The sequence below is a fragment of the Anastrepha obliqua genome, chromosome 4 (assembly GCF_027943255.1).
Source record: "Anastrepha obliqua isolate idAnaObli1 chromosome 4, idAnaObli1_1.0, whole genome shotgun sequence".
Classification (NCBI taxonomy): domain Eukaryota; kingdom Metazoa; phylum Arthropoda; class Insecta; order Diptera; family Tephritidae; genus Anastrepha; species Anastrepha obliqua.
The window spans coordinates 116,321,638-116,393,726 of NC_072895.1; the positions used below are offsets into that span (position 1 = coordinate 116,321,638).

At 36.0% G+C, this 72,089-nt stretch overlaps 2 protein-coding genes and 1 non-coding gene across 3 annotated transcripts; 2 read left to right on the plus strand and 1 right to left on the minus strand.

The window, feature by feature from the left end:
• Positions 1 to 36,256: 36,256 nt before the first annotated feature.
• On the plus strand, positions 36,257 to 41,658 carry LOC129244381 (jerky protein homolog-like). The gene is made up of 3 exons (XM_054882002.1): positions 36,257 to 36,673; positions 36,717 to 37,763; positions 41,575 to 41,658. Exons 1-3 carry the CDS (start codon positions 36,257 to 36,259, stop codon positions 41,656 to 41,658), a joined length of 1,548 nt encoding a protein of 515 aa, XP_054737977.1.
• Positions 41,659 to 67,159: 25,501 nt separating this feature from the next.
• Positions 67,160 to 67,233, minus strand: Trnan-guu (transfer RNA asparagine (anticodon GUU)). Its single transcript has one exon. It is a non-coding gene; the product is annotated as a tRNA-Asn (tRNA).
• Positions 67,234 to 69,564: 2,331 nt separating this feature from the next.
• LOC129245124 (general odorant-binding protein 56a-like) lies at positions 69,565 to 70,320 on the plus strand. Its single transcript, XM_054883125.1, has one exon. The coding sequence runs from the start codon at positions 69,650 to 69,652 to the stop codon at positions 70,145 to 70,147; it is 498 nt and encodes a 165-aa protein (XP_054739100.1). The 5' UTR covers positions 69,565 to 69,649; the 3' UTR covers positions 70,148 to 70,320.
• The last annotated feature ends 1,769 nt before the right edge of the window (positions 70,321 to 72,089 follow it).

Below are 72,089 nucleotides of genomic sequence, written 5' to 3' on the forward strand. Positions count from 1 at the left end.
AATCGAAAAAACGATAAGCAAAACTTTTACATTTGACCAAACTTGGGGCGCTTTTTTCGGTCTTGGTTCGTGCGGCAGCTTCCATTGAGATGATTGAGCTTTGATTTCCACGTCATAACCATAAACCCACGATTCGTCACCAGTTATGACCCTCTGGAGCAAATTTGGATCGTCGGTCGTCGCGGACAGAGTCCAACATCTCATTAGCAATGTTCATGCGATGCTGCTTTTGGTCGAAATTGAGCTGTTTTGGTACGAAATTTGCGGCGACCCGTGTCATGCCCAAATCATTAGAAAGAATTGAATGGCACGAGTCAATCGATATGTCTAGGTCCTTAGCAACTTCTCTAATAGTGATTCGACGATTGGCCAATACCATTTTCTACACTTCATCAATTGTTTCGTCTGCTGTTAAAGTGCTCGGGCGTCCGGCACGCTTTCCGTCGTTCACATCTTCTCGACCTCCTGAGAACATTTTGTAATACCGATAAACGTTGCTTTGGTCGAAAGTAGCTTTCTGTATGACACAGTCAATATTCGGAATGCATCCGCGCACTTAATTTCGTTTTTCACACAAAATTTGATACAGGTCTTTTGATCCCTCTTTTTGAATAGGTAAAAATCGAAGACGAGCCGAAACACGTGGAAGCAAAGCAGCTGTCAACAATTAACTGAACATTCAAAATGGCCGAACTCGTCGGCATGAGTAAGAGAAGTGAGTACCAACATATCGCCACAAAAAAATCGAAATTCGAATATACCGAACCTGCAAAAATTCAAAATTCGCGATACTTTTCGAACACACCTCGTATGTGTGGAAATATATTATACATGCAAACGTATAAGTTATCCATGATAGAAGTGGTTTTTACCTTCCTGGGGCTTTGATATGCTTTGTTGATGAGATCAAAAGGAATGACATGAGATCAGATCACATCACATCCCATCACATCACATCACGTCACATCACATCAAATCGACAACTTCAGATTAGAAGAGTCCAGACGTGACAGGTTAAGACGCATCGTTGGATCGGATTAGTTCACATCAGATTAGGTGGACTACAGCACATCAGTTTACATCAGATGAAATCTCTTAAGTGAAACTCCCTTATATACTTACATAGCGATCGAAATAAGTGTGAGTCTAGTACTATGCAATGTTTTCACTTAGTTCTTGCCTTAAGGGCAAGAATATACCGTGAAATTCTTCGAAAGATATTTCCAGTATTATCGATTCTACAGCAGGTAGAGTCAGATTCATCACGCGGCAGTATCAATAGCGCATTTAAATGGTCAAAACATTAAACTCAATTATCTCAAAACTACTTTTTTCGGTCTATATTGTAAAAAAAAAAAAAATATTTAATCGAATGCTCTGAAATTTTAATGTGTTGTTCACAACATAAATGGCTCTCGCCTGTATTAGAGTCATATTATTATTTCCTTTATTTCGTATTTTTTTTATTAAAAAACTGCAAAACCCGATCTTTAAAGTGTCAAATTCAAAACCGCGCCATTTTGTAATTGTTTTTGTTTTTGTTCTAGTACGGGACAAAGCTAAAGTCATACTGATTAATATTTTTTTGGTTTTTGTGTTTCAGATAAATAGAAGAGCCAAAATGGACAACACCGTCCAGGTCCAATTTTTCGGGCCATTTTTAAAATTATTAAAAAAATTTTTTTTCATTTATGTATGTAAAAAAAGTTAAATAAAAAGCCTAAAAAATTTAAATATTGTTTCAAATTGTTTATTGTAAAATAAACTTTCTGAAAATACCCCAAATTTTCGAGCTCTGGACCATCGGGACCCCTTAAGTTAGAAACTCTCTTATTACACTGTGCAACAGCATTTTTGCGGGCGCAGATTTTTTGTACAAAGATTTTATCTGCAGAGAGCCCAATTAAATCTTATCGAGAAAAAAATAAGGTAATAATTTTGAACTGAAACATTTTTTTTTTAGTTAGCTAAAGTTTTACTTTGATATAAACATCTCCTTCTTCTGGAATCTACAAAACGAATCTAACGCAAACATCAAAACAAATTTCTGATCTTGATACTTCAAGCCAAATAATTAAGGCGAGACGTCCTTTTTCTTCTTATGAGCAGCTGCTCGCACACGAGCTGCCCAATGCACATAACTTAACAGCCTCATTATTCTCGAAATCAATTTGATGGTTGAGCGCTTATTTATTAACTATTTAATATTTTCCTGTTGTTATGTTTTCTATAATACTATGTTTCTCCTTGGTACATAAAATAAGTCTAACTCCGCCAATGAGTTGCCATTGGCCCACCTTAAAATTGTAGCATTTTAATCCTGCCTGTCTGTAAATGCATAACAAAATAATTAGGAACAAAACCCAATCAGTCTATGTTTCTAACCAAGTCTAATTAGTACAAAAAGTCGATTTAATGCGCTTAGACAAGAATGAAGTTAACCCGAAAATGACAAAATTACGTACATTCTTACATTATGACAGTTCAGATGATTTTTGCAGCCGCCCTTTGTCAAATGGCGCATTCAACCACAATAATTCAACTTTTTTACTGCAATGAATGCGCGCTCATAAGAGCGAGGTCGTCTTGGCATGTTTGACTAAAATTTGCTTCTTCATTATCTAAATATATAATGAAGAATAAAATTTTAGTCTTTGTCTATAATTTTGGCTCTCGAATGTGCTCCATCCAATTTCCTTTGGCTTACTTGTATACGTGTTAGTTCGCGCAGTGGATTTGCTTATTCTGAAATAGTGCCTGCCTCTATAGGATTTCGTTAATTTCTGAATCAAGGTTAGTTGAAAATACGCATTTGCGAGTGCACTGGTAGACATACACACAATATCCGTTTAGTTCGCCACGCTTCATCAAATTATTTTTTTCTGCACAACTAACACCACACACCAAATGACATTGCCATGTTCACCCATTTGCTTGATGACCAATCTTTCTCTAAGCTCGTTGGTTTGGTGAAAGTCTGACTAGCGATTTGCAAAGCAAAAATTTTATCTACACATTTACACCATTAATGTATGCATGTGTGTGTGTTTGTTTGACTACCTGGAAGCCCTGTTGATGCACTTGGCTTCAGATCAAGGTATATTCACCCTCTCAACTAACTAAAGCAGCCTTATGACCCTCTAGCTAAGGCACGTTTTGTGCGTCTGATAAGTTTTAATCCCTTTTGCCAGCAGCATTATCACCATCTCGCCTCTCCCCCAAACAACAGTTATTCACATACAAATCTCGAAAATTTGTAGTTGATAAATTTATTGCATAAGCTTCATGTGCCCGCTCAATGTTAATCAAAAATTCGAATGTTCGTTAGTGTGCGTTAGTATTTTTACCTATCCATGCAAGGAGTTTGCTCTCATGAGAGGCGTCGATTAGTGCGTGTGCGTGAGTGTGTTTGGCTGTATACTTTATATGAATGTGTTTGCCTGTTTTCCCCAATTGCATTTCAGTTCACTTTTAATATTTGTTGATGGCCATCAAATGAGTTGGGGTGACGAGTCAAATTGCGCTGATGTACATGCATACATACATACAAACTATACAACACATATATACGAATATGTGTACACATATATATGTATATGTGCCTTACAGAGAAAAGCCGTACTACTCAATAAGTATTCTAGTTAGTGAACTGGAATTTAAAGGCAGTAGTCGTACTAGTTCGTAGGGGACTAGTTGTGTACCAGTTGCAAACTCACCAATTAGAGGTGCATGCAAAAAAAAAATTCTTCTATTACTACAAATAGGTAGGTAGGTGAAATTACCAGAGCTGTTGATATAATGGAAAAGATTAATTGGATTTAGGTTGGCGCACTGCCCCAGGCTGTCGAAGAAAGGAGCTCCCAGTGACCTTAGTCTTCTAGCTGCTAAACCCGGACATTTACAGAGAAAATGCTCAACGGTCTCCTTCTCTGAAGAGTCCGCACAGCTCCTGCAATAGGGGTTAAATGGTAACACTAACCTTTCCGCGTGTGTGTCGATCGTCCAGTGAACGGTAAACACAGCTACGAGTTTGGAAATTGAATGGCGAGGAGTCCAAAGAACTTTCTGAGTTCTTCGTATATCGTATTGGGGCCAATGGGTTTTCGAAATAGCACATGAAGAAATGGAGCTCCATCTTTTCTGCGCTTTCCTGAGAAATAAATTTTGCAGTTCCCCTTTAATAACTGTCAAGGAGATGCCGATGACCTGGTATGTTCCTATGTCCTGGAACCCAGATCAGAGAAATGTTTACTATAAATAATAATGCTTTGAATGTTAAGAATGCATAAAATTAGGTCTAGAAGAATATAAATGTTGTTGGTGCCAGTCATGACGCTTTTCTTGCCCCTTAGGAAGTAGTTCATTAACTGGTATTTGGTAGAAAAAGTTTTACTAGTTTGGGGGTAACTAGATTTGTACCAGTGGAAGTGCTTGCAAAATAAAAATTAATATTATGTAATATTAGTATCAATACAAATATTTAGCGTTAATGATTAACGAAATAATGATTAGATGATTGAAAATAATGATGAAATCAACCATCTATGTCTTACTTGCCTATTCTATTCTATAGTACATATTTCATTCAGTAGAGGCTGACTCATTCGCTAAATAGTGTGGTGCTGATGCCAAGGCTGAAAATTGCTATTTCATAAGGCATCATCGCATTAAAAAAAAAGTCCAACAGTTGCCAACAGTGAAAAGAAATGTAAAACTAACTACTAATTTGCAAAGCAAACTCTTAGCAGGATTGCCCAGAACTGGTACTAGTACGCTTGACTGCTGGGTATGCGCGCTTTGTACTTGTATGAGTTGCGCCTGGATGGAGAAAAGTTTAAATTGAAGTTAAATCATTGCAATTAAAAGAGAATTTTCAGCCATTGCAAACGTGATTTCTACAAGTGCTAGCAGGCATTTTACAAATTTGCAAAATTCGTAGCACAGGTCATTTGCATTTAGCTAAATATATGCATTTATAGACTCGTACAAGTTGCGAAAATGTTTAGCGCACAAACAAGGCTTTACTCAATAAACGGCAAATTGTGATAAATGCGTCTGTAACTTGTGTGAAACTCTATTTTTGTTTTTTAATTAATCGGGATTTTCGGCGTACGAATGGGTTGCAGTTATGCTGGTTGGGATCAAACGCACATCGTCGTCAATTTTTCTAAAAATTGGTTTATTTGTAGGCTTGAGTATAATAGGAAGCAGATAGAAAAAATTTGGAAAAAAAATTTAAGAGTTGGAGATATATTCAATGTTGAAAATTTTGGTACAGAGTTTTTAAAGTGAAATATTTTTCAAAGAAAATGTATTTACTTTAAAAAAAATGTTTTGGAAAAAAATTTAGATTTTTTGTTAAAAATTTTTGGGGGAATTTTTTTTTGACATTCAAAAAAAAAAACCCTCTCAGATTAATGTGACACTTCGATCGATTTTTTCATTGAAAATTTTTAATTAGTAATTTTATTATTTTATTAATAATTGTTTGGTTTATTCAATGCTGAACATTTGAGTATAGAGATTTTAATAAAATATTAAATATAATAAATTTATAAATATTTTCATTATTTCACATTTCAAAAAATTTTCTTTTAGTAAATTTTAATTTATATGCTAAAAGTTTTGGTGAATATTCTTTTTTTCCATTTTTACCCAGATTTTTTCATTAATGCGACACTTTGATCGATTTGTTTTTTATTAATGTGTTTTTATTGATACATTTTTTTTATTAAATAATTAAAAAATTTATTATTTTATTTGGTACAGAGTTTCTTAAAATGAAATATTTTTGCTTTTTTAACACTTCATCGTTTTAGTTTTAAAGAGAAAATATACTTTTAAGAAAATTTGTTTTTGAAAAAATTTGATTTGTTTGTAAAAAATTTTTGGGGATATACCTGCTCGATAGGTTCTTCTTTTATTGTAAATGTGTTTTTGACGAAAAAGTGTTTTAGTAAATAATTCATAATTTTATTATTTTAGTAATAATTTTAAGGTCTATTTAATGCTGAAAATTTTGGAATGCTTTTGTATAGTTTTTTAACATTTCAAAAAAATATTTTTTGCTTTTTAAGAAAAAATTTGCTTGCGGGAATTTGTTTTTGGAAAAAAATTTGATTGGCATTTTAAAAATATACCTACTCGATCGTTTTTTATTGAAAATGTGTTTTTGTTGAAAAAGTGTTTCAGTAAATAATTAATAATTTTATTTTTTTTCTTTGGGAAGTTTTTTAAGCAAAATTTAATTTGTTAAACATTTTGGGGAAGAATTTTTCTTTTTAATTTTTTATTGAAAATGTGTTTTCATTGAATATATTTTTTTTATTAAAAATGTTGTTTTTGTTTTTTTGTGAATTTCTCAGATATTTTTCTCATTCAAAAATGAAATCAAACTTCATGAAGGCTATTAATGACCCTGTACCTCTTTGCTTTCGCCTTTTCCCCTATTTTTATGGGTTTGTAGACTAATCTTAGGGAACATATGACCAAGCATTGGGTATCGACGAAAAGAAATAACAATTCTTCAAAAGAATATTAATACTGCACTGGATATTAGCCGCAAGATTCCAAGCCACGCACTAAGTTTGCTGTATGGAAGTTGCGCTATGGTGCGAGTGTCAAGCAGTCGAGGAGGCGTTAAATAATTCTAGGCACCATGCCGTCAAGCACCTGAGCGGAATCGGAAGAAATGATTTGATTCAGCAAAAGTTAGCAATGTGAAATTTTAGGTTAATAAATTTGGTTAATTAATAAGAAATAAATTGAATTATCTACAACTTGAACATCAGTTAATTCAAAAATTACAACTGGGGTGGAGGTGAGGTAAGGAATATCGCCTTTCCAGTGTGCATTCAAAACTAATCACCATAGAAAATGCCACCAAAAAATTACGAAATATTTTCAAATAATTTCAAATATTTCACTGAGCTGCAATGAATTTTGTAAAACAATATAAATTTGTATGTAATATTTTTTGTCATTGTAACCGCATCGTACCGCCAAGTGTGCCGGGTTATTATAAAGCGAAACATAAAGTGCGCCGTCGAAAAATACTCTTACGCTTAAAATGCTAAAATTTATGCACAAGCACATTAGGGTGACTGACAAAAAAGATGTCCACCGGACTTGGAAAATTCATTATTTTTAAGGTTTCCGCCAAAATATTCCGGTAAAATAAAAGTTAAAGGAAATTCCTTGCATTTTAAGACTTTTGTCAAAGTATTCCAGTAAAATGTTAAGATGATGCATAGTTAGATCAGATAAGAGAATAGTTTAAGGGGGTATTCTAGTGTAGAAGCATGAAAAATTTATTTGCATACTTTTTCAACAGTACCGATTTTTTTTAAACACTAAATGAAAAGTTATAGTTTCACACTGGGATCATCCGAGGAAGGAATGTATAAAGAAATCATCCCTAAATTTGAAGTAAATCGGTGCATTAGAATTCGAGATATCTTTACCGCCAGCTCGATGACATGTCACCAAATAGGCTATAACTCACGAAATAATAGTAGTTTTAAAAACTCCTCTTGATGACATATTCTTAAATGTCTACACTTTGAAAATGTGCAACAAAAAAATAATTTTTTTTCACAATTCTACACTAGAGTACCCCCTTAAGCTTAAAAGGTCTGCATAAAAATGCTTAAAAATGGAATCTAAATGGCATGAGTTTTAATACCAGTTATGACATTTTTTTGGCCGGCATATATCTATGAAATGAGACTTTCAGCTATTAGTCCATAGATGTCGCTAGGTGTATTTTTAAACCTTCCCAAATGTCTTGTTTTTTTCGTCTGTCATCTGTCAACAATATTCAGTTCATTGTTTGTTACGTTTCATACAACAATGCATTTTTATCAATCTTAAAAATGTCGAATTCCGTGCCTTCAAACTACGATTTGCGGACATCGTTGATTTTCTGTTATCAATTGAAGAAAAACGCTTCTCAAGCTCATCAAATGCTTATAGAAGCTTATGGTGGACATGCTCTAAGTAGAGTACAGTGCTTCAGGTGGTTTGAAAAATTGCGAAGTGGTGATTTTAGCCTGGAGAACGAAGACCGTGGCCGGCCACCGAAAAAGTTTGAGGACGCCGAATTGCAAGCATTGTTGGATAAAGATGATGGTCAAACGCAAGAAATGATGGCAGAGCAGTTGGGAGCGACCCAAAAAACCATTTCCAAACGTATTTAAAAGGTCCCAAGATGGGTGCCGCATGAACTGACAATGTGACAATGCACCGCCTCATCGAACAAGAGCGACCCGGGAATTGGTGGAGACTAACGATTGGGAACCGCTGGTACATGCGGCTTACTCACCAGACTTGACGCCCTCCGATTATCATTTGTTTGCATCGATGGGCCACGCACTTTCCGAGCAGCGCTTCAATTCTCACGAAGAAGCCAAAAAATGGCTCGATGATTAGTTTGGGGAGAAAGACGGACAATTTTTTTGGCGTGGCATCCACAAATTGTCTGAGAGATGGGAAAAGTGTCGCTAGCGATGACTATTATTTTGAAGATAAACTTGGAACCATTTTTTGTTAATAAACATTTGAAATTGAAAAAAAAGTCTCATTTCATGGGAATATACCTAGACCTATAGACTGGCTTTGATTTTTATATGCATTCTAAACACGTACACCCGCAAAGTAATGCTACTGTTTGCTAACTTTTCCAAAATTTTTGTACAGATCTTTTAAATTTAAACACTTCCAACAACTGAGGTGTTTTTTCTTTGAAAAAATACTTTTAAAACAAATTTTATATACACAAAAAAAAAATCGATTTTTTGAGGTACATTCAAATTGGTTCAACTCACATAAATCTTCAAATTTCTACGAAATATTTTGGCCGAAGTCTTAAAATATAATAAACTTTATATATATAATAACTCCAATGGAAAAACAGTACCAATTTTTTTTTTCGGATGAGATTTATTCACCCTAATGTATATGTGTAGGTACATGCCCTATGCGTGCGTGAGCAATTTTTAAGTTATGCGCGCTAAAACCGAAAAACCGCAATAAAATATCCTATCAAATGCAGCCCAAGCAACAGCAACAGCAGCAGCAGCGACAAATCCAGCCTGCCAACCATTTATTCGAATTTGGTTATGCCACAAATATGTTGCACATGACCATACCCTTGAACACATACATTTTTCCGCTTGTCTCTGCGTGCATGTGAATATGCCTGCGGCGTTTATTTGGCGGTTTTACCAATTTCGTATGAAAATCTGCGGCTTTATTTATTGTGAATTATTCGCGCGGATTTTTTTTCCAACCTTTTTTCGATATTTCCCGAAACGACGCTAGAAGAGCGCACATTTGTGTGCACAATACGCTGCAATTTTAGCTTTGTTGTTGCCTTTTTTCCAAATATTTCTTTTATACATCTACATATATGTGCGTATGGAGTGAGTGTGGTGAGTTGAAAAATTATAATAATTTTATCCCCAGCCAGTTGAAAGCAATGACTCCGCAGGTCGCTTCTCGGAAGCTATGCTAAATCTCGCCGAACAGCTTTTACTAAAAAGCTCATTTGTTACATATATGTGAGCGAAATTCCTGCGCATCAACACTTTCCAGTTGTCCAGTGACCGCAACTCACATTCCTCTATTGACTCGATGCATTGTGCTCAGCATTCTATTCATTTCAATCAAGTTTGCCACACGAGATTTCGAGCGTTTTCAATTTTCCTACTACGTTTCAATGGCGCTTTTATACAAAATTTTCAAATAAAAAAGAAACAACAAAATTCCGCGCAATGTATGACAATTTCACAGCAGCAGTAGCGGCAGCAGGCCGCTCAACTTTGGCTACTCCCCAGGTATTTGCGCCTGGGGATGTATGAAAAATTTGTTAAAAAACAATGCGTTGCTCAGATGTTCAGTGTAGAGCACACGCACATACATACATACGTGTGTGTATAGATTTTTATTAACAAAAAAAAATGTAATTTGTTTCGCCTGATTTTGCGCCATGCAGAGGTTTCATTTAATTTTTTATTTTTATTTTTTCTTTGTTAGCCATTGTTGCGCTCCCCTTCGCATGCTGAAAATTTTTAATGTTTTTTATTTATTTTTCATTTTTCACTTTTATTATTATTTTTATTTTCATTTTTGGTGTTGCTTATATGTGGCCTATCCGTTGGGAATTTTCGCAATTTTTCTTTTATTGTTGTTGTGCTTACCATTAAGTTGTAACGCCTGTGAATGAGCCAGCATTTTTGCCGTTCAGCCGCTTTCAATGAAATTTAGTTTTAATATTCGACTGACTTTTAATATTTTCGGTTTCGGCCTTTCGCCATTTGCCAGTTACCTTTTCAAGTGGAATTTACGTTTTGTTTATTCATTTTTTTTTTGCATTGCCTTCACTTCTGCATTGCCTTCAAATTACATTTATTGTGTGGGTGTCAGTTAGTCTTCTCTTCCAAGATATTTGGTATGCCATTCTACTTACTTTTTCACACGCATGTACTTTTCGCGAATTCTGAAGTAAATAAAGTCATTCTAATGTAACAAAAATGTTTTCACATCGCAACAGATTTTGTACTTTTTGTATTTATCAAATATTCTTACATCAATGACTTTGACCTTCTCGAATTTCCATTTGTTTATAACTGCAGATGCTGATACTTACGAATTTTTTTATAATAAACAGAAAGAAAATTCGTTAACATATCCTGTTTTATAGATTTATGTTAAGTAAAAATCTTTGTGCGTTGCCGCTAGATGTTTTAGGTGAGTCATGGCGTATGTTGCCCAAATATATACAAAATTAATCACCCTACTGATAGATTTATAATTTTTGCGTACGTCAATAAAATTTGACATTTGTGAAGTAGACATCTAGACATAGCAAACTATGGATGCTAAAAACTACTGGCAATTAATCAGGTAATGATCTTCAAAAGAAAAAATTTGCGAAAAATTTATGGACCAATAAGACTGCAAGACGGTACCTATCGAATTAGATATAATCATGAGTTGGAACTTTTGGCAATAAATTAAACTGTGATAAGATTTATAAAATCTCAGAGGATAAGATGGCTTGGGCACGTGTTTAGAATGCCCAAGGAGAGAACAACTCGAAAGGCAGTTGAATTGCGCCCTGTTGGAGGAAGAAAAAGAGGATGCCCCAGAAAGACGTTGAAGACGATCTTGCAAAGCTGAACATGCGGCGGTGGAAGGAAGTAGCCTTAGATAGAGATGGGTGGCGAAAGGTTCTGAATGAAGCAATGGTTCTCCAAGGACTGTGATGCAAAGAAGAAGTAGAAGAAGTACTAGACATCTACAGTATACAAACAGATCAAAATAAAATTCATTGTTTTATTTAATATTTATTTCAATTATTTATTTTAAACTATTCAAAAACCAAATTGGATGATTAATTTTGCTCCACCTTGTATAACATCGAGTTGTTCCATACGGTGAATGTCATTATTAGCATTATTATTTGCCAGCGCGCCGGCAGGGGGCGCAAAGTGCCGAAACAAAACAAGATTCCATTGCGATTGTTTCCTAGATTGTTCCCAGCCGCTTGACTTGTGGCTATGTCCGCGAGTCTTCAGCTGCCATAGATTCATCGTAAAGGCTTCGCCTCCAAGATTCTTTGGCTCGAACTCTACAGCGTGAGGCTTATGGATTCCAGTCTAAGGACATTCTGTTGATGATATCTTTAATGCGTCTAGAGCCATTAATGGTGATTGACTTTGCCTTTCCGACGCTTATGCGCAACCCAAGGCACTCCAAAATACTTGGAATTGCTCTAATGAATGTTTTTTTATTTGAATACCTCCTGTGTGTAAAGTGAGAATAGCAAAACTTTTCTTCATCTGGGTCTACTGGTTTCCAAGCACATTAAGTACTTTATTACTTAAAAACTGTTGCTATCAAAGGAAAGCGGGAACCGAGATGTTAGAGTGCCGACTGTTTGTTTGATGACAGCAGACGCTTCGTCTTGATGTTGCTGTAACAGTAGAAACATTCTGCCGGAGTGAAGGCCCTTGGCCGAGTATAAATCTGATAAAATAGAACCGACTAGAACCGAAGCGCTAGTTGGATTCTGGATGAATCACCACTTTAACCAACAAAGAACCGACTACCTTGTTAAATTCACCATGCGTCTGCTTCTATTTTAGAAAAGATGAAACTCACAGTGCGGTTGTGGAGGCTGATTGTGTCAAAGTCGTTTCTTGGATTCATTGATGAATTTTAAGAAATCCGGATGAGGAAGAGTATGAACTTTGTCCATACTCAGTATATCGTAACCCAATATCCTAAGTCTGGTTCTGGAAAATGCAGGACAGCTACAGAGAAAATGCTCTGCAGTGTCGTCATTCTCAAGACAGGATAGGCATATCGGGCTATCTACGACTCCTATGGCAGCCAAATGCTGGCCACAGACGTTGTGCAATGTGGTTACACCCCCAGTATTCTCAGGTCCTTTTTGCTGAGTTTTAAGAGAAAGGTCGCTGTTTTCCTGTTTGGTGCTTTCACAAGGCACTTGGCTACTCTGCACGAGTTCAGCTCAGATCAACGACCTCTGTGGGTAGACGTCATGAAGTTGTTAATCCATAGTTGAATCGTTACGGAATTGACACCTAGAAAGGGTTCAGGGCCTAGTGGCATACTTGCAGAGCCTTCATTTGCCAATTGAGAGAGGACTTTACTACTTTACAATTGCTTACTTAGTCCAAAGTAGCACTTGTTGGCAAGTGAGATTCTCCGTTGCTGATGGAGCTGTTCAACGACATTTTGCACAACCGCATTGGTATTGCGGCCTATAGACAACTTCATCGCGAGATTTTATGAGTCTTTTTTTTTCTTTCATTCTCGGTTTTTTTCTAAGATTAGTTTAAGTTAACAACCCCCACTTCTGCAACTACAACAAAAACCGTTTTTGAGAAAGCCCACTCTCTGCGTGTGTGACCTCAAAAGGTAAAGCTCAGTGATGGTACGCACTGCAGCACGAATGCAGAAGACTCGCGAGAGATTCGTGAATTAAATACCCTTTCATCCAACTCAGGCCAGAGCTGTCTTTCCACATGTGGTTTCCTGAATCCACTTATTCAATGTAGTCTTGTCAAGTTTTGAAGTCTTTTGAGTGCCCAGAATGTCCAGGCAGCGCAGTCGTTATAGAGTCGTTGATATAGTGTTTACTTTCTGAGGACGGCAAAGATGAAGACGAAGGCCAGCAATCACGCGAGTACTTATTTTTCAGTTCACCAAGCATCCGTGTCAGCTGAATTGGTACTTCTGTAAATCAGTTGGTAGGAGGAATAAAAAAAAATATACTGTAAAATATACTCCATTTGTTTCCCACTATTTTAGGAGTTTCAGCACATTGGTTTCGCTAGATCGGCTACTCTGTTCTTGCCAAAACAGATGGTCGCACAACTGCGAGTTGAGTTATGTAGTTTTATTTTCATGTATTCCTCTTAAAAATGTAAAAAATACTTGGAAGTCACAGAACTGAAAAGAGTCGCTTTTGGATATGCATAATTGAGAAAAATCGCCACTGCAGAGAAAAAAGGAAGAACTTAAATGAGCCGGATGAGATAAACAACTTTGAGGAATGTACACACATTAATAAATTTTACAAGCTATAGACCTGGAACTGCTTTTAATGCACTCATAAAATTTGTCATCTCGGCGGTAAAGCGTTCATGTGCACAGGAATGCCATAGAAGATACATTGAACGAATGAAATGCAATTTCAAGCATCAAATAACGTTAGTAAAGGCTCCCAACGCACACATATCCACGTACATGCGTACTTTTTCTCTACAGCATAAACCAAAAACGCGCTGAATGCCCCCTGAATGCGCAGAGACTGTAATTAATTTTCAAGCTATTTACCGCACCCCAGAAATTAAAAGACCGCACTGTTGCCATGCTCGCCATGCAGATGATGATGTTAATGGGTACGCTGGCCGACCGACCGAAAGTGAAGGCTCAATGTAAATATGCATTGGATGAATGTGAAAGTGTTTAATGGCCTGGATGCGAAATGGGTTGCTGATATCGAAACGGAAGCTGAAGCCGAAACTGAAGCCGAGACTGGGCAAATGAATTAAACAGTGGTGAATATCAGCGAGTGTGAGTGGTTAGCTGTTGTGGGAAGGGGTTGACTGATGGCTGCATGAATGGCCATAATGGCGGACAGGTGGCTGTCATGCGTGTCATTGCGGGGTGGCAAAAAGAAGGAGTAAGGTCCTGATCAATGGTGGCATGAACGAATGAACATTATTGTGTCGCTTATCATATTACAAACAATTAAGTGAAAAATAATAACAATAACAGCACAGGCAAGCGAGAGCCATACCTGTGCAATGCCGAAAAATAATTAAGCAACGGTGACAATGGCATACATACGCACACACACGCACATACATATTTTGTGTGCGGTGGCGTATTTTTCAGTGAAATTATGGAAAACGCCTTTGATGCTGGCGTTGGCATTGACAACAGCAGCAAACGGTGGCAAAGTTTGCTTTTGTTTTGTTGCATATTTCAATGTTGACAATGAAAATTGACGCAGCGATTTTGCGAAACAATGCAAACACTTAACTTTCACAGCTGACGATGACAATGTTAAATGGGCGAAAATTGAAATTATTTTCAAACAACTATGCACACATACACAAACGCATAAATAATATGCAGATGTAACTGTATACACCCTGTAGGCAAAGATACTTGCACGCAACTACCTCACTGTGGACCAGTTTTGCGTTGCTGTTGAAAGAGTTCGTCTTCTGCTGTCCTTCAATGCTGGCAGTAGATAAAGGCTAAAGGGTTATCCAATAACTGGTGTTATTTTGAATAGCCCACTATTTCGGTACATGCCACTTTTGAAGCTGTCATTTTTTGATATCTGACAAGTAGAAACTACGCCATTAAAAAAATGGAACGATACACCCTTAAACGACGCATTGAAATTATTTCAATTCACTATAAAAATGGTGAACATTTGGCAGAGACGGTTTGTAAAACTCGATCATTTTTGGGTCATCGTGAAGCACCTTGTCGAACCGCAATACAGAAATTGGTGGAAAAATTCGAGCTGTTGGGACAAGTTAGTGATGTGAAGAATAAAACCCCTGCACGTAGCTCAAGAACAGCCGAAAATATTGCTGTTGTAGCTGAAAGGGTTGAAGAAAACCCAGGTTTGTCCATTCCTCGTCGTTCTTTGAAATTAGGCATTCCACAAACGTCATTACACCGTATTTTGCATAAATATTTGGGTCTTAAGGATTAAAAAGTCCAGTTACCACAAGAACTTAAGCCGGCCGATCATCAACAACGTCGTGTCTTTGCTGATTAGGTCGTTGAAATGCATGAAAATGATGCAGAATTTCTTCGAAAAATCATCTTGAGTGATGAGGCCCATTTCCACCTCGGTGGCTTCGTCAACAAGCAACTTTGTCGGATCTGGGACTCAGAAAATCCAAGAGTTATTGTTGAAAAGTCTCACTATTCTCAACATGTGACTGTTTGGTCCGGTTTATGGTCCGGCGGAGTCATTGGGCCTTACTTTTTCGAAAATGAGGCTGGATCAACAGTTACGGTGAATGGATTGCGCTATCGAGAGATGATTAACAATTTTTTGTGGCCGGAATTGGATGATATTGATCTGGACAACGTTTATTTTCAACAAGACGGCGCTACGTGCCACCCAAGCAACGAAACCATTGATCTTTTACGGGAATAGCACTTCTTAATGGAAAAACCTTTATTTTTAATAAGAAGACATCTCATGAAATTAGCTACACTAGGCGACAAAAAAGATAAGAATGCAGTATAGTAATTTTAAAAGAAGAAAAGTTGTAGATTGTCGGACCATCCGACGTTTTGACGCTAAACGCAACTTCACTGTATTTTTACAGTCTATTGAAAATGTCGTAATTTTGTCTCAAATTGATATAAATTATTTGAAAAAACTGGCACAAAACTATATTTAACACAAATATGGTTTTGAAGAGTCTATAATAAAATTTAATAGCGCATATTTTTGCGGAACATTTTAACTCAAACTTTCTCACCCGTGAGGGTAGTTTTGACCCTTATTTTTTTAAATCTTAAAAATACTAAATTTGTGGGGTCGATAGGAGGTTAAAGTGGGACACAAAAATGTTCCCCGCACAATTTCAGTGGGAGTCTTCTCAGATGAAAACTGTGTGTGATTAAGGACAAAAGTGCACCATTAGTTTGTTTCTAACGCTTTAAATCAAATATTAAACTACGTCACTTCCAGTTTGCTTTGCAGCTATGTACTATATTTTTTTGATGCTAGTACCTAGCACTTTTAACATGAGGATTTCCAAAGAAATGTAAATTATCGGCCTCTGCATTAGCCTTTTAACAGTTACGCACTAGTTCGTCCATGCACTAGTCCCATACCAGTTAATAAAGTAGTTCATAATGGGCAAAACAAAAACCGAACCGAAATTTATATTTATTATATTCAGTACTAGCACACAATTCATTTTTTACACACCTCTTCATACACCTTTTTGCAACTGGCAGAATTGTAACCACTCTCGTACTAGTACGAATGCTTTCATCAAATACCAATTAATGAACTGGAATGTTTGCTGAGTAGTTTGACTATGGTTGACTGTAGCTCATACACTGCCATTCAGCGCTGTTGTTGGTGTTGCTGCTACCTTCAACGCTCAAGCAGCAAACTTCCAGCCATCGCATCTTTTCACTTTCGATGCCACAGCACTTTCCCGCCCTGCAGCGGTGGAAAATTCAATCAACGCGTTACCATGCTGTTGACATGGTAATTGGTGTTGGCCGTTGTTGCTTGGCTGGTTTGTTGGTGTAATAAGCGTTGTGTTGTTGTCGTGTGAATGTGTCTTTATAAAAATAGTGAGCGTCATATCCTTGGCAACGGCGCGGTGGCATCATCAACTCCTGCTCAGGCTGCTGGCGGCAATTGTGAGTGTCAATGCAATGAGCGACCATTTAATTTGTACACATTTCACGGTCTGTCTGGTCTTTTGACTTGACTTGTTCGCATAGTAGTTGCCACCTGTCTGTCTCTTCTGGCTGTATGCACATATGCGCTCTTAAAGCGAAATTTTGAATGGTTGTAGGACGAAGATGCACTACAGACAGGTGGGGGTTTTTTAAGCAAAAACAATGTCGATTTTATCCAAAGCATTTTTATTACACTGCAAAGGATTAAATTAGGAAAAAGGCACTTAGTTAGATAAAAGTACAAAGATGGCTCAGAAATCCCAGGCGGAAGAAAAGCAGGCACATTTTTTCCTTGAGCAAAGGTATAAGTGCCCAAGCGTAAGCTTTAGGTGTTTTCCAGGCGGAAGGCTATACCATAAATGTGCGTGCCAAGTTTTAACTCTATCGAAAGTACCTTCACAACCACAAAGCCATTTCAAGAGACTGTCAGAGAGCTCGTAAAGCATTTTGTTCAGAAGAGATAAAAATTTCAAAGACCTTTGGGTGCACTAAGAGTAGGTATAAAATACGAATTTCCGACCAATTTTTTTATTATTTTTTTATACAGTTTTTTTTTATACATTGATAATATTTACTTTAGGATGACATATTTGAGAAGAACTTAAGGCCGGCGGGCCAATTAAAAGGTCGAAAAAATCGATTTTTTTTTTTTCCTGAAATCAATAGCTTAGATATTCAAGAACATGAGACACAAATTTTCAGAGTTAAATTCCAAGTATTTGCAGAGCTACAGAGCCGAGCGTAGTGCGGCGTCAAGCAACCGTGCGCTTACTTTGAAACTTTGAAGCGCGTTTTCTCGGCTTTTCATTTTCACGATTTTACCTAATTTATGTACACGATTGCAAAAAAACTAAACGAGCTATCCATTTCATTCAAAATGCGTTATCTTCAGTATTGTTTTCTCTTCTATGTGAACTAAAAAAAACATCCAAAAACTTTTTTTAAGCGACTCTTTTACCCAGTTGAAGAATTTTTTTTTCCTTGAAAAACCACTTTATTTTTTCTACCTTCCCCAAAAATTCGAATTTTACGTGTTTCTCCCAATTTTCTTAGTTCACATCGAAGATAATTACATCAAAATTAATAATCTTTTTTTTTTTTTGTTTTAAGATGAAAATTGCAAGTTGTATCTTGTACACAAGTTGGATACTTCAGTGGCAAGGCGCTCTGGGAATCTATTGATAACTCGGCTTACAATATATTGTTGGAGATTGTACAAATTTTTTTTTTTAGTTCAAATATATATTAAACTATCCCCAAAACTTCATTTGGCTAATTGTTTTTTTTCTCATCCTACAACGCTTCGCGAAAACTACTGAATTTAGGACATCTAATTGGCCCGCCGGCCTTAAGAACTACTACTAAAAAGAACTTCTATAATTATATAATGAATTAATTATCGCTTCTAGTCGGAACATAGGGCGAAATCAAAGGTTATCCAACGATTTCTGTCACACGTTATACAAGTATGTCAAATTTCGTTCCAGGGGACGGTGGAAGACCTCTTATTCAAGATTGTGCGCATCCAAGTTTGACTTGGGCGTGCTCTGCACCGGGTTGTGGGTCCCATTGAGAAGCCAACATTGTCGTCTTTTCTACGAAGAATATGTCCAATCTAGTTCCATTTTCGTCTATTAATTTCAAGATTGATAGCTGCCCAATCAGTGAGCGAAAGAAGGTCAGCTTTTCAGACTGTTCTTTGCCAAAAAATGCGGCATAAGGCATTTGTTGATAAACGTTTGAAGGTGTCTGCTTATGATTTCAGAGAATAACCAGCTGTCAGATCCATACGAGTGTAGGAGGACCCATTTTACAAAAGAGATCGCTTTTTAAAAAATAAGTTTCTTGTTTGCAAAAGAGGTCGGCAAAAACTGAAATTTTGTTGGTGCTACATGACAAAAAAAAAACAACGTAGTGAATGCCATTGCTACTTCGTTGTCGTCTGAGCAACGTCTGATTCGAAGAGCGCGAGCATGCATGTGAAATAAGCGGGTAAAATTGTGCTGTAGAGTCTTCTATGACGTAGCAGCAAAGTTACTCTCCCAAGTTTCGTTCGAAAGGCCAAATCTTGAGCTTCGAGAGCGTAGAGGAGCTAAATAGAAGTTCACAATTCATTAATTTTTTTTATCCAAGAACCAGGCTATCGATTTCATGCGAAACATTCAATGAGTAAGAAAAGTTCAAAGATCATTTTGTAATATATTTCTAACAATATAAATCGAAATATGGTTTTTTTTTGTAAGAAAGAAACTTTTTTTTAATTTCTAGAAAGCGTTTAATTTTAATGAAAAATTCAGTAGGAACGAAATTTTATTATCTTTAATATGATTTATCACTTTTGATCACTTTGAAATTTTAGTGATCTCCTTTTTTTTGCTCCAAACCCGCTACCATTACGAAAACTGATTTTATGTACGAATTGAAAAAAAAAAACATTTCTAGAAATTTTGAAAGGACTTCTTCTGATAGCTAGTCCATATTTTTATGCATTATTTTGAAAATCCAACTTTTTCTGTCCGGCGCTGTCTTTGAAATATTTGTGAAAATCTTATTTGTTGTTCGTGTGTTCGATTTATAAGTACGCACGCCGCAAATAGGCGGACGAGATCGGCCAAAATCCCAAAAAGTGCCAATTATGTATTTCCATGACATCGATTCGCTAGATGGCGCTCCGAATGTAAATTATTGATCGATTCTTGATGGTTGCCCGCATTGATGGATTGATGGCCTGGACAATACCGTACGATGTGCAGTTTTTAATATTTTCGCAGATTTCTTCCATTTGTAAAAAAATGTAAGAATAGTGACGTTCTTTCATTTCTCATATTTATGAGAAGCCGGGCCAAGCAAATTTTGAATACAACAAAAAATTGTAATCCCAACAAAGTAAGCTGCCTCAGCTGGCTGTTTTCACAAGACTAAGATTCATGCATCGCGAACTGCATTGTTTTGATAGCAGGTATCAACAACAGCCACCAACTAAATTCCATTATCCACATGAAGCGGTTACCACAACCACAAGTAGTCATCATTCGGCATTTGGCTCTCATCGTTCGCTCTTTCCAGCTTTTCATCGCTCCCTTCAATGGTACCACAATGGACGAATTCAGAATTCGCTTTCAACTAAGTCTTCTTTTCCTAGCCTCGCCTTACATAATGCAAGCTTGTTATGGCTAATTTTATATAATATAAATTCCATGTAACTTAAATTTTTTCATTTTATTTCATTTTAATTTAAAAAATTGAATTATCCCAATTTTCGGGTTTCCTTACTTTTTTCCATACAGACAAATAATTTCATTGAATGAACAACTCAAACCACCAACCGAAGCAGTCTCAATATTTGGAGAAATAATTTATTCATATGAATTTCAAGGTTTCTAACTCTTTGCCAGTCATTGCATTTTAGGCCTTTCAGTCCACAGCTATAATTAGAAATTCTCTTACTGCATTAAAATGAGATCAACAAGGCCAGGTCAACATTGCTAATTCCATTAGGATATGAAATGAGGTCATAAGAAAAATAATGCACTTCCAACAATCAGTCCGAAAAATTGGAATTTCTCAGCATTATAAGTTCTCATTATTGACACAATTCACTTTGACTGCGCTGTGGAAATGAATTAGAAGATAACTGTTGGTCTCTCTAACATGCACTACTCGCTCTCACTCTCGTCGTGCGCTTTGCCTCTCATACGCGCACTAGTTTGGTTAGATAATGCGAACACATCCTAAATTCTTTTGTGACGGTAACAGCAAAGCGCAAATTAAAATAAATGTCCTTCAGCTATCAAATTAGGGGCATTGAAAGGACATTTCGAAAATGTCGAACAGCATCGACGACAATCGAATGCAATGCGATAATAAATTAATTGAATGCACTTTAATAGCGTGGAGAGAGTAAAGCAGAGGAGAAGAAGAAGCAACACTGGCGCAGCGGTGTTGAGTTGGAGGGCGGGAAATCGAATCAATATTCATTGTTGGCAATTATTGCAAATGGAAATGAAATTCGAACAAAGCTGCTGCCGCTACAAACGTTGTTGTTGCCGGCAAGAGCCTTTGTGACCACTGAAAATGCGAAATACTGCTGAAGATTGATGAGCGTAGAGCTGAGGTGTTGGTGAATAGGTGGCTGCGAGGCTTAGAGGCGATTGCAAGTGCAATTTGCATGTAGCTCCCGCACGCTTGACACAAAGAGAATTAATTTTAGCATTTTTTAACTACTAACTAACTGCTAATTATCCCATGGCACAAGTCGCGTGCGGGCCGCATGCTTTAGCGTTGGTAGCGGGCAACACAATACTCATGAAGATGGTGCAAGCGAAGAGCGGAAACGAATGGCTCGAGGAGCTGCTGGCAGTTTGCGGGGTGTGTGAATGAAGAACATTTGTACGTCAGGTGATGTGGGAGCAGCAATTGAAATTAGTGTAGGATTACTGCGCGCACAGTTAGCGGAAGAAAGCAAATGAAATGAAAGGAAATAGAGCGTAAAATGAGAAAATTAGAATACAAAATGATTGGAAGCGTGGCAATAGGCGAGTAGTTCTTCACCTACACATTCACATGAGCAGCGCATGTGTGACATATGCGAATGTAGAAAGCAATGAAAGTGGCTGTTAAAGTGAGGTGAGGCCAAGGCAAGGCAGTTGCAGGTAAGCATACAGATTGTGCATCGAAAGTGACATTAATGAATTCTCAGCGATACAGTAAGAATGAATAGATGCTAAGTACGGTTATAATAATGCCGTTGCAGCATTTCGTCTCACCAAGATACATATGTTTGTATGCCAATAACTCTACACAGAATGCTCCGATTTGCACGAGGTTTTTTGTATTTTGAAGCTTATTGCTCCTGTAAGGTTCTTTCTTAACATAAATTGCGTAAATTTACAAACAGGCGTGTCTAAAAGCCAAAATGTGTTAAAAACCATACAACTAATTTTCAAACAGCAACAAATCAAAAATGACAACCCATTGGATTACAATACTATTTCTCGATATTAAACTTTCAAGTGTTTACTATCAGTCTGCATTAATAAAACTATTAAATAAGTATTAAAAGTGTGAAAATATAAGTTAATTTTCTTTTAATTCCCGTTTGTGTGGGTATCCACTGTGTGCCAAACTAGGGAATAGCGGGAATAGGTTAGGTTAAGTTGAACTGGTTGACTTGTACTCACGCATAGATCGATTCAGTCCATTGGCGATATTTGAATTTTAAAAGGTCGAGCCAAGGAGCTTTGGTGGCTGCTCAAACACTCAGGCTTAAGAGCCCATTGTATTTAAAGCTCTGGAAAGAGGGTAGATAGTCAAGGAGGGAAGGAGAAAAGTATCAGAGAAAGAGATAGGAAAGAATAGAGATAGAGATAGTTAGTCCTGTGAGAGTTTTCCAGATTCTTTGGCAAATCTGTAAATATCCTCTAGTTTTAAATAACGAATATTACTCATTCTCACGACATCGGGACCCATTACTCGTAGCAGTGCTCTAGCAAAGGCAGGACACTCACAGAGAAAGTACTCAGTGCTATCCGCCTCCTCCAAGCATGACAGGCATACCGGGTTCTCGATGATTCCAATGGTGGTCATATGCTGACTCCATGGGTTGTGTCCTGTACTGATGCCGACCATCAACCGAAGTGTCCCGGAGTGTCCCGGAACCCATATAAGTACAAGCCTGTTTTGTCTTGCGACAGAATTAAGCTTCTTCTGACATTCTTGAAGGGCCTTCAGTGCAGCCTGACTGCCACTGAAAACTCCAATCTGTTTCCCGCTCCATCTCCATCTCTAATGAGGTACATTAGTTTTGTGTTTTGAAGTAGTTCGCCCACATGGTGCCAGTTTCTATTGCGAATTTAAGGAAATATTTCCAACCAACTGCTGAAATATCTTTCAATCCCTCAAAATACATTGCCCCTAGATATTTTAAGTTGTTTTGCATAACGCAAGACCTCCCGCAAAGGAGATGCTCTACAGTTTCCCTCTAGCCTTGCTCCCTACATTTCCGGCATTCCTCGCTGTTCGAGATCCCGTCTTTTAAGCATACGCTGCTACTGGGCTATATCCCGTCAGCACGCCTGTCATAATTTTACAATCTCTTTGTCTTAGTGATAGTATACATCGAGTACGGCTGTGATCGTCAAGAGCTTAGCATTTTTGCAAGTAGAAAGACTCTCCCATCTTGCCGTGAAAGGAATGATGGCTGTTTTGGGCGGATTTATGTTAATACCCACCCTAGCGCACCATCTCTTTGTCCGGTTTAAAGCTATTTGCAGTATGTCGCAAGGAGTGTTCTCGAACTTTCCTCTCACTATAATTACAACGTCATCTACGTAACCTCCGTTGTTTGTCAGCAAATGAAGCAAGCCGTCGACTACTAGGCTCCATAGGAGAGATGATAAGATCGATGCGTTGTGGAAAGCTCCATCGATATCGGAAAGCACAGAGAACTGTTTCCTTACAGTGAAAGGCACTCTGCGTCTCTTTCCTGCCCTGTATGCGTGCTGATTTTGATGGAGTGGTGTTATACGTAGAGTGTTTGATCTGATTTCTTTATCAATAATATTCTCCATCGCTTTCAATACAAAGGAGGTGAGACCAATTGGTTTGAAGGACTTACTTTTTGTATGAAAACCAAAATAATAAAATTGAAAGGGCTATAAAACATACTAGGAAATTTTTTAAAAATTCCTGTTAAAAAGTGGAATTTTTTTATATTCCACAAAGTGTAAACAAACATATATCCACATGTACCTGCATTTCCACATGAAGCCTTCACGACTTATTGCTGTGAGTTCTGTAGTTGGGTGAAATCTTCCAGTTTTGGCTTAGTCTAGTCTAAATCCATATAATTCCTGCTGATGAGTATGAGAACTGAAGAAGAGAGTAATGGTTGCCAGTTTTTTCTCTCCCTGCATTCTGCTTCTTTCTATTTCATAGCATCGGAATTCGGCAAAGAAAAAAATATTTATTTATTATTTATTCAAATTTATTACATATCGTTTTTAGAGTTGGGATCCCTCCGTAATAAAACACTTAAGCTAACGACTAATCCGATTATCGAAGCATTTTGCAAACACATTTTCCAAAATCGAATTTATGTCTGTACTCGGCGCAAATTTTCTTTTATCGGCTTCTGTCGACTGAAACCCGGTGCGTCGAAGTGAATGTAAAATATTGGTTGGAGTGCTGACGGGGCATTGTCTCACTTCATATCACACAGCTAAGATTTATAAAATCTCAAAGATGGCTCGGATACATGTTTAGAATGCCCAGGGAGAGAACAACTCGAAAGCAAATTGAGTTCTGCCCTGTTGGAGGCCGAAGAAGAGGACGCCCGAAAAAGAGATGGCTCGAAGACGTAGGTGTTGATCTTGAAAAGCTAAACGTGCGGCGGTGGAAGGAGGTAGCCTTAGATTGAGACAGGCAGACAAAGAAAGAGGGCGAGACCCGAAAGAGAATGAGAGAGAGAGTCCCAAGAGAGAATGAGAGAGAGAGGGAAAGAGAGAGAAAGAATTGTGAAACTTCAGGATCGCATGGAGAAACAATTAAAATAAATAACTAAAATGCCGTGCATGGAAATTACACTTCTTTTTTCATATTTTCATAATTTTCTTCGTGCATTACCAAAATTCAAATTTTGTCCTACTGTGCCATTAATATCTAACAGAGCCTAAGGCCCTACTGGTGAATGCGGTAGTTGTTTGCTTATACAAGGTGGCGCAGAATTAATGACCCTAAGGGAAGAACTACAATTTTGGCAAATGTCAATAAATTTGACATTTGTGGGCTAGACAGTTGCAGTATACAAATAGACAAGCAAACTAGCGCATAAAAGTAAAAGATTTCCATCACTCAAAATAATTTTTTTATTTAGTAAAAAAATTATTCAAAAACAAAGTTGGATGATTAATTTTGCGCCACCTTCTATTTATAGAGCTTTTGGACAAAATATGTTTAAATGGTCGACTTGTGTTTGTGTGATCGACTTTATTTCAAAACTTGTTATTTTCGACTATTTTGCTCTCTCAAACTTCTTTTAACACCCGGCTAATGTTCTTCATTTACCATCCGACCGATCTTTATTCTTTCCTTTCTCCCTTCCCGTGCAACTAACTACCGCCGTCCAACATAATTCGGGCATAAAATAAAGAAATAGTTTATTTTTGACATTCTTCCTTAGCATTGAATACTTTTGCCATTTTGAAATGCAAAGTAAAACGAGAAAGCTTTGCGGAAAGTCGCCAGAGTGAATTTAATTAATGGGTGGCTGGCATTAGCGGTGGAAGGAACAAAAAAAGATTGCGATAAGCGGAAAAGTTCAAATGTTGCTCACAGCGGTCAGCATGTCAGGCAGAGAAACGCGAAAAACTAATGAAAAATGAAATAAATTTTTATAAAATTAAGCGCATAAAAGAAAAAAACTAAAAAAAAATTGTATTAAGACATGAACAAAAAAAATTATATATAATGAATTGATGGTGTCACAAAAAAAGTGCAAAGTAAAGAGACGAAAAGTATACCGGCCAGCTAACTGTCAACGTTCCGTCACAAAGTCATCTGCGCGGTTGCTGCTTTCAGCCAATGCCCCTTCGGTCCACACATTGCTGGCATTAATGGCCCTTAGTTGCATTGCAATTTCTGCTCCCACTCGACCCGTCGTCGCGCAGTAAAATACAAATTTCTCAGCAATTCAAGTAATGACATAAAAACGGCTGAGAGTGAATGTTGCAGCAGAGCAATTGCTGCAACTATTGAGGCATCTCACTTGTTGGTAATAGCGACGCTTTTGGCCATTGTGCAACAGTTGCGGCCATCTGCGGTTGGCAATTTTTTCCAGCATTCATAAAATTTTTTCTTGGTTTTTCTGGTTCACTCATTCAGCTCATTATAAAGTTACTGTTCTGTTTTCCTCTCATTTCTAGTGGCCACTTGTAGAAAATCACTATAATTTTTCACAATTTTCGCTACGCTTTGCTTTATTCACTGCTTCCTTCTATCGCTGGGCTCTCTTGTCTTTATTCATTCGTTTGAGTTTTCTATTTCCGCTAGAGTAGTGGTGGAGTGGTGAGCTCTGCTTTAGTTTCAGTTGAGTGCCTGTTGTCTCTTAAAATGTGCTGAAAAATTTCAAACTGATTCGCGAGTTTTTCCTCAAAGCTTTTCAAGCATACTGCTGGGAGGCCGATTTTTGTGTTAAGTGAAACTTTACAAAGCACAACTTCACAAGTTGACCATATTTGATGAAAGGGTTGACCATCTGCTAGTTTTTGTTTTTGTGGTTGATTGAAACTGGTTTAGTAGTTGAGAGGGTTTGAAAAGTAGGTCTTGTTGAAGATTTGAAAAATAAAGTAAATGATTAATGAAATACAGAAAATACGGAAGCCAATGAGAATTCATACGAGGTAGTAGTAGTAGTATTATAGAAAAACAAAAATTCGGCGTTTTGCATGCCAAAATCAGGAAGGCAATCCCTGAACTACAACGAGGATGTAAACTAAAAAAAAAAAACAAACAAAAAATCACTTCGAAATTTAACGTTAACGTAATAACGCCACCTTGTACGAGTTCGCCTGGAAGGAAGTTCCGAAAAGAAATGTTAGAATTTTTTAAATTTTGTATAAAATAGAAATTTTAGGTGAAATTTAATGAAATTTGAGAAATCTTAAGTCATGTTGAAGTGCTTGCGTTGAGCTCGTGCGTTACACAATGCCCAATAAAGTCCCAAGAGATGTATGTAATCCAATAACTACACACAGAATGCTCCTATTTTTTGTATTTTGAGGCTTATCTCATTTGGAAGGTTCTTTATTAGCATAAATTGCATAAACTTAAAGAGGGGTGAGCCTATAAGCCAAAATGTGTTGAAAAATCATAAAATTCATTTTCAAACTGTAACAAATTAAAATTGACTTAAGGGAACCCAGGTCCAATTTTTCGGGAGGGTCAACTTCAGTGCCATTTTTTTAATTATTTAAATTAAAAAAAAAGTTTATTTTTGCATGTAAAAGAAATTAAATAAAAAGCCTAAAAAATTTTAACATCGTTTTTACATTTTTTATTGTAAGAAAGCCTTTCGAGCTCTAGACCACCGGATCCCTTAACGGATCGGAGTACTGTCTTTCTGCCACTACTACCATTCCGCATTAATCAAATTATTAAGTATTTCCAATTATGAAAGGCATATCTGATATATTTCGTTACAAATGAGATGATAAATCCTTTCTTTGCAGTAAACCTTTAGGTTTGAAATTCACTTGAGGATTTAGGTATTTTTCAAATTGATTCTTAGTAGCACTAAACAATCAATTTTCGAAAACAAAAAGAATCGTACAAATTTATCGCTGAGTCACTTGGACATTCCAAAAATTTTGTTCTAAATGCTCTTAAGCCCAAGAACGCCAAAGAACGACGAGGTGGTAAAAAGAAAGCGACTTGCACTACTGATAATTTAATTGTGACTCTTGCCAAGAGGGATCCTTTTAAGTCATCAAAAGCCATTGCAGCTGAAATCGACAGCGTAGTATCAGCGAGAACTGTATGGCGTCGATTGTATAACTTGAACCTACCAGGCAGTCCGCAAAGTTCCTCACTTGAAGTAAGCAAATTTAAAAGTTTTGCTCAACACCACAAGTCCTGGTGTGGATCAGAGGGTATGAAAAACATGGTATAACCTATTTCGGAACGATGAAACAAAAATACTTATTTTTGAAAATGATGTTGGGCGAAAGATCAGACGTCCTAAAGAAGAAGAGTTCTCACCGCGGTTGACAAAAAAAAAAAGTCAAGCACGGTGGCGGCAACATAATGACTTGGGGATGCTTCTCTTGGTATTGAGTAGGAAATAACCAATCAAATAGGCAGATTTATTTAAAAGGATTACTTCAATAAACCACTTCGGTGGTTTCTTATGCAAGTTAATGACCTTCCTCAATGTTATCACGTCAATGGTTTCTACAAAATGGTGTTAATGTGTGGAATAGCCTAGCCAGTTACCCGATCTAAACCCTATTGAAAACTTTTGGTGAGATTTAAACAACCCAATCGGGAAGGAAACGTTCAAAAATAAGAAGGATTTATGGCAAAAAATAAAAAAGCTATGGCACCAATCAGCAATTGACAACCATAGAATTCAAATTTTACCTCAAATGTGATTCTCAAGGCGTGGAGTAATACTACGAAAAGTATACAAAAATTAATTTTTTTTTCGTGTATTTTGAAAAAGAAGGTAATAATATAAAATTAGTTTATTTTAAAGCTCAGTATATTAAAAAAAATTGAAGTAATAAATTTAAATTATAAATAAACGAATTAGTAGTAAATTACCTGGAAGGATATTTTGGAATTCAGGCCCAGCTCTGTTTAGTCTACCACCACTTAATGTTTATACACACGGAGAGGCCTTGAAGACCATCTGCAGGCTGAAACATAATGGAAATTGGTACGGCCCTTGTCCGGCATCGATCCTCGCCATGCCTCTTGACTCCATGCCATCAAGAGTCGTAGTTGAAAAGAGATACAGTGTGGTGCTGCCAGAGACACAATTGTGGTCAAACTCTGAAAATGAGCACAACAAACACTGTTCTCTCATTGTCTCGAACGGTTCCAGGACCGAGCACGGTTCCGGCTCCGGTGTCTACGTGGAATCCAGCGGGACAAAACTACACTTTGCTCCTCGAATGTACGCATCTGTGTATGCTGTTCAAGAAGCAATGAACTTTGGAAGGCAGATCTGTAGAGGTAGATCTGTATATAGGCAGTTGGTTGGACCTATGGCGGGCCACTTTCTATGGGCGCAGCATATGGAAAGGAATGCATCTCAGCTAGCGCACTCTGTTCAGCATGTGGAGAGGAGTAAGAGACCGCGAACCACTTTCTATGCGTCTGCCCGGCCTTCGCTCGAATCAGGCTTGAGGTCTTTGGCACTGGAGTGTTGAGAAGCGATCACCTCGGCGCTTTGGCTCTTTGGCACAACAAGGTCTACTCAGATTTCTTCGGAGGTCGGCTATTGTCAGAGTGCTGTACTGGCTAGTCCTCCCGACAAAAAAAAATATATATATATATTGGAATTCTGAATAACTCTACTAGATACTAGAAGTTCTGTCTCTATCATTAAGTTAATTGGAGGTACTACTTGATATCGTGGGGGCCACATATACAACATGTAGACCTATACTAAACTGATATTGCTTAGAAAATTTTTTCATTAGGCGGCTGCTGGTTAGCTATGACTATACTAGAAATGTCAATCCGGGGATCCCGGTCTTTCGGTATTTTTTAACTCTCAGAAATCACGGGTTTTTCAGTATTTCAGAATTTCTTGCGATTAATACGAAATACAGATAAATCCCAAAAGAGCAACATTGACTTTATCTTTATCTTTATAACAAATATTTATATACTTTTATGGTTTTGTTTTCTTTGAGCCTTGGGCACGACCTGAACCTCTATGTATTCCAACTATGTAGATGATCTCTCCGTTTTATTTCCTTTAAGACTGTTTCATCTCGTTTCATTCGAGCTAAGAGTTTACAAATCCTTTTCAATTACACTTCCGATCATGGTTTACAGTTTCTCACAAATTAAAGTTTTGCTATAATGAGCAGCAAGTATTTATCAAGAAAAACGAATGCTTGCCTTCGAACGTCAGCGCGCATATTGAAAGCTATTTTCAGTTCAAATATTGCGCTTTTCCACCTTTGGTAATTTAACTTATTACTTTGTATAGTTCATTTAGATGTAGTACATTTTCGTTTCGTTTGCGAACGCAAAAAATCTGCAATTGTCATGATAAAACATTTTTGACATATTGATGACAGCAAGTTTTGTGCTTCTCTACACTTTCGTGCGTTTCCAGCGTATCTGAATTTTCGTCCCAACAATCGACAGTTCAACCGAAAAGAGCGGCAAATTCTATGAGCCAACGCGTGCTAGTGGAAGAGCGGGCACGCAAGTTGAAGAGCGCAATTACCCGAAAATGATTGCATGCTCAGTTTTGACGTCACCCGTCACATGTCAAGCAATAGCCAACAGTTCTGGCAAATAAAAAAAAATAAACTTTGCAAAAAACGTATAGAATGCGCTACAAGATTGGAAAAGAAAACATACAAAATACACATGAAATAAAAGAAAAAATAAGCAACCGACATTTGATACGTAGAGATGATTGGAAAGTGACGAGGTGGAGAATTCTGTGGCAAAAGTGCCACAAATATCATCAGCGATTGCGAGTAAATCAGCGCGTCTGTCACGTGCCACGCACAAGCTTATCGCATCGAAGCTGTTGACAGCGCAGTGAAACGAGTAAAGTGAGTACAGTCAATGCAGGTGTGGTGGCAGGGGGAGGCGCCGCACATACATATATGGCGCATTGTCAGTTGTGCGGTTGAGCAAATGAAGTTGTCAAATTCTGCTGTTGCTACTTCTACCTTCTTGTCAAGCGACATTGACAACTGACATTGAAAACGCGCTTAGCTCGCTAAAAAGTTGATTGGTAATTTGTTGTTGTCATTTTGGCTATCTGATTTCTTGTTGCGTTGTTTCTTGTGTAGAAAATAATGAAAACTTTAGAGGTTAACAATTCGAAGGCTTGGGTTTGGGACTTTATATCTTATTTTTATCTTCACAGTTTATTTGTTAGCATCCTTTACGTTAATAAAATCTTGTGAAGGAGAAGGAATAACTAAATGCTTAATTCACAAGGTGGCGCAAAATTAGTCAGCGAATTTCGTTTTAGAATAATTTTTGATGGAAATCTTTATTTCCACCTTTGCTGTCTGGTCCAGAAGTGTCAAATATGATTGACGTACGAGGGCGTTTGTAAAAATTATAAATCTTCCGATAGGGTGATTAATTTTGCGCCACTTTACATGTTTTAAGAAGTTTTTTTAATAATTTATTAAAAATAAGTTGAGGCAGCTAAACTTGAGCATAAGAAAATATAAAGTTTTCAGCAACCTAAAAATTAAAAAAAATAAAATAAATAAGCAAACTTCTGTGAGGTGTTTAGACGAGCTCTTCCGCCTATTTATGGCGTACTCTCTTGATATTTTGCTACAAATGGAGGGACCTACCGTTTTAAGCCGACTCCGACATCGACATTTTTATATGAAAGAAAATTGGCAACCTTGTATACAAAAAAGAAGCAATAGTTAAAAATCAACGCGATGAAAATTTTTTGAAGTTTTTCTTTTATGGACTATTGGAACTATTTTTTCATTAAAAAATAATTAAAATTAAAAAAACATGCAAATAAATTTTCAAAACTTGTCAAAAATTTGTCCCTCTGCTACAGTTATTTAATGCACTATACTTCGTCTAGTGATTAGTATCCTAAACAGCAGCAGGCTTCAAAGTAAAAAGTAAAATGACACTTGCTATTAAATGCTATTTTGGACTTATGCTTTTATGTCGCTTAGTAGGCGCTGTACTCTTCATTACTGTAGTCTTACCAGATTTTATATATAAATTTTTGGTGCAGATTTTGCAGATGTTTTGTGCTTTAAGGGGTAACACCACTGTACACGCGTAAAATAAACACGATTTTTAAAGAACTTTTTGTATAGAAGGAAAGGGAAAACAATCACTCTGATTTGGGAAGTTATTACTTATATACTAAAATACAAAACTACAAAGTTTGATCGAAAAATTTTACAAAATGGCGGCATTGGAGACATTTTTGTAATGTGGTTTCTCTTGAAGGAGCTCCGCGGCACGCAGCACAGAGGGTGCAAATTTTAATCTGGAACAAAGAAACATTTTTTTCTTAATCTAGATAAGAATAGCTAGAGAAACACGTAGGGGATTTAAAAAATATTTATTTTTGTGGAATTAGCAAGCATTTGAAGGAAAAAACTCTATTTTGGACTAAAAAAACGGCACTTAAACAATTATAACAATCGTTTAAATTAATCTATCAAAAATCCCCTACGCTCTTCTCTTAAGAAGGTTATTATGCAGACGTAGTGAAAAACCTGATTAAAAATATTTAAAATTGTTTGAGTTATGCTGCGTGCCAATTTCAGAAAACGTGTTTAGAGAAAAACGCGTTTAAAGTTTGGAAATTTGGAGAAGTCGTTAGGTAACAGTCACTAACGCTTGGTTAAAAGCTCAAAATATTTATGAAATAAACTTCGGTAACGTATAAAACTTTTTGTTCTGTATTTTAAAAGGTTCAAAGAATTTTTTAAGCTTATAAAAAAAATCAATTTTTGGAAATTTCTACAGTGGTGTTACCCCTTAAATGAAAATTCTTTCCTTGTGATCATCATCTGCAACCATTCTTTGAAAAAATCACTGTCCTCTCACGTTTTGAAACCAACTATTTTTAATCAAAAAACCTATTAAAGTCCTCTTTCAGCTGCAAGTACTATGGCACATCAATACTTTGATCTAAATCACTGAAATATGAAATATTAATAGATATTTTAAACTGGTTGTTGAAGGTAATTTTGATAATTCTGAAAACTTTGTTTGTATGTATTTTCAGTGAGTAAAGCTTTCAACTATTTCAAACAGTTTTAATTGATCTACATTCTCTTCATTTCCTTTGAAATGTCTAAGCCATTCTCTCTAAGAAGCCTCAAATAGCGCTTTCTTCTAAGGAATATCCACGATAATACGATGTATTTCGGTAGCATATTTTATCCAAAAAGGGTAGGGACATAAAAATCTTCGCGAATATACTTTTCGGTATCTCATCATATTAGGGTGCGGTATATAAACGGTGAAGTAAATATTATTCACCCAAATCAAAATTTTCTAATATCTAGAAATTATATGGTAAACTAGCAAGAAATTAATTAACAAAATGGCGGACTTTAAAAAAAAGGTATGTTTTTCGGGTGTTATTTTTCGAAAAGATGTTCCTATTGTAGCACCTGCCAAAATGACAAGCCTACAGAATAATAATCACTTTAACTTTTTCGTTTCAGATGTCCTGAAGAGCCAAAATCCTGTTGACAAGCCACCTATCTTGTTTTAAGACGCTTACTTTGGTGCCACACTATTACAAAAAAATATGTCAAAAAAATTGTTTTTGTATACTATTTGATGCCAATAATAACATACTATAAAATCAAAACGATCGTATTGTATTTTCTTAAAAAAAAAAATTCCTAAAAAATATCTATAAAAAATGAGTATTTGACCAGACTACTACCTTAAATATATTGAGGTAAGTAGGAGCTGATGTGGTAAAAAAATGTTCTCCCTTATTTTTGGTTCTATTTGCAGATATTGCTCTAAAGAAAGGGCCAGGTTGAAATACATTTATTAAAACTCCAGAATGCATGCCTTTAGTAAAAAAAAAAAGAAAAAAAGGAGGAAAAACTGATTAACTTCCCCCTTCCTAAGCCATGAAAGTAAAGCCGCCTCTATTTTCCGCAAGCAAAAGGGTTCCTTTCGCCCAATTGCTATTATCAGTTTTTGCCACTCAACTTCCCACCTCGGCTTGGAGTTATGAATGGGCGACATGTGAGCAATTGAGTGCGCGTGATTGCTTGTCATTCACCTGAAGTCTATAGTAACGCACTGCGGTACATCTCAAAAAAAGGAAAAAGGTGCAAAGTGTGTTTGAATATTTTTATTCCTATTTCCACAGCTATTCACGTATATGTGTTTATTTTCTATTCGTTTTTCACTCATCAGTGGATTGCTTTGTGAGATGGGCATGCGTGTGAAATGAGGCAGACAAAAGCAAATTCTAACTTATCGATGAAATCTTTGTTAAACAGCCCAAACTCATATTTGCCTTCGAAATTTTTGTGGCCACTTTTTAGTTGAAAATATGAAAAGCATAAATTGCTTGCAAAGAAAGAGGGTTGTATGATTTCACGCAAAATACTTGCAAAGGAATTTTTACCTCACAGGTGCATGCAAATGCGGTTGATGGGATAGTAGGGTTGGAATGTTGATGGTTAAGTGTGGAGCGTAGGTGGCACGTGGGTTTTCGGAAAATACATACCTTTAAATGAGTACACACACATATGCATACATATTTGGATGTATATATGTACGTATGCGGTTTGGAAAATCCTTTTTACTTGATTGAAAAGCGCTTCAATTGAATGGCTGAGTGAATGCGCGGAATTTTCGCTGAAATGCAGACACAATCGTGCTTGGCGAAAGGATTGCGTGAATAAATGTGCACACATATGTAGGTTTGTACTTCATATGCGTGCATGTGTCTATGAAATTTCGTGTTCGTATGTGTTTGTGTGTAAATTGATAAGCTTTTTTCAATGGCGTTTAATTTTAATATCTGCAAATTGGAAATTTGATTTACGGCATGGGAAATCAGTGTGATAAAGAAGTGAATTAAAAAGGAGTGAGAAGTGGAATATTTCGAGTAATTTGAAATAAGAAAATATTAAAAAAAATTCGAATACACGCAATGTATGATTTTATCGCGCTCGCTGAAGTTTAAAATCGTACAAAGTTATCAAAATTTTTGCGGATTTTCGAAATAGTATTGAGTATTGATTACTCGATTTTTGCGTCCTAAAAAACTTTGACTGCCATCTTTTCGAAATCCACTCACCAATCCTACTAACGTACGGGGAAAAAGTTAGTAGGGCAGAAAAATCTAATAAACTAACAAATGAAAAAACTGACTGGGAATCATTTCGTGGCTATATAGATTTAAATCTACAATTACACATTTCTTTAAAATCTAGTGCTGACATCGAAAGCTCTATAGTTTATATCAATGACATTATACAAGAAGCAGAATAATTGCTATTCTCAAACCTGGCAAGGATCCAGCAATAGCATCATCATATAGACTGATTAGCCTACTTTCTATTATGAGTAAAATATTCGAAAAGCTGCTCATTGTGAGAATAAAACTAATTATTGACCAACACAAAGTGATCCCTGACCATCAATTTGGTTTCAGACAAAAACACTCGACAATACAACAAATACACCGAGTATCACATAAAATATTAAGTGAGCTAGACGCAAAGAAATTCTGTGTTGGCATTTATCTGCACATAGAAAAAGCATTTGACAAGGTTTGGCACAAAGGACTGATCACTAAGTTAAAACTAGTGTTTCCTAACAATACTGGAAAGCTACATAATAGATCGACATTTCTACGTTAAGTTTAACGACAATACCTCATCACTCCGAAAAATTACAGCAGGAATTCCACAGGGTAGCGTTCTCGGACCAATGCTTTACAATCTATACACTACTGACATACCAGTGCCCACTGACACAAATACAACGTTGGCTACATTCACAGACGACACAGTTTTACTTTACGGACATAGAAGCTTAGCGAAAGCTACGAAGCAGATGCAACAAGTATTTAACAAAACCAAAGAATGGTTCGACTCGTGGAATATTAAAATAAATGCACTGAAAACGCAGCAGGTTATATACACAACGAAAAGGAACTTCATACCAAAACTTCACCATAAATGGATTAAAAAAATAGATTCAAACAACTCTACTGGCTGCTAAATAAAAAATCAACTTTGTCCTTGTAAAATAAAATTTTAATCTACAAAACAATTATAAGACCTATCTGGACTTACGGAATACAACTATGGGGAACAGCCAAAAAATCCATCACTAATATTATACAAAGACAGCAATCTAAAATTCAAAGAATAATAACTGGTGCACCCCGATATATCTCAAATCACGACTTATACAGAGAACTGGATGTTACCACAATCAAAGAAGAAATAACAAAGGTCAGCAGAAAGTACCAGGCAACGATAGAAACACACTGCAACAACGAAGTAAATGTACTTCCTACACAAGAACTCATGCGAGCCCGCCGACTTCAACGCAAACGACCGATCGACTTTATATGAATCACAATCTTAGAAATATCACGCAGCTGTTAAAAGAAGTTGATCCAGTATCTATGTATATTGTATTTTTAAACGAATTTTATTGATAGTTGTATAAATAATATTAACTAACCCATAACTGCTCTTATAAAAAGTATAATTGTTAATTAAATGAGAAATACGTTACTTTGGGGGAAAAAAGAGTACAGTATAATTCCTCTTAACCGGCTTCGCATTAGCCGGTCGACGGATTAACCGGCCTGTTTACAACATCCGTGCGCAATGCAATATTTTCCAAGAAATTCACCGGCGAGGCGATGCGGCTGGGACTCCCCCGATATTACGGGGAGATCCCGGCGAAGTAAACTATAAACGATGTTAGATAGGATTTTGTCGTTTTGATCAATTTGGTTTGTTTTTGCTGTGCGTACGGACATAACATAGTTCTTTCCTTAACAATGAGTGCAAAGCGCAAACGAATTGTGGTTTCGATGGATACACGTTTAAAAGTGCTAAGGCAGATTGATAATGGTGAATCCGTAGCGAAAATATGTGTAGAATTTAATGTTGGAAAAGGCACTGTAAATGACTGGCGAAGAGATAAGCGTTCCATTGAGGAGTTTTGCTCCAAAATGGAATCTGATAAAAATCTGGGTAGCCGTTGTACGAGAAAAAAACCGATTTGCGAGGTCGTCGATAAAGCTTTGTGGATCTGGTTTCTTCAGGAACGTCGAAGATGTACACCGATTGGCAGCCCAATTTTGAAAGAAAAAGCTTTGGCTATCCACCAGAAGATTAATATTGGAGGTGACTTTGTGGCAAGTGATGGTTGGCTTAATCGATGGAAGAAGCGACAAGGAATTCATTTCGCACATGTAAGTGGAGAAAAAATGTCTGCTAATACTTCTGGTACGACAGAATTCAAGACTAAGTTTTGGTGAAATGGTTAAAACACAGGAATTATCTCCAGAACAAGTCTATAATATGGACGAGACCGGGCTAAACATTAGAATGTTACCAGAAACAACTTTTTTAGGCAGTCATGAACAGTCTGCCTCTGGCTTCAAAAAGAACAAAGAACGTATTACAGTGGCCTTTTGTTCGAATGCAGCAGGGACTCATAAAATTCCTCTTTTCGTTATTGGCAAGTCTGCTAAACCACGGGCATTCAAAAACTTGAATCCATCTTCCCTTCCGGTTTATTATAAGTCGCAAAAATCAGCGTGGATGAATTCAGACTTGTTTAAAGAGTGGTTTAATTTGGAGTTTGTTTCAAAAGTTAAAAAACATTTAAAAAGTGTAAACTTGTCTATTAAAGCAATTCTTGTGTTAGATAATGCTCCAACCCATCCTCATGACTGCGCTGTAGATGACATAAAATTAGTTTATCTTCCTCCTAATGTGACAAGCTTAGTGCAACCAATGGACCAAGGAGTGATCGAAAGCTTAAAAAGACGATACAGGCGTAAACTTGTTTCTGAAATTCTGCAACGTTCGGAGAGTGAAGACAAAGGTCTTTTACAAGTCATCAAAAAGATCAATATCAAGGACGTTATCTATATCTTAGCTACAGCATTTCAAGAAATGCCCTCTTCAGCGTTTGTTAAGTCTTGGAGAAAACTTTGGCCAGATGTTGAGAATCTAATTGTGATCTCGAATATTGCAGGGACTGAAGGAGAAGAAAACAAATCTACTTTACAAGACCTTCAAAAGTTATCAGGTAACGAATCATTACAGGCAGTAGATGTGGAAATTTGGATGATAAACTGTGACGAACACCTTGAAAATGAATTTTTGAATGGTGACGAAATCATAGATTTAGCAAACAAAGAACAAGAGGAAGATGATGAGAGTAGTGACGTTGAAGAGGAGAAAACAGTTTCTCATGAAAAAGCAAAAAATGTGATGGAAATTGCATTGAAATACATTGAGCAGCATCATGAGTCAACAGCATTAGACGTTTTGGTGATTAGAAAATGGAGTGATGTCGCATTCAGAAATTCACTGAAGGTTAAAAAACAGAAGAAAATCACAGACTTTTTGAAAAAATAATTATTACACTTATATTTTTTGATGTAACACATTAACAAAGAAAGAAAAGATGCCGCCTATAGAGCCACGCTGCGATCGGGCGCAACGCGAGCCATGTGGGATCGCTACAGAGAGCTGAAAAAGGAAGAGAGACGTATTATCCGACAGAAGAAACGAAAGGCCGAAATACGTGAGTGCGAGGAGCTTGAGATGCTGGCCAATAGGAACAACGCCCGAAAATTCTACCAGAAAGTTCGGCGGCTTACAGAAGGTTTTAAGACCGGGGCGTTGTCCTGTAAGAACAAAGACGGCGATCTGGTGACTGACGTACAGAGCAATCTTAAATTATGGAGGGAACACTTCTCGAACCTGTTAAACAGTGACAGCTGCGCATGTCACAGAGAATGTGAAGATCCCGATACCCCAATCGATGACGACGGAATTGTAGTTCCGCTACCCGACCATGACGAGGTGAGAATAGCAATAGCACGGCTAAAGAACAACAAAGCCGCGGGCGCCGACGGACTGCCGGCTGAGCTATTCAAATATGGCGGCGAGGAGCTGGTAAGGTGCATGCATCAGCTCCTATGCAGAATATGGTCGGATGAAAGCATGCCTGCCGATTGGAATTTAAGTGTGCTCTGCCCAACCCATAAGAAGGGCGATCCTGCAATTTGTGCCAATTACCGCGGGATTAGTCTTCTAAATATCGCCTATAAGGTTCTAGCGAGCGTATTGTGTGAAAGGCTGAAGCCCACCGTCAACCAACTGATTGGACCTTATCAGTGTGGCTTCAGACCTGGAAAGTCGACCATCGACCAAATATTCACAATACGCCAAATCTTGGAAAAGACCCATGAAAGGAGAATCGACACACACCATCTTTTCGTCGACTTCAAAGCTGCATTCGACAGTACGGAAAGGAGTTACCTGTATGCCGCTATGTCTGAATTTGGTATCCCCGCAAAACTAATACGGCTATGTAAGATGACGTTGCTCAACACCAGCAGCGCCGTCAGAATTGGGAAGGACCTCTCCGAGCCGTTTGATACTAAACGAGGTTTCAGACAGGGTGACTCGCTGTCGTGTGACTTCTTTAACCTGATGTTGGAGAGCATCGTACGAGCCGCAGAACTTAATCGCTCAGGCACAATTTTTTATAAGAGCGTACAATTGCTGGCGTATGCCGATGATATTGACATTAAAAAACTCCAAAATTTTTAACACTGAATAAATATTAAAATTATGAAATATTTTTTCAAAATCCTTTCGGCTATTTTCCTATTATAATTAAGGCCACAAATAACCCAATTATTTGAAGAATTAACGACAATGTCCAAAGTACATGGATCACCTTCCCTGTTGCGTATACGCAGCGTCACCCCGATTTCCCTACTTGCTAGATATTCAGCTTGTATTTTCACACTAAATTACTGCAATTATGTTAATGGAAAACATATAAATGTATTTGTATATGTGATATATTATATATTTACATACTTATCTGGTTATATTACGAGTTATACGTGCAAAAAAATGTGCGAACCCCGAAATTAAACTACTTAAAATTTTTCACTTTTATACCTAAACATTCATGTTGACATCAAGCACATTTCACAAACTTATATTATATTTAGTCACATTTCATCATCATTAATTTCTAGAGTTTCAAGTTGGCCCATAGGGCCTATGTAGTTTTATTTATATTTATTTATTATGTTTGCTAACCTCAAACGTGCTCTTTGAGACACCGATGATGCACAACGCAGTGGACGCTCAATTGAAGCGGTAACACGAGAAAACATAAAAAAAATCCAAAAAATCGTTTTCAAATATCGAGCATTGGTCTACGAGAAAGCTCTGTTCAAAGTGGGTGCCACGTTTGCTCACTTCCAAGACAACGCACCGTCAAAACTACATGAATAGTGCTTCGATTGGTTGCCTGCGACTACTGGTTGTTCGCTGACCTAAAAAAATACTCGTCCGTGATAAATTTCGCTCGAATGAAGAGGTTATCGCTGAAACTGAGGCCTATTTGAGGCAAAAGATACATCGTTCCACAAAAGTGGTATTGAAATGTTAGAGCGGCGATAGAATGATTGCGTTGTTCTTGGTGGAAGTTACATTGATGAATAAAGCTAATTTTGAACAAAAACAAAAACAACGTGTCTTCTTTGTTGGGCTTTGCCCCTAGTACTTTCATCCTGAGGTGGAATTATTGCGCTCTTGAAATGGCTTTTGTACTGAGTAATCTAGATTGCCCTATCAAAATTAAATTGTTGTCTTTAATTTATTGCTGTTTTTGATTTCCTGCTTCACTTCTAATACAGTCCCATGCACACACTTTACGCATTAGATCAATTATTGAGGCTTACGAATGCTCATACAAGTATGTAAGTAAAGGGTGATTTTTTAAGAGCTATAGGAAGGTTTTTCAAAAAAACACACGTAAAATTCAGAAAAATGCATGAAATTTTTATTTAAATCGATAGTACAGTCCATATAATTTAATGTTTGAAGATTATTTCATGCAAATGTTGACCGCGACTGCGCTTCAAATGATCCATCCGCTTAGTCCAATTTTGGCATACTCTTTTCAATGTTTCGGCCGGTATCTCACATATAAATGCTTTAATGTTGTCTTCCAATGCGTTAATTGAAACAGCCTTGTCTGAATACCTGTAGACATGAGCTTTAACATAGCCCCACAAAAAATAATCTAAAGGCATTATATCGCACGATCTGGGTGGCCAATTGACAGATTGACAGGTCCCGAACGTGAAATAAAATGTTCTCCGAACTCGCCTCTCAACAAGTCCATTGTTACGCGTGCTGTGTGGCATGTGGCACCGTCTTGCTGAAACCACATGTCATGCAAGTCAAGCTCTTGCATTTTGGACAAAAAAAAAGTTGGATATCATTTCACGGTGGCGCTCACCATTCACAGTTACGTTACGATTCGCAGCATCTCAGTTACGTTACGACTCGCAGCCCATAAACCGCACCAAACTGTGACCTTTTCTGCATACATTGGTAGCTCTTGCAATTCTTCTGGCTGATTTTCACTCCAAAATCGACAATTCTGCTTACTTACGTACCCATTGATCAAAAAATGAGCTTCGTCGCTGAACACAATTTTTCGATAAAAAAGTGGATCTGAAACTTTCTTAACAGAACACGCATTTTTATAATAAAATTCAATTATTTGCAAGACCAAACTGACGATGTTTGACAGTGAAACAAAACACGAAACATGCGTCAGCTATTTAAACCAACTGTTTAAAAAGATAATAGTTTAAAAATCACCCTTTACTTCCATCAGTTGAAAGACATCTTTACATGTTTGGGGGTAGGCAAAGCGCTGATAATAAGTGAACAAAGAATGAAGAGAGGCTTTCACAACAAGCACGTACTTAAGCGTTATGGTTATCAGCTTTGAGTGAAAAGTGGAGGTGCTTGTAAGTAAACTTATGCATAAACTTATGAACTTCAATTTGTAATATAGTAATGCGTGAATACATGTGTGCTGAAGTTTGAACGTGCAAGCGTTTATGCAAAATACAGCAGACTTAACACTTTGACTGCCAAATATTTTAACATTCCGGGTTGTAGGAGTGTTGAAATATTTTTAACTGAATTTGTGTGCGTTAGTGATTAAAAGGCTGTACCTAACCAATTGAAAATCATGTTTAATCATATGTATCTTTCAAGTTTAAATAATTTTTGAAATTCCGCATATTTGAAGGGCTTTTCAGCAAGTGTGGACGTTACTTCCACCGATGAGTTTGATGACATGCATGAAGGTAACGATTTAAAGCTTGCAGAATAATATACTTTTGACGTGAGATAGAGGCTCAATAAAATGGTGATGAAGAAATTCGAGCAGCAGCAGTGAAAGTACCACCTTCAGTTGAGAAGAGAAGCTGCTAAAAGATGGGGATAAGGAAGTGGCACAAGCGTCAAAAAGCTGCATGAGTGGCTTGAAGTAGTTTTAATTCTAAGAAAAACTTCCGTTCAGGGGAATATCCTGCCTACTTTAAGAACTCCGGTCAACTATGAGCTGCGTGGCATCCTCGCATATTTTTGTTGATGAAGAATTTATCGTTTTTGATACAATCAGGTATCTTAGCAAGGAAGAAGATTAAGATTGAGATGGATTTGGATTTTGCAAAAAGTATTGACGAGTCTCCTAACGTTGATTTGAACTTTGAGGATATTTAACTGCTGACTAATAAAAAATTCCAAGCAGAAGTTTTAGAAAAGAACAAAAAATAAACAAACAAAAAAAGTATTAAAGAAACTGAAGAACCACCAGCTGTGGATGAATCCCAGAACTTCGTTCGCTAGATGAGGTAAAAATCCCTTCAAAAAAGCTTTGACTTCGGTGAAACAACCAGTCTGCTTATTGAAGTTATCTCAGCTATAAGCTGTTTGAAATCTTTTATTCTTTTTGTTAGTGAGGTTGTTGTGTAATATATTATTTTTTGGGAAATTGGCATGCAGAGCAGCAGACTAATTGCGCACCTATGACTTTCAGAAAAAAGTAGTTGAGCTCCCTTAGAAGCTTCACGGATACAAAATTAAAATAGAAAAAGGCTGGTTTTTTTATAAGTGTACGTGAGCAAGGGCAGGCAATGGCAAACCTTCGAGTGTATTTCTGCCATGAAAAAGCTCCTCATAAAAATATCTGCCGTTCGGAGTCGGCTAGCGCCCTCCATTTTGTGGAACAACATCAAGACGCGCACCACAAATAGGAGGAGAAGCTCGGCCAAACACCCAAAAAGGGGTGTACACGCCACCAAAGTTGGTTTAAAAATCAGTCTCTCAGAATGGGATGTGGGGTTTAAAATCTTATTCGCAGATTGATAAGGATGGGCTGTCTGTTTCTTCAAAACTGCCCGGCAGTTGTCATTCCTCTCAAACTAGTTCTGAATAAATCTCTATCTTCGGGAGTTTTTATGAACGATTGGAAAACCACAACTATCACCCCTTTTTTCAAAAGTGGCAAAAATAATAATGTGTGCAACTATAGGCCGATCTCGAAGCTTTGTATTATTTCTAAACTTTTCGAAGGAATTGGAAAAGAAAAAATAAACTTTGCAACTAAGAGCTTAATCTCGTCCAATCAGCATGGATTTATCTCGGGTAGGTCTACAGTTTCCAACCTGGCTTCTTTTGGTGATTACTGCTTTGGAACTTTTGCTGATGGTCTTCAAGTCGATTGTGTTTACACGGACTTTACTAAAGCATTTGATAGAGTTTCTCATACAATTCTATTACGTAAATTAACCTCGCTTGGTTTTCATTCTGTTTTCTTTTAATGGTTGAAATCTTATTTATCCAGTAGACGATGTATGGTAATGATTGAGGGTGAATTTTTGGAACTTTTCATTGCATCTTCAGGGGCATTTTAGGGTCTCTTCTCATCGTTCTAGTTATTAATGATATTAGTACCTGCTTTTCATTTGTCAACTTTCTTTTGTATGCTGATGATTTGAAAATATTTTCTGCTATTAGAAAAAATGAGGTTCCTATGTTGCAAACGGAAATTAATGCGCTCCTTCGCTGGTGCAGTAACTCTCTAAATATTAAGAAATGTTTTCATGTCACTTTCGTCAAAGTTCAAAATGTTTTCCAGTCATCTTACAGCATTGATAATACCGTACTTCATTTTGTTTATGAAATCAAAGATCTAGGGATGCTCTTTGACTTACATTTTTCTTTCAACAGTCACACTGACTTTATTGTGCCCACTTCTTACTCAATCTTGGGTTCTAAACGGCGTAGTAGCTCGATGTTCTCGGACCCTTACACTCAAAAATTACTTTTTACTTCCTTTGTTCGCTCTAGATTAGAATATGCAACATTTACCATCAACATGACACCAATTTGCTATAGAGAGAATTGAACGTGTACAGAAGGTGTTCCTTAAATATGCTCTCAGGTCGTTAAAATTCTCAAATCATATCCCTTCTTATCATTCCCGTTTGATTTTAATTAACTTAAAGTCTCTAGAAAGTAGAAGGTCTGCCTTTTGTTTTTAGTATAATTAAAGGAGAAATTGACTGTTCATCCCTAATACGTTGCATTCACTTTCATATTCCTTACCCATTTCATCTTAAATTTCTTAACACGAATAATGCGCGTAATGCTCCTATTGCCCGTGCTTTAAGAGAATTCAATGAGATCTCGAGTTCTATTCCGCTTGACTTTTCGGTTTCAAAGAATGAATTTTATAAATTTCTAAACTCTCTTTTTTATTTATTTTTTATTTAATAATTATCTGTAGTAATTTTAGCTCATATTAGATCTAAGTGGTCTGTAAAAACAATAATTACTTTTTAAACTTGAAATAAACGAAATAAAAAGCTACTGATTTCGTTCAGCTTAAACTCATGGAATGTGCGATAGGCTACACTGGAGTCGAAATAGTCCTGAAAATTGTTTTCACAATCCAATATTATTTACATTAGAACATACAGCCTCCAAAAAAAACAACTTTTGATAAATAAATTTTCTTTCTTCACTAGTGACTTAATCCAGCAGTGTAGGAAGATTTTGACACCTTTTTATAAAATTAGTTGTCAAGGTCTTTGAATTAGCTCAATGTTTTGGTGATGACCTCAGAATCTCACATAATTTTTTTCGCCTTTCAGTAGCATATGGAGAATAGTGAACCAATTCGTAACTTAATTCACTATAATAAATTTTTCTGTCATCAAACGATGCTCTAAATCGTCTATATGTTGTCCAAGGCGAAGATATGTGGCTTTCTATGCACGGTCGTACTGATTCCTTTGGCTTTCATTCCTAAATATTTATCAAAAATGTTGTTTGGTATCTACTTCTTCACTCAACTTCACTTTTCGATCTTGAAAAACGATCTTTTGGACTTTTTTGATCAATTTATTCGTGTCGGCCGCATAACAACGTCCACTGCACTCAGCATCTTTGGCATTGGCACACTCCCGTTTGGGGTCTTCAATCCAGATTTTGGCGATTGAAATCGAAGTTGCTCTTTTAGGGTAATATTTATATAACCACTGGGTGTGGTTTTTCCCATCAGAAAACAATTTTTCATAAAAACGTAAAACTCGCCGTTTTCCATATTTTGGGAAATTTCTAAATTTCTAAATTTCTAAAATTTCTCTAACAAAACCGACTGTATTTCGCATACTAACGAATAAAGTGCATTAAATTTGGAAGGAGGGTTTTTAAAAAATTATTCTTAACGAAGATATAAAAATTTGTATTTAGTGGCGATATTTTTGTTGCAAGTCTAGGGCTTTTCACTCCATGTCGTATATCAACATAGTGAAAGAAAATATTTCGTACTAGCAACTGCACGAAAATGCCCGACATAACCGTCAAAGTGTTAAATACGCATACGATTCATTTAAAATATTAATCAATTCCACACAATTAACTGCTCGTGCAAAATTCAAACTGTTAATAGGTAGGCAGGCAGACAGGCAGTTGCCACAAAGCAAGTGCTCACCTTTCAAAGTGAGTACACGTACGGGCATTTAAGCACATACAAAAGTGTGGCAGTATGTGTGAGTGGGTGTGTAATTACATTTAATATTATTAAGTGTACGCTGCGAAAACTTTCACGTCTGAGCTTACAAAATATTTGTGGCATTTACTTTAATAACCTTATTTATTTGTTTTTTCCTCAATGCCAATTTTGGAGTAGTGCACAGTTGAGGCTTAAGCGGTGATGAGATATGATGAAATTCACTGGAACTACACATCACAAAGGCTAAAGTGAAATCAACGTAAATTAAGTGTAGAGTTTCGTGTTGTTTTCGCGTGCGCTTTTGAATTTTAATTCACATTTAATAGCAATTAATTTTAAGGTTTTAGTAAATTCGCTCTTCTTCATTCAGAGAGACATGGACTTTATGTGAGCTGGAAATACGTACAAAACTTTTTATGAGAAAAATTCAACGCCTATGTGTTATGAAATTCTCTGCTCTGATTGATTAATTCAAATTTTTTTATAATTTTTTTTTATTATTTTGATGGAGCATAATGTAAATGAGCGCAATATAATTTTTTTTACAAGGTTTTGGGAATTTGCATTTTTTTTGTGAGTTTTGTTTAATCTTCTTTATACCAAATTTTGAAAAACGTGGGTGAATAGAACTGGTCTATTTTATGGACGCTGTTCTGGGCCCTCCTGAAGTAATGCAGAAAGTAGTCCCTGTAGTGGAGCCTCACCAAAAGAGGAGGTGGGTTTGTTTTATTGTCTGCAGCACTGAGTGCAGTAGACGCCAGTCGTTGTACGGGCGGAGGCATTTTTAACGCTACCTCACCTACAAAAACAAAAAAATACACAGAAATTCATAACATAAATAAACTTTGTTTTAATTTTAAACCTATGACAATGGGAAAAATGATGACTGTTTCAAACTTTGGCGGATAAATTTCAAAATAATATTTTGTAAAATTTAAAATAATTTTACTTTACCAAAACCATGCAAATCAAATATTCAAGCTTTATAAAATTTTTTGAAAATTCGAAACATTTTCATGAAATTTTTTAATAAAACATTTTTTTTACAGTATAGAAAGCAACAGAAAAGCGGTGGTTCCAACAATTCCATCTGGTTTACTAAATCGGTTGACCCTGAGTATGTTAAGCTTATCGTCCAGAAAGAAGTGAAGAAACTCTTTATGTATTTTGGATGTTTGGGCGAGTTACTCCTCCTATTTGTTTTGTAGGTCTTGATGTTTCCCGGAAATGAAAGGGGACCTACAGTTTGCGCTGTTTCCAAATGACAGATGGTTTTCTACATTATGAGTTGTCTTGGCAGAAATACGCTCGGGGGCTTGCAATCGTCTGTCGAGAAGCGATCGCTATTTGAAAAAACTTATTTTATCAATTGGCTTTTCGTGCCTGGGTTTTCGAACTGGTGACTTCCATTTTGTGTTCGAGCGAAAAGTGCTGCAACGATGGAACGTGCCAAATACGCTACAACGATGAGTTGCTGAACCAATGCAGGGGAGAAGATGTCGTTAAACACTTTAAATCCTAGTGGCTTCGACGTCCAAGGTTAACGTGAACCGTATAGGTTAGAAGAGGATTGTGGGCGAAGCTAAGGCGCACCTTGAGCTGCCTCTACCAGGAGGCAGCACTCGCAACAAGTAATGTCGTGGGCCGGTGTAGCCGCACATGGGCGCTCTCTACTCGTTTTCATCGAGCCTAGCGTTAAGGTAAATCCAAAATATTATCAGGAAAGTATTCTGGAGGTTGCTTTGAAGGCGTGGGCAGAACATTTCGGTAGCAGATTATGGACGTTTCAACAGGACTCGGCACTGTCTCACAAAGCTCGAGTGAACCCAGAATGGCGAAAAACAACGTTCCGAACTTCATAACGTTTACACAAGGGCTCTCAAATTCACCACACGCGTCCTCTATGGGTTCTCTCTCTTTGAGCCATTTTAGAGAGCAAGGTCCGAACGAAAAGATTCACCAGTCGCGAGGCGCTGAAAAAAACCATTTTCCGTGAGTGGGCCAAAATATCTGCAAATTACATTCGGGCAGCTTGCGATTCGTTTCTGGACCGTCTCAAGGCCATAGTCCAGGCAAAAGGTGGTCATATCGAGCAAGAGTAAATTGATTTTTAATTTTGTTATTCCTGCTATTTGTTATTGCGTTGCTCACTACTCTTTCATACATAATTTTCCATAATTACAGAACAGGGTCTGCCGAGTATTTGCTGGCTTGCAAAAGAAATTCATCAAAATCCGTCTACAGACTGTACTTCACAAGATCATTTCTGTACTTAGTCTTCAGTCAAACCCCCAGCTTAAAATTTCACTGGGTACTGGGAGGCGCCTAGGTGTATTTATAAAATTTGTGTACTCGTATGAAGTTAAGGCTCTTACCCTTTGCTGTTATGTCACAGGCGCTTACAAATACAAATACACTTGATTACAGCTGCTCACCTAGAGTAGGCGCTTTGTGTTTAAGCTCTCTCATTTACATACGCAGGCGGAAGAATTCGTATGTGCATATGCACAATTATGTAGGTATGTGTGAGTGGATTCCGCCAACGTACGATTTGTTATGGCTGTCGCTCATATTAATTTTAATAAATTACTTAATTATTTTGGTATTAAGTTTGTGTTGATGCTACGGATGGCACAGACAAATCGTTTGTTGAAGCGGTTGAGGTTGGTAAATTATAGGAAACCAGTAGGAGGCAAAAGTTGGAGGCTGAGGAAATCACACAGTCATACAGGTAGTGATGTTCTTCCTCTCGCACACACACATACACACACACTTCGCCACAAACTTTTTACTTTGCTTACGTACTCGTATTTTCCACCTAATTTGCTCGCAATGTGTGAATACGTAATAAACGCAGAGAATTGCGCCGCTATGCGAACTGAAAACGCGTAAGTATGTGAGTATTTGGCATTAAAGTTTAATGTAATAAAAATGCGGAAAAAAGAATGACTTTGCATTGTCGCGTTTTTATATTTTTTTTATTCAGTTTGGGTGTTGTCTTTCTGGTGTGGCTGCAAAAAATATTTTTTGTTTTTTGTTTTTATGCAAAGAAATGATAGTCATGAATTGGCTGCGGCAATCAGCGGGAATTCGCCAATTCATAAATGAAGCTAGCAACGCATGCACTCGCATATGATTGGGTTTCGTTATTTGTTATACACCTATAGGGGTATTAGGGCAGGTCGCTTTAGAAAATAATTAGATTAGTGCAGTGTTGTGTAAAATTATAAAAGAGGTGATTACATCTTATATACCAAACACTTTGTATGTGGTTTCTAAATGAATAACTGAATAAAAAATTTTGGAAAAAACTTAAAAAAATTTTAAAAGGTAAAAAAAAAATTAAAAAATAGAGGTAAGAAGGAAATGTGTAAAAACCATTTGTATTAAAACATTGAATTTAAAAAAATGTGTTGAACAAAATTTTATTAAAAACTAGCTGCACCCGGCGCGTGCTGCTACGCCAACAACTAAAATAAATTTAAGAAAAAATAACTTAAAAAAAAATGAGTAGACAAATATTCAATTCATTCTAAACCATTTTATTGATTTTTTTATTTCGAAAAAATGTGACATTACAAAGTTTAGTTTCAATTCGATGTTTATTGAAGTGCTGTCGGATACACAATATTTCTTGTTTTTCCATCTGGTGCGTAGACGAATAAATCAGAAGGTTTTCCGAGATGTGAGCAAGCCACATAGAGCTGTCCATGCGAGAAGCATGGATTCTCCAAATTTAATCCACACACTTGTAACGATTGTCCTTGTGCTTTGCTAATAGTCATTGCAAAAGCGAGTCGCACCGGGAGCTGTAAACGTTTGAATTCGGATGGCATATCTGTCGGGATCATTGGGATACGTGGCAACAGTACGTCTTCACCTTTGAATTTTCCAGTGAAAATTGTTGCCTCGATAACATTGTTCATCATTTTTTTGACTGAGAGTCTGGTTCCGTTGCAAAGTCGTGGTGGATTTATATTTCGAAGAAGAATGATGGGTACGCCAACTTTCAACGAGCGACATACCTGGCAAATCAAGCGAATTCAAGAATTCAGTTGGATAGGAGACAACCTCGTCTTGATTCTCCATAGTATCGATGGACTTATATGTTGTCGTTTCACTGGATATTTCATGTTGAATGGTGAAGTTGATGGCATTGATATCGATGTGTTTGGCTGCTAATATAGTACGCGTACTGAGCCAATGATGGTTTTTGTAGTTTTGTGCCATGTTTGGGAAAACTTTTTGCACCAATTCGTCGATGCTTTCTGTGATCTAAATACATGGTCATACTAATTTTTATGACAATCGGTTAAATGGGGCAGAAGTTGTTACTCTGCAGCGCTACCTGGTGGCGAGTAGCATCAATGAGCATTCTACAAACCTTCTCCGTGGAGAAATACATATATATATCAATTTTTTTAATAATCGGTTCAGTAGTTTTTCAGTTCATCGATGACATACAGACAAACATTCATCTTTATATATAAGAAAAAAGATTAGAATTCAAATAGAAATGTAAAGAAAAATTTAAACTAAAAATATGTTATTGTTGATGGTTGATTGAGCCATATCCGATGTATGTGAAACTAAAAGAATCGCAACTTTATTGTAATTTAACCGGAATTGAAGCCATATTTATTATTTTTTCATATTTATTATTTCTCATAGATACAACTCAGATTTATATTAAATTAAGACAGACAAATGCATAAAAATTCAACATTTAGATGTCGACACTGTATAACAAAGCGAAGCCTCATAGACAGAGACATAAAAAGACGAGTTTAAAGCGATGGAACCAGGCCTGGGTGAATAGAATTGGAAACATAAATAAACTTTTTTAATTTTAAACCTTTGAAAATTGGAGAATTGTTTACTGCTTCACACTTTGGTGGATAACTTAGGAAAACGTAATATTCAACATAGATTTTTTTCCCAAAACATACTTAAATATTTTATAAAAAATAAATTTAAAAATTTTTCAACGACACTGTACTCGGAGTAATACTATATTAATATAGATAGTAATTTTTTTTTTTTTTTTTTTTTTTGGTGGACTGCGACAAGAAAACTGACATACTTAATGTCACTGGAAAGGATTCAACGACTCGCTGCTCTGTGCATAACCGAAGCGATGAAAACCACTCCAACGGCGGCGCTGGAAATGATACTCAGGATGCCACCTATGGCAGAAAACCTGGCAGCGAAATCCACGAGGAGGTTGGTGGCTACTGGAGTATTCACCTATAGAACCTTCGGTCACAGCTCAATAGGAAAGTGGAGCTCAGGTTGCACAGACTACATGACTCCGTACTTTAATGGGGAGAGAAGGTTTCGCACTACAATTGAAGAGGAGGGATGGCACAAAGGCATGAAGCCTGGCCATAGAACTTTTCACATCTATACAGACGGCTCTAAAGCTTCAGATGGAGTGGGAGCGGGTATTTACTGCTCAAAACTAGGCATAAGGCAACCTATCAAGCCGACCGGCCACAGCAGTATTTTCCAAGCGGAAGTTTTTGCTGTGGGGAAAGCCGCGGAGCTAGCTTACATTAGAACAAGAAAGAACTCAACAATTAACATATACGTGGACGGTCAAGCAGCAATAAAAGTAATAAGCTCATATTGTATTAAGTCCAAAAATGTTCGACGGAGTAAGGAGGCCATTGAGGAAATTTTAGAACACCTTCTGTGCGTTTGTCCGGCATTATCAAAAACGCGTTTAAAATGCCTGGGAGCCCCATTGTTTGAGGGTCTTGAGGACGTCTCAAAAGCGGATCTCCCAACGCTGCTTAGATTCGCCAAAAGCGCTGACATTCTACATAATGTCTACTTTAGGTATTTATAGAGGTCGGTCTCCAACTGGTATCGCTAGGGACCAAAAGGTATATACGTGTCTTGTTGCCAACCAGGCTAACCTAACCTAACCTTTAACGACACTGTAGTGAAAAAAAGCAGAAAAAAGGAAAATTTCAAAATTATTTTCATGATTTGTCAGTGTCGAAATTGAGTTTATACTCGGATTTTTTAGCAAATTTGCTTAGAATTTCTGCACTGCTCTGCACTACTCACGTAGGCAAAAAAACAAAAACAAAAAATTATCGCTCTAACTTATATACACACATATGTATGTTCGGAAGTATTTTATGTGGAAGAAAATAGTCAACACCGCAATGCTTTTTTCAAATAAAAAAATTTGCGAGGTTTTGTTTTGAAATAATATATTTACCATTTTTGTGAATTTTGTACAATGTTTGGAGGTTTGAGTGATATAGTGTTTGCTATAGAATGAACTATACTTTACTTTCTTAATATCAGTATTCTAGTGCATTCTTGGTTCAGCAAATTTTACTTCCTTTATAAACATCAACATTGCCACTAAAAGGCAGTCTGACTGTTGACGAATTATTTAATGCACCTAACTTTAAGGTTTAAAGCAGGACAAAAAATAAATATTGAAAATTGTATGGATTATTCGAGTTTGACATGGAATATAAAATATAATATAATACAGGAATAATATGGATAAAAATATTTAAATTTTGTTTTTAAATTTCAATGATATGCGAACTAAAAAAAATCTTATTAAAAAAATTTAAAAAAACCTCCGCGCTTTACTACTCACTCCCACTCAAATAATCACTTGTTAATCAGCACAAAAAATAATAATAGCCTGCTTGTTTGTGTGCAAGCACCGGTGATCTGTGCGCGTCCTGCTTCACATGTGAGTGTTCAGCACTTCACCATCGCTTACTTTTAATCACTTTTCACCCGCATTGAGCTCGTAAAATGAGGTGAAGGCATCAAATGTCGACCTCAGCACATCCTGCTGCCTCTCACTCACTCACTCACTCATTCTTTTTCGCCTGTGCACCGCCCGCGGCTAAATGCGACAGACTGAGTGCATGTGTTGTGCCGGATAATTAATTGCCATTTTCTTGGCAATAAAGCCAAGCCGTTGTTCAATGTGTGTGTGTGTGTTTTTTTTTGCCTTTTTTCATGCTCACACATGCTTGTTTGGAAACTTTTTTTTTATTTCAGCAGCATTGTTTTACTTCGTCCTTTGGCGTTGATACTCAGCTCAAACGCAATTTGTTGCTGTTTATAATTTTTAACTTCCACCTGCCGTTGTTGTTGTTGTTGTTATGGTAGGGCATTTGTTGCTTTTTCATTACTTTAATTTTTTTGTTTACTCATTTCTGCTTTTTCTGGTGGGTTTTGTAGCTTTTTTCATACTGGGTGTTTTTGTTGCTGTGATATTTTTCACCTACTCATCACAGCAACATTTTGCCTGTTTTTGTTTTGTTCATAATTGGTAGAGTCTTTTTTGCAGCTTTTCTTGGCTTAGCGCTTTATAAATTATGTAGGACTTAATATTGGGTTTTCTTTTTGTTTTCGGGTTTCTCTCCGCTCATTTGATGTTATTACAATATTATGATGCGCTCACCTGTTTTTGATAATTTGATTGGCAAATTTAGCAGCTCATATATTTCTTAATGACGCCCAATGAGCGTGAAAAGCATGTACATATTTTAATTTGTTGGTGTATGCTTTGGGTAAGTTTTTGCCTAATTTAATTTTGTTTCAGTAAACAACATTAATTATTAAGCAGAGAAGAACAAACAGAAAGGAAGAAAAAGTATAACAAAAAAAAAAGCTGAAGTTCCAGATTAAACTGAAAGCCAAGGTGAATCGCAAAAGTAATCGGCATATCGCCTCTAGAAGGAAAAGCTTGCCCCACATTAGTTGGAGATGAGTTGACAAAAACCAGCCCACCGATGAGCAAATAAGCAGCTAAATTAAATTAAGATTCAAAAACTTACTGTTAGGCTTTATTTTACTTCTTAGCGATCCAGCAAATAATATCATATACAGGGTGTCCTGTGGCAGAATTAGGTTCGGAACTTCACGTTTCATACTAACCGCTGAGAGTATAACCGGGAAGGGGACCGCATTAGCTTCGTTATTCGTGCAGGTTATGTAGACGCGAAGTCACAGCGGATAGGTGAAAACAATGCCAATGATTTATATGTTAGATACAGTTCAGGATTGTGTTAGATTAAGAAATAAAAATGCATACAAATTTAAAGCATAAATAAACTTTTTTTTCTTTTATATTGCAAGAAAATGGGAAAATTGTTCACTGCTTCAGCCTTTGGCGGATGGCTTTGGGAAAATATAAAATTCAAGAATGATTTATTTACCAAATTTTTCTTACAAAAAATTACCGAAGATTCCTTAAAAGATAGTTGAATATTTTATAAAAAATCTGAGCACTTCTCTTTCAATTTTTTATCTCCACTTCAGTGAAAAATAAGCTCATAAAAGACTATTACATAACCATTTTCGTGATTTGGCAGGGTCAGAATTGAGTTTTGACTCCGGTTTTTTGGTAAATTTGCTTAGAATTTCGCGTAGAACACTGCTCTGCACTACTCATGGGTATAGACAAAAACAAAACAAAAAATTATCGCTCTAACTTACATACATTCTTATGTTCGGAAGCATTTTATATGCAAGAAAATAGTCAACACCGCAATGTTTTTGTTGAATTAAAAAATTTGCCAAAAATCAACGAGAATTTGGAGCCACTTGAAACTTGAACTTCGCTATACTAATTTTAAAAGGGGCTATAAGTAGGGGTACCTAGAATTTTTGAAAATTCTGAATAAAAAGTCGGAAATTTCGATGTATAATTATTTTTTTTAAAGTTGTAAAATTTTTGTGAATTTTGTATATTACAAAGTTTGGATCTTTGAATTATGTGATTTTTGTTATAGAATGTACTATTTTTTATAAAAAATAAAATTATAGAAATTAAATGCAAAGAAAAAAGTAATACTTTGTAATTTTTCGCACTCATTGAGCGCTCTCCGTTAAATAATAGCAATAATAATAGCTAGCTAGCTTTATTGGGTCGTAGTGCACTGCAACCACTGAGATGAACTGTTATGTTTGGCCTATAGTTGATTGCTTCTAATGAATTTGAGTACCTCCGCAGGCTTTTTGTTCCATAGGTTAAGTTAGGTTATGGTGGTAGTCGGTCTGCACGACCAACTCACTTAGACCTTACAGGTCCGTTGTGATACCACTGTGCTACACGGGAACCTCATTTATCCTCCTTCGTGGAACCATTTTGTGGCTCTTATGAAACGTAGTATTGATGCCAACCCCACGCCAGACAGTTCTGTAAGAGAATTAAAATAGTATTTACCTAGACAACCTGCTCTGATTTTAGCTAGGGCTGGACAATTGCAAAGGAAGTGCTCAACTGTTTCATCCTCATCTCTGCAACTTCTGTAATATTCATAGGAGAAAACTCCTAGTCTCGAGGAATGCCTGCCAAGTAGTCAGTGACCGGTTAAACAAGCCACGACCTTCGAGATATTGTCTCTTGCGAGACTAAGCAATTCCTTTGTTTTTTTTGTTCCATATCTCTAATTAATTTGGAATCATACCACATAGGTGTACGAGTTTCTATCTTGTGAGAAGATGCGCTATGGTATTTCATTACCCAACTTGCAAAAACGAGAGGCGCCTGATTCCACTAATTCAAGTTTCCTGAAGGTTCATAAGGCAGCTCTATCCACATTTAGTTAACGAATACTACAGTGTACCGCATAGCTTCCAGTGAGAGTTCGTGAGCTCGCTCTATCCAGATTTAGTCGTCTACTGACGTTCCTCTAAAAGGAAGGATAAATTGTGTCGCCTACTTCTGTCATAGACTTTCCATCCAGCGCCACATGAATTCCTTGTTCCACCAGTCGTTGATAATATCTTTTACGTGGGCTTTGCTAAGTCCATAGAAGGGTTCTGCTGCATGAAATTTTTGTGTAGAGCTTGAATGCGTTGGGCAGTACGCCTAAGGTTAGGCTAGCAAAATGTATATTTATAAATTATTAGACAAATGGTGAATTGGGAATTGTAGATAAGTATGCAGGGGGGATGCATAGGACCAGTGCTCTCAAAGTGAATATAAACTAAAGCATTGTTCAGACTCAGTCGGACCTAAGCAGTGGGATTATTGAAAAATGGACTTCGATAAACAAACTCTGGATAGAGATAAAAAACTTCGTCGATTGCCTACTTGCTTTGTGAGGTTCTGCAAGCTACTCACGCTAAGTGTGTACTATCCCTTTTGAGCCTGGCTCTTACATTGCGTGCATATTCATCCTTACTTTCAAAAAATAATTGGAGAATATTTTATATAAAAAAGTATAAACACAATTTGTCTGTGCATAGACACTACTTTGGAAAATTTAGAAGCATTTTGGTGTATCCAACACATCCATTTTCATGCTCGGTAGACATGCAAATTTCAATTGTATTCAATCTAAGTGTTTTTTTTTAATATTCTGATCAGAACAAAGAACACCAACTTAAAATTTTGTTTCCTCATATTTTGCATGCCTCAGTAGACTAATATGAACATTTATCTGCTTCAGCTCTTCTTCTCGTGCGCCATGTTTCCATTTACTCCACTTTTCGCTGGGTGAATTCATTGCGCATTCTTCCCAAGAGCAGATAAGCTACCTCAGCTTTGCACAGCACAACAACACAGAGAAACAAGTCAAGGAATTAGGATCTGGCAATTTGATATCGAAATGAAGAGGAAATGAGCAATATTGCACCTACGGGAGCATTTATCGACAGCGCCACCGACACCAAGCCTGTCAAAGCAATACCGCTGGAGAAAATAAGCGAGAAAAATATCAAAAAATACAAGCCAAACATACAGCAAATGCTAAATGACAAAAACTTGATAAAACTCAAAATACCCGCGCGCGAATTTTGACGAAGGGTGTGAGTAAGTGATAAGAGCGCGCTGACAAGGGAAACCAACAAAGCTGCACCACAACTGAGGGAAAATCAACGTACACTTTCTCCCTGCAGTGCAGTCCAAACTTTTGTTATCAAGTAGGTTCTCCCCCTCACACGTTTTGATTATCAACCCACATCGCCTTTGAAGTGCTCGCACTTTCATTCATGCGGGAATTCGCAACTGAAGGCGAAACTTTCACGCCAGCAAATATGCTGATTGCGCTCTGGAGAGTTATGCTGTGTGCGTGTGCTTGTGTATAGGGAGAGAGAGGGAGAGAGAGAGAGAATGGTGTTAAAATTATATTAACAACAAAACAAATAACTAATACGTTTTGCATAAACAGCAGCAAAGTTGACAGTCGTTGGGAGTGAATTGTGACAATAAAGCGCGAATGCCACGATGGTATTGAAATGGGCGTGGCCAATTTGCATATTCTTGTCATCAGTGTTTTATTGTTATTTTTATGGCGAAGTTTAAGTTCGGTTTATAGTTGTTATGAGATTCTTTAAGGGCAGGAAGTAATCTCAAGGAAGGCGGAAGTTGAAAAAACTAAGCTAAGGAGGTGAGAGCTGGAGTAGCAAATAGATGATACAATAACATTGATTACAAGTAAAAAGAACAAAGTTCTTCATAGTTCTTACTTTCACTCAAGAAGCGGCATATTTAAAATTTATAATATTTTTTTTTGGTGTGGCTCGTACGTAGGTAGGGTGAATGCTGATAGTGTTGAAAATCTAGATTCTTTTTTAAATTATATAATCTCGTCTACGTATATTGACGCCAAATTCAAGTGCTGTCCTTAGGCTACAGGAACTAACTATTTATTAGAAGGAGAACAACTTGAAGTGGGCATAGGACACGAGATGAGACGAGATTCGCCTAACAGACCACCGAGTGCCGAAGATAACCTGCCATAAGAGGTGATAGCTAGAGTCGCTAATAGGAAAATATGGACGGAGAAAGTCTTTGGTTCAAATTATTCTCTTCGGTCTTATATGGAGTGTCTTATGGGAGTGTTTATTCACAAAAGTTAGGAGAGAACCCCCTATACTTCACCCCACCAATGTAATGTAATAGTAAGCATTTAGAGATAACAGAGAACGCTGTTGTATGTATTATGTTATGAGTTCACACACAAATACACATTTTTTCAGAGAGCTTGGCAGCGCCGAAAGCGATTGGTTCTGTCATTAGCCGCACCAAATCTGTAAAAAAAATTAAGGGATTATTTTTGAGAATAAAATATTTATATAAAAAAAAATTTTTCCGAAAACTATTTATGCCATTGTTGTTGTTTTGTTTTTCACAAATAGAAAAAAAAATTCTCCACAAAATTTTTAACAAAAAAATGGTTGTTTAGGTAAATTTTTTTCCAAAAAAAAAAACAAAAACCAAGAACAAACAATTTTTAAATGTTGAGAGAATCGGAGATAGTTGACCTTAAAAAATCGAATCATAATCAGTTTTAGAATAAAACATTCTGGATGAAATTAGAAAAAAAGGATTGTTTAGAATAAAAACTAAAGGAAGAATTTTTAGAATATTAATTTTTTTTTTTGGAATATACAAAAACCTCTTTTTCTGTTTACAATTTTTATGAAACTATTTTTGCCATTGTTGATGTTTTGTTTTTCACAAATGAAAAAAAAACAATATTTTTTCAAAAAATATTTTAACAAAAAAATGCATAAAAAAAGATCTATACCAAAATGTTTTCCAAAAAACCAATCAATAAATAAAATTTAAAAATCTGAAAAGAAATTGAAATATTTGACCTTAAAAAATCGAATGAATAACATTTTTTTTATAAATTTTAGAATAAAATATTTTTAGAATGAAATTAGAAAGCAAGAAATTTATAGAATAAAAATTAAAAGAAGAATAAAAGCTTTTTTGGAGCAAAAAATAAATTTTTGCTCACAATTTTTCTTAAAACTCTTTGGACAAAAAAAAAAATGTTTCTAAAAATTTATGCAATTTTATAAATAATTAAATTTATTTTTCCAAAAATTTATTAACAAAAAAATATAAAGGGTGGTTAAGTTTTAAGGGTGTTGATTTTGAATCAAATACAATTTTTATTCAAATACATTTTTTTATTGTCATTTTTCTTTGTTATGATAATATTGGTATGGCTCAATTACGTATAAAACAAAATATCCATCAAATGATCGCCGCGGCCTCGGCGGCACAACTCCATCCAATGGTCCAAATTTTCGATGACGCTGAAGCATAATTGAGGTTCTATGCCGTTAATGTGCCGAATTATCTCATCCTTTAGCTCTTGAATTGTTGAAAGAAGTCCAACGGTGTCGGTGACGTTTAAGTGTGGTTCCCATTCAACATCGGCCCTTGAAATTAAAAAAAAAAAAATAAATAAATAATTGGCGCGTACACTTCTGTTAGGTGTTTGGCCAAGCTCCTCCTCCTATTTGTGGTGTGTGTCTTGATGTTGTTCCATAAATAGAGGGACCTACAGTTTCAAGCCGACTCCGAACGGCAGATATTTTTATGAGGAGCTTTTTCATGGCAGAAATACACTCGGAGGTTTGCCATTGCCTGCCGAGGGGCGACCGCTATTAGAAAAATGTTTTTATTAATTTTGCTTTCACCGAGATTCGAGCCAATGATCTCTCTGTGAGTTCCGAATGGTAATTACGCACCAATCCACCCTTTATATAAAAAAAATATATTTAATTGTTTTCTCACAACAAAAAAAAAATAAAAAAAACTTTAAAAGTGATGGAAATGACCAAAGATTTTTTATTTACCAATTTTCTTAAAACTATTTTTTGCCATTGTTCTTGTTTTGGCTTTCAGAAAAAGAAAAACCGAATTTCTCCGAAAAATGTTTAACAAAATATATGTTTTTAGGTATGTTTTTTCCAAAACAAAAATAAAATTAAAAAAATGTTGAAAAAACCGAAGATATTTGACCTTAAAAAACTCTTTACCAAAAATTTCAGCATTGCATAAATGCCAAATTTACTAAATTTCTTTGAAAATTTGTTCAGTTTACTCTTAGTCAAGTCTACAAATAAACCAGTTTACAGAAAAATTTAGAACTGTCCAAAATTCTTCAACCACTTGGCATTTTAATCACTCCACTCACAGCCAACTCTAACTATTTTCTAAAAAAGGGGTTTTTAATGTTAAGTTAACTGCATAAAGACAAATATTTTGCTACAAAAAAATCCATACTTTATACCACCAAATTAAATTAAGTTCACGGCTGCTTTATTCAACCGACGAGCTCTACGCGAAGTTACTCACGAGAAGAATCACAAATACAAAACTTACGAGCAGCAGCTGTTGCCAAAGACTTATGGTAATTTTTGCCTTTATATGCCATATTTGTATGCCTGCATATTTTTTGTGAATATATAATATTATTTGCGCGGTATTAATATTACTTCTGAATACGTAAGCTTGATGAAATCTTCACGCCACATATGGCAATTACCGTAAGAATGCGCAGAAGAACACAAGTGTGTGTGTGTGTGTAGTACTCGCATAACACCTTCCTCTGCAGGTGTCACCGGTTAAATTGTATGGAATTGAGTAAAGTTTTTCAAGACGCATTTTTACTGTAATCTCTATCATTTTTGCGTACACACTTACTTGCACACAAATAATCTTGCAGGCAGTTCAGTGTCAAGTGGCAAGTATACATTATGCATAAGTAGATGGCATATTGCAGAACTGATTACTCACCGTTGATGGTGGCATATGGCAAGCGACACATTTTAACGGAAGTACAAACAACTCAAATTATATACAAACATATATGTGAGTATGTGTATAAGCATGTGTTTGTGTGATGGCGAATATGCGCAAGTATGCATTCTCCGTTGTGTGTAACCCTGGAATTATCATCGTGATGTTGTGGTGACGTTGACGTCTTACGGTGGTTAGGCTCAACAAAGCATTTGGTTGCTGAGTGTGCATGCGATGAGATTGCAGGATCTCGATGAACTCCTTATGCTTTTTATGTGGAATGAAAGGTGTTAAGAAAAAGTTGCTTAAGTTTTCTTTTCTTTTTTTTTTGCTTCAGAAAGGAAGAAGAGTGGGTGTTTTTATTTCGAAGAATGGTTAAAAAATTATAATTACACAGAGCTATAGGAGTGACGAGAATATTGATTTTATTCAATTTAAAAAAAAGTTTAATTTCATTCAAATTTTGCTTTGATATACTAAGAAAAATTTACACAAGCGAGTTATATTCCAGTTTTAGAAAGATTACGCGCTGCATTCTTGCAAAACTGTTCAAATTATAAAATTTATGCTTTAGAAGATGGCCAGAGGTTAAACGGCTAGAGATAGACAGAATTAAAACAAAAAATCGGCTACAGTAGATTTTGGAATTTTTTATTTTGGTTTAATATTTCGAAAGCCTTTAATGAAAAATTTAAGTCTTCAAGTAATTTGAGTGAATATTTTCTGAGATATCTAACAAATAGGCAGAGGCTGTCGTTTTAGTTGAAAACTTCTTGAAAATTCGTGTACAATCGCTTAGACGTCGATATTTTATTTATTAAAATACAAAAAAAAAAATTTAACAAAAAAATAAGTAAAAAAAAATACACATAACAGAAGTGAAACTTTCAAGGCAGACCAAAAAAGAGGGAGAGACCCGAGAGAGAATGAGAGAGAGAGAGAAAGGATATATATCTAACTAAATTCACAACATTTGCAGAGAATACAAATATACAAAATTTACAAAAAACGGGTCGAATGGTCGACCGGTATAGGTAAACGCCGGACACAAACCGTGGCAACAACGCGCACTACTCCGAGCGTTTATCACCCGCACAAACGCAGCGATTCCAGGACCGCAGCAACGGCACAAATTACCGCAAGGCAATACCAATAAATCCGACGCTGGAATGGATAGCACTTTATAGTACGCAAAAGCACTAGCCAGGAAACGGAAATAAGAGTCAAAAAGTAGGCACCAAAAATATATTTCCTTCAAGTAGGCAGTGTTATTTCTAGCTAGAAATTAGCAACCACAAGGAAAAACTCAGTAAAAATAGCCTGAAGTGTATCTAAGACAGTGTATCATACATACATACAACTGCAGTATTTTGTTTGCTTGCTGTGAGTTGGACCAATACAAAGTGGCAGCAGTCATCACAAGGCATTACTTGAGAGAGGCAGTCTAACAAAGGTACTTTTAACTGCATCTAAAAAAAACTTTTCTTTTTCAAAATTTAACGAATTCAAGTTAAAATATTACACAAAAAATCTCTGCTAAGAGCTTTTTTAATAAGTTAAATTGCAATCTAAAAACAAAGATAATACGAAAGTAGTGAGCAAACTCTAATATGATTAGCACATGATTTTTGCAACTCCATGGCCTTGAATTGGATGCCTTTGCTACTGCGCTAGTTGGTACATACTCCGCTCATTTAATCGAGCCTTGAAAAAGGGCTGGGGTTTTCACTTTCACTGTGTCTTGTTTAGGGGCTTTTTTACTTAGCTCGTTAGACCTTTCTTAGCCATATAGATTGCCTTTGGCTCCTTGCTAATCTACGTACAATGATTTTTACGCGAGTTCTAAACGAAAGTAAAGCTTAATGGTCGGCTGTTTGCTTGAGTGGTTTTACCCTTAAGGGGGGTATTCTGGTCTCCAGCGAAAAAAAAATCGATTTTTTTTTTTGCATAATTTTGTTGTATGTGTATGCGAGAATACGCCACAGAAAGGATTTTTTGAAAATCGCATTTTTTCACATTTTTCTGGGCACCGAAGTGTACCCTCCTCCGGCCGTTTTATCATAAACTTTATCTTTAAACGCGTTTCCCCGAAAATCGTGTTTTTTAAGCATTTTGGTCACACTTTTCATAGTAGTTATACTTCGATTTCAATGGTTTTGGTCTTAAAAGGTTCGGAAAACTTACCGCTAAGTTTCCCCGTGTACGATTTTTGAAATTTTTTTTCATTCCATTTTTATAACCTTTTAAAGTTCAAAAAATGAGCAAAAAAAAATTTTTTTTGCAAATTGTTGCATAACTTTTGAAAAAAATTAAAAAAAAAAAAATATGTCACGGGAAAACTTAACCAGGGCAACTCTGAAGACAACGCATATCTAATTTTTGCTTTCTGATTACCCAGGTGGAAAAACCGTGACCAAAATGGAGACCTGTTTCGTTTGGAGGTGGACGTCTTCAGCGCCATTTCAAGGTCGCGGGTGTTAATTTTTTTCAAAGTCAAAACCATTTTTTAAAAGCCAAGACATGTACCTTTAAAATAAAAAAAATTTTTTTTTTAAATATTCACAGGATTTGTCACAATCAATCCCCAAAAAAACCCTTCATTTCAGGGCCTCGAGACCAGAAGACCCCCTTAAGAGACTTTTTGATAAACTCTCGGCTAAACAGTGCAGATTAAGTTTTCAAGGAGCTATTGTTTTGGAATGCTCCTGAAATGTCTTCGACGGTATTGAAGCAATCTTGCAGACCTTGACGCTTTATGCTGGAATCATCTATGTAAATATTGCGATTGATATGGCACGTGAAAATCTTTTACAAATCTACGAATCCCTTTAAAATTATTTCCTGCTTCTAGATATTTTGTTAGAAAGTTTTTTGTTTAAATTAAATTTTACAACAAAATTTATCATAAATTCTTTAGATACCAACATGAGTTTTTAATTAAAAGTTTGAAATATATTTGTAAAATAATTCTAAATAAAAATATCGGCAAATAAAAATTATTCTACTTAAATATCTATAAACTATTGCGTTTTTGGAGTGTCCAGAAGTGCTTAACGCCCAAGACCAAATTTACTTTAACCAGTTCGTCTGACTGCCCTTGGCAGTCTAGGTGGTTTAAAATATACAGCTGCTGCATCGTAACTTGCTTCAACTTCGGCTTTGGATGGGTGTTTAGGTATTTTAGGAGCTTTGAAGTACTCAGCAGCTGCAGCTAAACTACCCTCGTCATCTTTCGTGGAATGACTCGGCACTTCGGGTGCTTTAAAATATTCAGCAGCAGCTTCAATTTCGGATATAGCAGGTTGTCTTCTGGCATCTGGTGCTTTGAAATACTCAGCACCTGCGCCATCTTTCGTAGAATGACTCGGTAGTTCGGGTGCTTTAAAATATTCAGCGGCTGCAGTTAACCGCTCTTCCGTGTTTCGGGCGGTTTGCGCCAATCGGTGCCTGAGTGCATAAGGCGCTTTAAAGTACTCAGCAGCTGCGGCTAACCTATCCGCGTCATCTTTCGTGGAATCACTCGGTACTTTGGGTGCTTTAAAATATTCAGCAGCAGTTTCAATTTCGGATTTAGCAGGTCGTCTTCTGGCATCTGGTGCTTTGAAATACTCCGCAGCTGCGGCTAACCGCTCTTCGGCTATATTTCGGGTATTCCGGAGCTTGGGTGCTTCAGATTTATCTGTAGAATTGAAAAACTCTGCAAGCTCCCAATCGATGGGTTCTTCAACAATGCCGTTAGTTTTTAGCCACGTAGAAGCATTGCTGCTGCACAGACACGCAGCAGTCGTAGCAAAGAAAATGAGAAACAATTTCATTTCTGTGGTTAAAAATTCTTCCTTTAATACTTTCGCAGCTCGCTATAATCGCTGTAATTCGACTATGACTTGGACTTTACTAAGTCAAGTTTAAATAGTAAAATTGTAGTAGTGCAAAACGCATCAAATGTTTCCTAGATATTCCTGGAAATGCTCAGAGAAATCTAGTAAAGTAATAAGTAAAAAATTTAATATTGAAAATTCGTAAGAGAAGTAAAAAATGTTGAACAAAATAATGTAATAAAAATAAATATCTGATTGCATTGTTGCTGCACCTTAGGCGTAGGTATGTAGCGTTGTGTGAGTCGCGCTGATAAGTTCTATCGACTCGCGTTGTCATTTCAAGGTGGTGCATATATTTTCCCATGCCTCTTATCAGTTCCTGATATATTTATATGTACATACATGCATACATTATTATGCAAAAGTATTAGTCGAATTGCTTGTTTACTGCGAACTCTATCATTTTAAACATTAATTTTGATTTATTAGAATTTATTGGAAATTAATTAACAATTATTATGCAGCTATTTTTAGCTTTAACCGCAAGTTACTTGTAAAATATATACATTTTCACACTTTTCTCCTATAGGGTTTGCATTACGACCGCTGAAACCTGGGATGAGTTTAAATAAAATAAAAAGTTTTAATGATCTTAGCAAAATTGCAGTTTTCATATGATTTCGTGTGAAATACATATATGCACTTCTACTTAGTTTCGGACAAATAGCCGCACGGCTCTGTAGTAGGTGGCGCAACAGAGACACTTCTTTTGGATACCATCTACGATCTAATCAATAAACGGAATTCAGTAGTTTTCTTTTGGCTTTAGCGTAGTTTGCCTGCCTGTGGAAATAGTCGAAGCCACTTAAACAGGAATGAGCCTCATTACTAAAGATGATTTTCTTCGAAATTCGAATTAACCTATTGAAAATCCCTGTGGTACAAATAAAGCTAAAAGCGATTCCATGTCCAGTGATCTAAGGGATAAAAACTCGAGCAGTGAAGCAAATATTTTCACCTTTCCGTCGATTTTTTTGAAAATTTGTTTATAAGCTTAAGAAGTAATTTAGAAAAAATTTTTTTAAAATATTATTAATTTTGAGATTTATTTAACGTTGAAAATTTTGGTGTAGTTGGTATTTTGGTTTTGGTATTTTAATATAAATCTTTTTAACATAAACATTTTTTTAAGTTTGTTTTTTTTTTCAATTTTTTTTTCAAAATTCTTTTTTACTTATTTCTTACTTGTTTTTTTAATTTTTTTTTTACTTTTTTCTTATTTATTTATTTTTTTAATTTTTTTTTTTTTAATTTGTTTTTTTTTTAATTTGATTTTTCTTATTTCTTCAAAATTTTAGAAAACCATTTGCTTTTTGGACATTTTTTATAAACAGCGCCCCTTCATAAGTTAAAAAAAAAATTTTTTTTTCAATTTCTTTTTAATTTTTTTTACCATTTTTTTTCTAATTTTTTTTTTTAATTTTTCGTTTAAAATTTTTTTTACTTACCTATTTTTTCAAATTTAAGAAAAAGTTTTTTTTTTAATTTTTTCTTCAACAATTTTTTTTTCATTTCTTTACTTATTTCTTCAAAATTTTTTTGAAACAAATTGCTTTTTGACATTTTTGACAAACAGCGCCCCTGCCAAAGTTAAAAAAAACAATTTTTTCAATTTCTTCTTAAATTTTTTTATTTTTTTTCAAATTTTTTGGTTTGGTTTTTTTTATTATTTCTTCAAAAATTAAAAAAAAATTAATTACGAATTTTTTTCTAAAATTATTTTTTTTATTATTTGTTTTTGTACTTATTTCCTCAACATTTTTTTCTTTTGACATTTTTGACAAACAGCACTCCTTAAAACAATAAAAAAATTATTTTTATTTATGAATTTTTTCTTAAATTATTTTTGTTATTATTATTTTTGTACTTATTTGTTAAATTTTTTTTCAATTGCTTTTTATTAATATTTTTTCAAAAATTAAAAAAAAGTTAGTTATGAATTTTTTTCTTAAATAATTTTTTTTTATATATTATTTTTGGAAAACAAATTGCTAGTTGGACATTTTTGTCAAACAGCACCGCTTAAATAATTAAAAAAAATGTTTTTTCCATTTTGTTTTCAAGGTTTTGTTTAACTTTTTTGTTTTATTTATTTCTTGAAAATTTTTGGAAAACATATTGCTTTTTGGCAAACAGCTCCGTCAGCTTTATTGAAGGTGTCGAAAATTGAAGAAAAACGATCGGTATCAATTGAAAATCGTTCTTATTCATTAGATTAATTCTTTATTTACAAAAAAAAACAGTTTTTTCAATGACAATAATAAAAAAGATTGCCTCCCCTGTCGTAACACATGCCACTGATTGGGCTGCCCAGGTACGTCTGAAAAAAAAAATCGGTCGATTATTCATCAGGAAATATGTAGCTATGGTGGGAGGCAGATTTACAAAAAACAATCTGTTTATTGGAAAACCAAAAAAAAAAGAAGGATTTTTTGACGTTCTCGCTCTTAAAAAAATTATAAAAATTGATCATAAAATTATAATTCTGCTACTCGCAAGAGCCACAAGTCTACTCAATAACATATTAAAAGTTCAAATCAATCGGTTCAGTACTTTTTGAGACATTACCAACGCCAACTCGGAAAAAAAGTTTCGAGAAAAATATGGTAAGCACGTTTACAGGTATACCTGGGCATCGTACTCTAAACCGATGTCGTTTTAAAGGACTGTAATGTCCAAACTACAACGAATTTCAATATAAAAATTTGCAAGTATATTTTTGAAAGTATAAACTATCATAATATGAAAAAAAATGATTTTTTCTAGACCAGAAAGGTGCCTTAATAGCTGAAACTATGCTCAATAATTCCTGCAAGTTTTAAAGTTTAATTCCATTAACTTTTGGGGTTATTTGCAAATGCCATTTAAATAAATATGTGTATAATAATACATCATTCTCCCTAAAAGGAAAAAATGTTTATTTTTTTATCGTATTATATTTTAGGACTCCAGCCAAAATATTTCGGAAAATTTAAGATAAAGAGAGGTTCAAAAATCTTATTAGTTTGATTCTGTTGATGAAATTTTCCAACACTTTAAAGCATAACCTTCAAGCTTAAACTATTCTATCATCTAAGGTGAGTTTTCGGCAAAAAACATTTTAAAAACTATTTGTTTTTATAAAAAATTCGATTTTTGAAGTTATTTTCATATCAATGCAGCTAACGAAAATCTTAAAACTCTTTCGAAATAATTTGCCAGATATCTTAATGTAATAAATTTTATAATTCTGGTAAAAACCGCTTAACCGGTTTTGGTGAGGCACACTAATGTATCTGTATGCATGACTTGATTTATTGGAATAATTTCTCAAATACAAACAGATTTTATTATAACTTAATAGCAACGCTCAATATTATGCACTCATAAAAACACCAGCAAAAATAAGTGACGCCCCCGGGTGGGCTCGAACCACCAACCTTTCGGTTAACAGCCGAACGCGCTAGCCAATTGCGCCACGGAGGCGTTGGGAAACCACTAAGGCTACGTAAATAAATAAAAAAAAGCAGTTAATGGAAGCTGAATGAGGGCAAATAATAAAACTCTTTAACGAATAAATTTATGCAGATTTCGCTATTTTATTCAGTAAAAATGTGAATACTTAAAATCACACATACGTCATAATCACCGGCATGGCTATTGGGATTTGAAGACATTCATACCATCAGAGTGTCTGGCATTGCCTTATAAAACGTAAAAAAATTATACTCGTATGTAATTTATTCACAACCAAATATTACGGCAGGATATAAATCCAGATGCTTTCAGTAACTTAGAACCGGCTGACGCGAGAACGCCGTCCATGACTTGGGTCGCTTTTGTCTTATACTTTCCGTGAATTTAGGGTCGCTTTTTCTCGTATGCTTTCATTGAACTCAGCGAGAACGTTAAGTTAGTTTGCCGACTTATAGTTTGAAAATGAGAAATTCAAACTAGATGCACAATTACAAGGATGGTGAAGAATTTAAAATCTCAGCTATCTCAGCAACTTTAATTTGCTTGCAGCAACTTTTTTGGTGCTCAGTGAAAATTCTCGCTTCCAATGCATGGAGAAATCATCGTTCGTCACTTGTTTTTATTCTATGCAATAAGCCATTTATGTCAACGATGGCTCTGTCAAAACCATAACCATGACCATTTGTTTCCACCAGCGAGAGCTACTGCATTCGAAAGAAACGGCTTCTCGTCAAGACAACTGGCTCTCGCTGACGTTTGAAACGTTTCTCCTACAGCAGCGCCACTGCCAGTTTCGGTATTTACACGGTGATCGGAATTTACAAAAAAAAAAAACAAAAAAAATGTTTTCCTTCATTTTGATGAGATTTGTTGTTTCGCAAATATTTTCTAAGAATTTTAAGTCATTTGAATGATATGACTATTAGGGGCCCCGGATTCCGTGGCAAATCGAAGTATGTTTTCGGGGCCCGTAATTCTACTTCACTCAATGACATTGAGAGAAATTTATGCAGCTCATTGAAAGCATAAAACCAGTACTTGCTTCAATGAGTTTTTTTGTTGAATTTTTCGTATTTTTTTAACCAAATATTAAATTTTTTATGTTAAAGTTTCTAAAAATCGCCATTTTGCTAATATAAAAAAACTAGCCTTCTATTGAATTCACATGAATTACTATTTTACTAAAGAATTTTCTTTATTTAATTGAGTTCATATGGATCATTACAAAGTTACGATGGCCAACATAAGGCGTCTCTTGTGAGAGTTAGTGCAACAAAAATGGCTTATGATGGCTTGTCCAAAGCTATATTTTTCCTGAAAATTGTATTTAACATTTATTTTAAATATTATACAGTACTTTAAATAACTAGCAATTTGACGATTTATTTGTTTCTTTTTCAATTTTAATAATGATTTATAAATTAATTTATTTTGTTATTAAAATATAATTTATTATTCTACAAAAACCACGAAAAAAAAATTAAGAGTAAAGCAACAATTTTTTATCACAATCACACACTTTAATATTAGTTTATAAATTAGTTTATTATTTTACAAAATGTCATGCTTTCAAGTATTATAAAAAATGAAAAATAAAAAATTATTAAAATAAAATGCAACAAATTTGTATCATAATTTCACATTTTTTGACACAAATTCTTATCAGGAAACTGTGGAGAAAGTTTGAAAAAAAAAACAAAAATTTAAAAAAAGCAATGCAATTTTTGCGGCATTTTAAACTTGCACTTGGTTATGCCAAAATTGAATGGGCTCGAAATTTTTCTTAAAAGTTCAAATAGAAATTTATAGCAACTCAAGATAAATCTGCTTAAAAATGCATGATAAGGAATAAGTTTGTTAGCATTTTGCATTACACCAGAGATACCAGAACTTCCGTAAAATTGTAAAGCTTTTCAGAAATTTGAAACTGATAAGGCGTATTCGAAGGAAACTACGAATATAAATAATTCTAAAATAGCATTAGCATTATAATAGATGCAATTTCACACGAAATATATGAAGCAGTGTAAGCTGATAAAAATTCAACTTAGTATTTCACACGAATTGCCAACATAGGAATTGCAAGCTGACAGGCAAGCGAATGGTTAAATGTACAGTCTATGTTTGAGATTATCAGCGATAAAGCAATTAATAGGAAACTAATATTATTGAGCATCTCACTATTAGCTTCCTAGAATACAGCGATTGTCGAGCACCCAACAGATGGTTTTGCTGTATTACAAAAAGTGCAGGTTCCGCATAAAAGTTCACTGATAAGTCGTGCTTAGAACTCATAGCTTGTCAATTCCATTACAGCTTAAGCATATAAAGTCGCTCAGTGCAGTAAGAAAAGTATTCAGTGCAGCTTTTCCAGTCTTCGATTACACATCACACAGTAATCCAGCAATCCACCAATACAGCCATCATGAAATCAACCATCAGCTGCTGCATCCTGGCGACAGTTCTACTCTGCCTGTGCGCTACTAGCACAGATGCGTTTGGCCGCAAACCGAAGAAACTCAATCCCGAATTGGAGGCCAAATTCGATGTGTTGACCGCTTGGATTGCCTATCGTCTCAATTTGAAACATGCCAAGGAGGCTTGTGTAGGAGAATATGGTTTTACGGACGAGCTCGCCACCAATCTGGTCAAAATAAAAGTGGCAAATCCAAACGATCGGGAAAAGTGTTACGTGAATTGTCTCTATACGAAATTAGTTTTCTACAAAAACAACAGCATCAATACGCAAGCCATGAAGGAATCGTTGAGTGAAATTGTGGGCGAGGAGCGTTTACTGAATATTGTCAATTCGTGTTTGAATGTCGGAGGCGCAAATGACTGCGATAAGGTGTACAAGTTCCATGCTTGTGCCTCACCGGAATTCGATAAGGTGCGCGGAGACATCTTCCAGCCCGATGAGTAAAGAGCAGTTTGTGCTAACTAAGCTAAGGAAAAAATACTTAGTTTAAATAATTTTTGTGTAAGATATTTCGTGAGTTAGTTGATAATTGTAAATTGTTCTTACTAAAAGTATTTTATTTGTTTGGAATTAAAGTTGACTTTCTCGATATAAACCTGTTTGTTCTTTATACGAAATACTGCATTTTTGGTTATTTTTATGAACCTAAATCAGAGAGTTGGGCGGCTTATATTTCTTAGTATATGACAGATATTACTTAGCTACTTTACAATGTTGAACTACACAACTCAAAAACAAACAAAAACATTTACGAAGGTAGGTAGTTCCATAAAGAGACGCGGATCAAAGCATGAATGCGATTTTTTCTTATAGCTTCTTATGATTAAAAATAGGGTCAGCTTCAGGACTCTCACGCTGAGAGTCTCACACTGAGAGAGCTGACGAAGTGTTGGTTAAATATCCAAATACGAAGAATGATAGATTACAAGGTCTTGACTTCCGTGAGAGTATTTCTGCCAGTATCAGAGTAATTGAGAAACAAGAAAGAGAATGGTGTAGTACAATAAATTCAGACGTGAGTAACAATAAAAACGAAAAACAATACAACAATAAAAGGAAAGCAAATACCTAATTATATGTCTGCAAATCAGCTGATTCTGTCAAACTCACTAAGAGCGGGATAGCAGTTGATGGATGTTGCCGTGTTCTGTATTCTGTTCATTATGATCAAGTATGAAAATGAAGAACTGGAGAGTCATTCCCTCTTCAACTTTCGTGTAGATTATGGAAGGCTATGGGAGACATGGGCCCCATTTCGCGACTGAAATTAATAACCGATGCTTCAAATCGAAGTGCGGTACTAATGCCAACATTTTATATAACCGGATTATCCTAGAAGACAAGAATAAAAATCGAGTTTCAAATCCAAAGGCGATAGAAAATAACTGTTTGGCCGTCGCCGTAACCAAATGGGTTGGTGCGTGACTTCCATTCGGGATTGCGTAGGTTCGAATCTCCACACATGAAACAGAAAATTTTTAGAAAAGGTTTTTGTAATAGCGGTTGTCTCTCGGCAGGCAATGGTAAACTTCCGAGTGTATTTCTGCAATGAAAAAAAGCTCCTCATAAAAAAACAATTGTCGGTTCGGAGTAGGCTTAAAACTGTAAGTCTCTCCTTATAGGTTTCTTTCGACATCAAGACGCACGCCGCAAATAGGACGAGCAGCTCAGTCAAACACCTGACAGAAGTGTATGCGCCAATTATTTATTTATTTTTTAACAATCTCAGCTCTCTCAAACTCATAATGTCTCCATAACCAAACAGTGTTAAAATGTTTTTTTTTTATTTTTTTTTTTTTTAATATATAACTGAATTAATTGAAGATCTTGCTGAACGATATATGTATTTTCGATGTATCTGAACATTTTGGTACGTGCTCGATCCATTCAAAAAGCAAAATAAAGAAAAAAGTTACGTATTCGAAGACTTTTCTTTGTATTGGGGAAAGCAGATGGTATTAAAATTCTGACAATTTTTTGATGAAGATGAGTGATGATGCTCTGAAGCTGAAACTATTGGCGCTTCAAACTTACTTTTTGTTTTATTTTGAAGCTAAAACTATTGATCTATAAAATAAAAATGGCTTTAATAAAGTGAAATATTTAAATAGATTTTTGACAATTGTCTCACCTCATGTCGGGAAATGTGTAAATCAATGGCTCATAATATGCAACGACCCAGGTTGGAACTAAAAAATACCACATAAGGTTAGGTCAGGTTACGATGGTTGCTGCCCATGCGAGGGTATATAAGGCTCCAGTAATTAATTAAGATTTTAAAGATCCTTTAAGACCTGGAGGCCTATTTGGGCTCAAATCTCTCCCTCAAATTCTCAGTCTGAGTGAAACGATTTCATCTTTCTAATAAACTATGAGACATTGTGGA

Excerpts from the sequence above, each read along its gene's own strand:
- LOC129244381 (XM_054882002.1), top strand. The coding sequence starts at position 36,257 with ATGAGTGCAAAGCGCAAACGAATTGTGGTTTCGATGGATACACGTTTA. Across the intron at positions 36,674-36,716 it reads AAGGAATTCATTTCGCACAT|AATTCAAGACTAAGTTTTGG; the intron begins GTAAGTGGAGAA and ends CTGGTACGACAG. Across the intron at positions 37,764-41,574 it reads CAACAGCATTAGACGTTTTG|GGCTTTTCAGCAAGTGTGGA; the intron begins GTGATTAGAAAA and ends GCATATTTGAAG.
- LOC129245124 (XM_054883125.1), top strand. The coding sequence starts at position 69,650 with ATGAAATCAACCATCAGCTGCTGCATCCTGGCGACAGTTCTACTCTGC.